The sequence below is a fragment of the Callionymus lyra genome, chromosome 3 (assembly GCF_982586985.1).
Source record: "Callionymus lyra chromosome 3, fCalLyr1.hap1.1, whole genome shotgun sequence".
Classification (NCBI taxonomy): Eukaryota; Metazoa; Chordata; class Actinopteri; order Syngnathiformes; family Callionymidae; genus Callionymus; species Callionymus lyra.
The window spans coordinates 30,659,015-30,729,065 of record NC_141820.1 but is presented as its reverse complement, the minus strand read 5'-3'; the positions used below and the strand labels follow the sequence as shown (position 1 = coordinate 30,729,065).

Genomic DNA, 70,051 nt, shown 5'->3' with positions numbered 1-70,051 from the left:
CTTTAGAAATATATTGTCAATTTTATCTGCAACCCCAATAAAATGTATTTATTTCAATGTGGCTCTTAAAAACTATGCACTTATCTTTTTATTGTTTTGTTTTTATTAGTTCTGTATCCTGTCGTCACAACGGTTGCAGTATATAATGTGGTCACCTGGAAATTGAATTATCATCCTTCAAATGTTGTCTTTTTTGTATTGCAGCTGTCAGGTGTGACTGACATCTGAATGAATACACAGTTTTAGATGAGTGGTGCTTAAAATATGTATGATTGAATTTAGGAAATAAATTTCCCTTTAATCCACGAATGATTTCTTTTCATGTTTGAAATGTATTGTGTAATGTAATGTGTCGGCACCGCAGAATGGTTGTCTTGGTTCTGTTTTTCTATTGCTTACTCTGCGTGTTGTCTTGTTGTATTCATTCATTCTCTACCGACGCCACCATGTTGTGTAAACAACACTGGCAATTAAACGTTTCTGCTCCTGATTCTGACTGAATATAATTGTGTGTCCTACATTTGATGTCTAATGTTTCTATGATTGTGAGCCGAGCAAAGGGACTCCATCTTTGTATAATGTCAGATGGTTAGAAAGTAAAGATTATCACCTTAAATGTTATCATTTATTCAGCTATGATTATATAGGTAAGATAGAACAGATAAATAAATACATACAATTTAACTAATTAACAGTGTCACTCAAAAATTCACAAAACATTAAACAAAATCAACATTAAATTTGGTGAAAAAATAAATAAAATACAATTAAAAAAACTGCTGAATTTAAATTTGTGGTTGAAAAAGTCCAAAGGAAAAAAGAATCTCTTAACTTTACCTTTAAAAGAAGCATCATAGATCAACCTGTGTTGTTACAGTGTTACATACAAAGTTATCAAACATTCAACAGAAATAAAAGTCCTTCAACAGATAAGAAATGTCTCCTATACATGAACCTTTGTTCCCCTCTCTTGTTCCTCAGCCGTGGAGGAACATTAGCGAAGAAACGTGGCAGCAGCTGTGGGCATCAACATGTCACCTACAGCTCTGATCAGTCACACTGGACTCACAGTGAAGTCTAAAGACACAACGTGTGTTTCAGTGAAGCTTCTTGTTCGGAGAAGAATCTTCTGTCATTATATGACACTATTATTTAATATTTATACATATATAAATATTTATATTTGCGCAAGTCATTCATATTTATGCAACATCATGATTATTTGACAGCTAATTAACTATGTTTGTGTGTGTGTGTGTGTGTGTGTGTGTGTGTTTCAGACACACTGCTGTCAGCACCACTCAATGTGACCATCAAAGAGATTGAAGTCAACTCGGCTGTGGTCACATGGGAGATCCTGGAGGGAGACCCAGTCATTGGATTCGCCATCACCCAACAGGTGCTTCACATAAATGTATAATATACATTTATATATTCATTAAAAAAGAGGATATCTTCCTTCTTTCTGATTGCTTTTTTTTTCTGCTAACGCTGTTTTTTTTCCCCACCGGTTTCAAGATACTCCGAAGGGGAAAAATCAGTTTAACTATTGTTTGCTAGTTTTTGTGGTTTAAGGTTAAAGTCTGATGGTTTTTTTATGATTGAAATCCCTGTGCTGTATGACAGGGCACAAACAATGACGTCATTATTTTCACTGACCAGCCTTAAAAATAAATAAATAACACATTAGCATGACCAACAAACAAACGCATGTTAAGTGCATGTAAAATACATCTGACCAACACTGCAACAGTCTTCCTCTCCAAGATGCAGTAAGTCCCTCATTATAAACATTTTTCGAAGTTATTACTTTATAAAGTTCTCCCCCGTCTGAAATTTCGGCGAACTAGAGGTTACGAGAGCAAAGGTCAGGTTATGATGTAATAATTTATAAAAAAAATATATCTCAAGAAAAACAAAGGGCTATCAGTGGGCGGGGCTTAGAAACATTTTTTAATGTAAATATTTGGATGACCATAGAGGAGGAATGTGACCCTGATACATGAAGCTTCATCATCCACATTAGTAAACATTATTAATCGTTGAGAAAATTCAAGTTAAAAAAAGAGCAAGAATTAGTAGAATGATGCATTTATTTATTGATAAGGGTCACGTCAAGAATGACAGCTACAGATGCTGCTGCTCAGTTGTTGTTCGTCCACATTGAGTTAAAGAACACTTTTCTTAATTGCCGACTAATTAGAAGAAGCCCCCTGGGTAAGACTTACTCCTGATCTTTTCGGTGCCCAGCTGACCTGAGCCAGCAGTTTCAGCCGGTTAATGATGTACATTAGGCCCAAGGAGCACTGTTTCTTAAACTCTAATTACATTTGGGAGAAATCCTGGGAGGTTCAACTGAACCTTGTTGTTTCTTTACATTGAACACGGCACAGTTATTGGGAGTACAGAATCCAGTTTGTTACTTTAGACGCTTTTTTTCATCCGACATTCCGGGTATTTAAATTGTAATAATAACAACATAATATTGAGTCAAAACCATAATTAAATATTGATACATTCTAATAATATATAAATAATATCAGCAGTTTCCTGACACATTTTTTTTTTTCTCTGGTTGAAGAAAAAGGATGTGCGTATGCTGCGGTTCATCCAGGAGGTGAACACAACCACTCGCTCCTGCGCGCTGTGGGATCTTGACGAGGACACGGAATATATTGTTCACGTCCAGAGCATCAGCATGGGAGGTACAAGTCCCCAGAGTGAGGCGGTCTTCTTCAGGACTCCGAAAGAATCAGAGAAGATGGCCTCCAAGGGTCCAGGTGAGGGAAGGCATGGTAACTGATGAAAAATAAGATTTCTGTTCCATCATTTCGTTTAACTGTTTAAGAGGTTTTTCTGTAAACTGTTAAAATGTAAATAAGCCACAATGGTGTAACGTATCAGTGTTTTATCACATGATTAATCACAACAAACGTTTTTCTGTTGCTAAAAAAGTGGACTATAAGATGTTTCATCCATAATTGATGCATTAATGCAACTACTTCAATACTCTTATATCTTTAGGTATCTCAAGACAGAGCAAGACATATAGCATGTATAAATTAAACCGCTCCTACGTAATGGCCCATGGCTCAGGGATCACCATGGCAACATGAGAGCAGTCGAAGTGAACAAGTGAATTTGTCAGTGGGACTGTTGCTGCAGCTCAACGTCACCTTGAGAATTAATATTCTGCTTGATTAACAAACCGTGATTATGGAAAGAGAGTCGCAGAAATGAAGGACCACAGGCGACAAAATGTGTCAACAAGTCCATCAAGATATTTAGACTTTATTTGGTATAAAATGTGCCTTGGAAGTGACGGCAAGAGAGAGGAGATCTAAAAGGAGATTTAGAAATTACTGCGAAAACAGATTACTTTGACTCTCATGTTTCAAATGTTGAAGTCTTCCTCTCAAAGATGCAGTAAATCTCTCAACACGACAAAGCTCTGTTTTATAGTTATTATTTAATAACGTTTTTTTTAATCTCGACAAACGAGAGGTTACGAGAGCGAAGCCCGTTTTGACATAATATTGGCTTCACTCCTCCGCAGCTGTAATCCAGCCCCACACTTGTTTATACAACAAACGTGGCTATGGCACGCAAGATTTTGTGTTTTCAGTGGGCGGGTCTTAGGCACATTTTCTTATGTAGATATTTAAACGAAAAGAGAGTTTTGTACAAACAGAAACATACAGATGAGTACAATAGAGGTTCAAGACAGACTTTAAGACACTAATGAACACATAAATTGAACTTTAAAGAAGGAATTTAAATTCAAAGCACACAGAGTATGGAGGGGAGATGTTTTTCACTGATACATCGAAATTGATCAGATGGTTATATGGCTATATTTACGGTATATATCGTTTTTTCTAGGTTCTAAGGTTGTGCTTCCAATATGAGGAGAGGCAGACTGTTGTGGACCACCTTGGGACCATGTTTATATCCATGTCTATATTTGATTGTTTGTCAAAAAATATTGATGAACAAAACATAAGTAAGAACTGAGACGGATCAGTAAAACAACACCATGTCTCGGTTAACTTACCACAATTGGATGTTGCAATTCTCATGATCAGATGTGGAAAATTGGCACTTTAGTGTCTGATGGGTACAGAACCATTTTTCTAAGATCACCTACTACACCTTAAATGATAGCTTTGTAGAAATCTGCGTTAGAGGTTTCATTGATCCAGATGCTAGTCTTGCACCACCAACAATCCGGTTGATAATGTGCAGATCAAAAGCATCCCTACTTCTGAAAGTAGTGATAAAATATGGTCTCGCGGGAGCAACAATAAATGATAGTTAATGTATGCGGCTCTAACCAACAAGAGCCTCTGATGCATGCATGTCAAATGGGCCGAGCAAATTGTCTGAAGTACCAGCCTGAAAGATACTATTGAAATTAACACGTAGAGCTTAAAAGCAGTTCAAAAAAATGGAAAGCTAAGCAAGAAATGGTGCCAGACGGTATGAATAAGGGCCATGTTAGTCCAGTTCTTACCTTTTAACCTCTAATTGTTCTGCTGCTGCTGCCAGATTCTTTTTTATCAGCGTTCTGTTTTCTAATCTTTAATTACACTGGCCAAAGGATTTACTTCCTCTACGCCCTGTTTCGTCCTCTTATCCTTCCGTGCAGGGCTCGGAGTGCCTGCAATCGCACTTTTGTACTCTATACCAGTGAATATTTAATGTCCCATGTGCCGCGCTGACTGTGTTTGTGTGTTGCCTCATCAGAGGGGGTGACGATGGAAGAGGTGGCTCAGCTCAGAGCCGGAGAACTCATCATAATCGTGGTGGTCCTCGTCATGTGGGCAGGTAATCTTACTCACTTTTAGGGGTGTGGCGTATGGAAGGATTGCAGTGTATCAAAGTGACTATTGGGGAATGGCGTGTTTGATGAGGGAAGAAAAGGATTCTGAAAACTCAAAAAAGAGAGCTAATTGGGACTCCAAGGCAAGATCTGATGGGCGTCTTCTTTCCCACACAGTCATCAACAATTCCCTTTCTTCCCTCTGTGTCCTTCATCTGTGCAAACTTGAATTATTTAGAATTTCTTTTGGACTCAGGATTCACACAAAATCGCGATTATCCATTCTTTTCTGTTTATTTGTGCAATATTTGAACAATATCAATGGAATATTCATATAAGTAATAAGTAATCCCAATAGTTCTGGATGTTCAAAACAAAAAAAAAAAAAAAACTAACTAGGGCCCATGACTGAAAGATGCTTTTGGACATTTACCACATTGAAAAAAGCTACTCTTTCCAACAGAAATCCCCCCCACTATTCCTAGACCAGATGAGTTATTCTGGTCCCCTTCCTTGAAGTATGAGTACATCATAGAACTCGGGAACTCGGGAACTAGAGAACTGCGGTACATAGACCTGGCAGATGCAGAACAGCATAGATAAAAGACAAAAGTCTATTGAAGTTAGATGCAAGGGATTTGTCGCTTCTTCCACCATCAAGCTACTAAAAGACTTTCGCGGTCCAAGGTCAGACCATAAGACAGACCATTAGATCAGTGTCTGATGCAGTTGAAAGAAGCAGCCGGTGGATATGAGTCAAGCACAAAGATCCATCAGAAGGACCTGCTTACAATCATCCCAAAAAAACTCGGCATCTTACAAATGACACGCCCCCATAATTCCAACAGTACAGCAGTGATGACCAGAAATGAACATCCCTGCCATTCCTCCGAGACATCTTACAGGCCACTCGCAACATCAAGGCTACCTCATGTGCTCTAGCTGATAATTTAACACCACATCCTGTGTTTCATGATCCTTAAAGGTTCAGCCAGACGAACCGTGCATGTTTGGAAACTACAGTGTTCGCTGGTTTAAGGAGGAAACTAATGGGGGATTACAAAAAGTGTTGCATTTATTTGACAATTTTAAGCTTGAAGCCATTGTTATCACTGTTAGTCGCCTTCAATTGAGTTAAGTGGGACAGCGGGTGGCAATAGTTTTCTGGAAAGTAGTGATCAAGCATGTCAGGCTCTTGCAACATTGATGGGAGTGGCCTAATGGAGCCTTTACAGAGTCGCTTATCAACAACATGTTTTTCTTGTACCCAAATATCATGCCCTACTTTATTGATATTCTGTAATTGAGCATATTCTTAGCATTTGAAATATACTATAGAACATGACAGTGGCATAATTCCCATAAGTGCCTCGTGCAAGAACAACTGGAGCTCCTTCAACAATTTTCAATTGATACAGGGGTCCAGATGGTCATCCAAAAGTTATTTTGTTAATTGACAAACCGACAAACACAGTTTTAAAATTAGCCGACATTTATGTAAACAAAGTATACATACACACTTGTTTTTGTGTTCCTGCTTGATGGTTTTATTAAGATTTAAACATGTACCGCAGGGGTCATTGCCCTCTTTTGTCGTCAATATGACATCATCAAGGACAACGAACCCAACAACAACAAGGACAAAGCCAAGAACTCCTCTGAGTGCAGTACCCCTGAACACCCACAGGGAGGTCTGCTGCGCAGCAACGTCTGAAGCTCCATCAACACATCATGTTTTTTGCAATAAAGAGCATCTTGCATCTCAGGAGGTGAGTGTTTAAACATAGTCTGCTAAATGAATATATTAGATTTTTTAATAAATAGAAAAGGGTTATTTAATTGTTGTCACCAAAGAAATTGTGGGTGGATAGATGAACGCACACTAGTAACTCAATATTGTGTTTCTGGTTTCTCATTTAGAACCACTTATGATTCAATAATGTCTGCAGTGGTGCCCTGTAATGATCTTGTGTTAAGGGTAGGCGGGTAATAATATTAAACTATAAAATGCGGGACCGAATAATGCCTTGACAAGTGAAAGCTCACATGCCTCAATGATATGAAGTGAGAGTAAGAGTTGTCATTTTATAATGTTTGTTTTATATTCATGAGAAATGTGTGGGTTTATAAATAAAGAAACATTAAAGTCATTCAGCGCTTAATGGAATGCTCCATTCATTCCAGAGTAAAAACATCATCATTGAAGTTATGATATCATGATCCATCTGTTCCTTTTCTTCTTTAAAAAAAAAGAGCTTTCAAAATGATGCCCCGTTAATGTTTGATGTAACTCCATCATGTGTATTTGGTTTCTCGTTCTCTTGGCCACTTAAGACACATTAGTTGACACCAAATATCAAATGTGCTGACTGCAGCGGTTTCTTATAACGTCTGAGAGGATGCTAGAGAACCACTTAAGGCATCTTAAGTTTGAAAAACCACATCATACATCCTATTCAAGACTTTCAAAATAATTGAATAATGTATATATAATTTAAATATATGAAAAAAGTCCTTAAAACGTAATTATCAAGGGGTAAGAAGGAGCTACATATGTAGATGTTTGTTTTCTCTTCTAGACGCTGAGACCAACAGAAAGCTTCTTGTAAACCCACCGCTGTGAAGAACGGGCTCATCACTCCAGGAATCTTAAGAACTTAATGAGGAACTTTTCAGTGGAAAAACGTCTCACACAGATAATGAGAGGGATGCCGGTCTGTAAACGGACATGTTCGGGCGGTGAAGTTTTTCACCTGAAAACATCCGAGGCAATTCAAGTTGCTTTGGGATGCGTTGGTAGCATTTGGGCTGCGTGGGATTGAACCGATGGGACAACGTTGCACAAGCTATCGGAGTGGAATCAATGATGGATAAGTCTGCATCGGCTCTAAATCCGGGCAGTGACGTCCATCCACTGCTACTGGAAACATCTAAAAGGAGGTTTCTCCTTAACAAGTGGTTCATTTTCTGGCTTCTTTTCATCACCGGTGCTATCCAATCCCTGGGGTGAATCATCAAACATGAATGATTTCTATTTCAGGCTGGTTTTACTGACAAGTGATGGAAAGAAAGAAAATAGGTGGGGATGGGGATGAGGTATGGGAGTTGAGAAGTGCACGAGAAAAAGCAAATCATTGTAAAAAAAACAAAAAAAAACAGTTGTTGTCATTACTGTATGTTTTCAGTATGTCTCCTTAAATAAGCACATTTGGTCATTTGGTGCTCAAGTGTCGACACATCTAATACACGTCCTTTGAAAATGTTGTCCCTGCAAGTATTTTGGCTTACGAAGAGTATTAGTGCACCTATACCCGTTGTATATTGCAGAATTAAACTTTGTATCGATTGTTTTTCTCCTTCTATTGAAAGGAGCTGCAAGTTTATATTTGCACACTTACTCTGAAAATAGATCAATAAATGCTGCTTACTTCTGTCATGGTCCACCTTGTCTTTTTCCCCTTGTTTGTTCATGTGTGAGGTCAACACCAGCGTTTGAGTGTTTATAGGAACAAATCGACATTAGTATAAGAGTATAAAAACAACAATAACAACAATAACAGTATGGCAAACAATAAAAAATGAAGGCAAATCATGTCGTAGTATGTTAGTAGTCCAGAAAATAGGCCACTCTCCACACAGAATTGCTCTAGGGATTTGAACTTGAAGGCTCAGGGTCCAGGCTCATACCTCAGGAGAAACTAAATTGATTGGGGAACATATAGTGTGGAGTTTGCATGTTCCACCCGGTGTTCCCTGGTGTTGCTCTGAGCACTCCGGTTTCCTCCCTCGGTCCAAAAACATACAGAGGTTGATTGGGATCTTGGGGAAATTGTCTGTAGGTATGAGTGTGTGTGTGTGAAGGGTTGTTTGTCTATGTGTGCATGCTGTTCAGGAAGCATAACCCGCTCGATGCCCATAAGGAAATAGGCGGCAGAAAATGAAAGTAATTCATAATGTCAATAAGTCAAGCTAGATAGATCATCAATATTATGACTGTCCCTCTTGTATTGAAGCCCTGACATGAGAAATTGGGGCATAGAGATGAATGGAAGAATTTGGTTGTTTTTTTTGGACAAAGATAAGTCGAGCTCCAGTCATGACTCATATGGACATACATTTCTTTCTGTATTTACACAAAAGGGTGACTAGAAAATAACTTTTATATCCAATACTAGGTCCTAAATAGAAAGAACTTCAACAAATTTAACTAGCAATGGATAAGAACAAAGAAGCTCATTAAACAATTGTTGGTCATCTGTCTGACCACCTGAAGGCCGTGTTAATACAGTAAAAAAGGCTGAAATTTGCCATAACAGATCCCACAGGTTTTACTTGATCAAAACATGAGACTTTTACAGCATGTTTGGAAGCACAGAAAGAAAAGCAAGAAGCAGAGTCTTTGTTGTAAAATAAATAAAAGTCATTGGAGCTGCTGCTGCTGTTCGAAGAATCTATTAAATGTCTTGGTTTTACAGTATGTATAACATTGATCTGCGCCGGCGGTAACTCTTGACAACTAGGTTTTATTTTAAAATGAAAGGACTCTCTGGAACACCCACATGAGTGTGGGATGGAAATATGAAATGTAATGTTGATCAATACATTTTTTTTCCAACCATCGACCTCATTAAAAAAAAAACACCGCTCTCTGCAAAAATAATCAATACACACTTCTATCTAACACCCAGGAGTCAACCAGCCCCCGAATGATTCAACAAACTTGACTATTTATAAAAAGATAATTGTGTGAACGGACATAAAAAGTGGCGTGAATATGTCTATTTAATTCGCTGCGGTCTTGTTCATTTTTGTGTGAACTGAAATTAAGTCATAAATCAAAAACTTGCTGGTTGTCTTTGTCCAATTACCAATCTTTCTTTAATAGAGTTTCTTGGTACATTTCCATGGCTGAGTGGAGTTTTAATCTTATCTGTTTCAAAGAAACGAAAAACAGATAAGAAAGAAACTGAAGAATCCCCACAAAACGCTTTATCGCATCAATTTAAAGTCAGGAATTCATTTTCTTTAACATCTCCTTTCAACCTTCTCTGCCAATTATTTTCACAAAACCCATAAACTTTACTGTTACACATCTTTGTTACTAGCTTCTTTCCAAAACATTTCTCTTAACACACGTTAAATGATCCATCTGCTATTTTTGCACAAATAAAGTACATATTTGATGTTTCGATTTCATCGACTTTATCCGAGGACAGGTTGTGGGGGCAGCGGCTTCAGCAAGGAGGCCAAGACTCCCCTCCCCGGCTACATTAGTCAGCTTCCCCGATTTTTGCATCCATCACAATTCATCAAATTAATGGAAAACTATCGTATCTTTCCAAATAAAGTAGGACAAATGTTTAAACTCTTTGTCAACTATTAATTTATAAATGTAATATATACTGGCTCCTAACACCAGCTCATTTGGAACTGAAGAAGCTTCTTGGATTTACTATTGTTTCACTAAAAAAGCAAGACCTTATTAGAATGGTAAAATAATATGTTCATAAACATGGTAGAATAATATTAATCTTGTATTGGAATAATAAAAAAAACTTGTGTTATCCCAGGGTCAATGTGTTTTTGGGGCCTGTGGGTCACCTTGAACCCTGAGATAATGTAAGGGTTCACTGAATACATCCAAAAGACGAGTAATGTAACGTATTAAGTTTCCACCCTTGAAATAGACTTGGGAAGTTGTTTAAACTGAACAGCAAATTACAAATTATTCTCAAATAAATCTTAACCAATTTAAGTCTTATTAGTTAAACTAGTCCGTCTTTGGACACAGCTATGATCAAAGCCCTGGCCATAAGATACACAAGGTAATTTCCATTCCTAAAATAAAACACAACTGGAAATCCCCAACAATAAGTTGGACAATATTTTGTACAAAAACAGAACTGACATGTTCTTCTTGACAGAGAAACTTCTAAGAGTAGAGATGACTTCAAAAGGCTTCAGAAACATTCACACAACACTGCTGATGAAACACGGTGCAACAAGTGTGTCACTTTTCACTGTTTGTGTGTCTGTTTGTTTGATGTTGAAAGTCTTCTCTGGTTTACAAGTGAGATCCTAAAAGATTTAAAGATGTTGTTTCAGAGAATTGTTGTTGGTCATGAGTCTAAACCACTCAAGTACACGACTACCTATTGAAATTGTTTTTCATTACAACAATTTCAGGATTTGTAGGGGAGACCAAACTTAACACACGATGGATTCCATGATTCTCACTAAGTTTACTTTGAACTCCTTCATCATGACCTGGTAATCTGCAATTATTATTGAAGTTAAATGTACGTTTACTTCAGAGTCATTTTTTCGAAAGGGCATCTCAGATCAAAGGGACGTATACGTGGCTTCTTGGACTTGTAACATTTCTCTGATAAAGGTGCTTCATAAAAAATTCTGAATAAAACATAGACAGCAGAACAAAACAAAAAGGAAAGAATATAACAAAAGATTAAAAACAAAAACCTCATAGAAGAGAAAGAAACTGAAAGAACACAGGATCAAAATCCCACTAAATCCCACAAAAGAATGCAAGGAGGATTAGGGAGGTCAACGTTACCAGCATAGATGCTTAAACCATCGGACACCACGGACTAGAACAGGAAGGAGTTGCAGCTGGTGTTAATCACTGATTGGTTATTGTCAGGTGTCATTATCTCTGTAGAGAAAAACACAAGATAAAATCCACAAACAAACAAATAAATGATTACAATTATTATATTTGTATAGATATTATAGTCGTAAATAATTATGTTGCGCAGATGAAAAGTCGTAGTCTACAGGAATTATATTTAAATATTGTTGTTTACACAATATGACATTGTGGATCGCTCTCCCATCCAACCAGTCTATTCTTACCTTAACACATGCTTAAAAATAGGTTTTTAAAAAGCCATTGTTTAGGCTGTAGAGTCAGATCTAAGGGGAACATAAGCTCTAACCTCCATTTGAAGTGAGAAGAAACGGCTCCATCACAGGTCTTTAAATCCTACACAGGAGTAGATGAAAGGACATTTGGGATTTCTGGGTGTAATACCACTGAACATCAAAGGCACTAATGGGGCTGGACGGCTCTAAATTTGGGCTCTTGCACGCACACTTTGTCCCTCGGTCCTGCAGCGAATCGATCGCTGGCAGCAGCCCAAAGACCGTGGAAGTCCGAGTCAGATACTCAGTCACTATCTGATGCTGCAGGAGGCGAGGGCGCGATGAGGCGTGTGAGCAGTCATAACTCAGATCAAGACGGACACGGAACAGGGAAGCTAAAAATGTAGAAGGCAAATATATTTTTAACAAGAGACGATTCGTATTTTACGTGAGACATCGCGACATTCTCGAGACATCAATCAGGGACCGCGGACCTGACCTCCATCATGTGGGGAGTGACAAGCCACGATCATGACTGACAAGGCCAAGTCTTCCAACTTGACATCCAAACATGAGTGATGATCGGAAGCTGCCAGTGGATGACAAAGTACTAATAACACGACCTGATGCCATCTTTCTTAGTTGTGTATAAGCTGGTGATGACTCATTAGTGAAGTCATGCTCCTTGTTATTGTCATTCTTCTGTTGCTGAGAGTCGACAGATATGAATCCTAACTTCATCCCCTGAAAGATTTTGATTACTACTGACCTGTTTTGTTGATTTAATGATCATAAATATAAAATAATTTGGGGAACCTCTACTAGAAAGTAGTTATACTATCTTGTGAAAAAATTAACTAAACCTTTCGACACACATTCCATCTAAAATTCTATGTAATATTATAATATATAATTCTCATTTCTCATATTCTATCTAAAATTTGAAAGGTTGTGATAGTGTTTTTGCAGATGTAGTTTGTGTGGATCAATGAAAACCCCAACTGACTGGACTCTTAGTCAAGGGACGCATATTGCTGACGGACCAGGGGACTGAAGCAGTAACATGATCTGAAAAATCTGTTTGTGTTTTAACCATTTAACTTCTTAATGTTCTAAAAAACAGTGGTGGGCAACTCATAATAAGGGGCCACATTCAATATGGTTAATGTTGTGAGGGGCCGCCCAGCCAAAAGAAGAAAGACACAAAGGGAAGTTAAAAAATATACTGAATTAGCAAGTAAAAAAACATGCAAAATACACTCTTTATTATAATGCATTCATAAAATGTTACATTTTACACTAAATAAAATTTTGGATTTTATTTGAATATAAATCACAAACAATATCACATTAAAGCTATTTCTTTTCCCTTTCAATTATTTGTTTATGGCCAAAATGAATTATTTAAAGTGGAAAAATGATAAATAGAGGCTTCAAACACGAACTTAAAGAGGCTGTTTTTAAATTGGTCCAATCATGAAGCACTAAGTTGTAAAATATGTGTAAAACATTTCTACATGATTAGTTCTAGAAGTTAAATGCTGACCTCATGAGGGCCACATTGATACAGTCAAAGGATCTGTTCTATAGGTTCTTACGTGAAACAAAAGTATTCTTCCAGAGCTGCATTAGACGTCTCACACCGCCTTCTTCAAGCTAACATTGTTGCATCGTCATCATCGTATTGATATATCACTGATACTGTGTGTTGTCCCGAGGATGCAGTGAAGATAAATATCAAGTTCTTGCCTCAATCCTTAAGTGACATGTTCTCTGTTATTCACCAGAATTCAAACCTTCCTCCCTGCAGTCTTGGCATGTGTGGTGTGAACTCTGACATTCGCTCACGTCCATCGACCTCTGCCGTGTGATTCACAGCACAGGTGTGAGGTCGAGCTGTCAACCAACAGCTCGACCTCACACCCAGAGATGGACTTACCGAGGAAAGTTCGATATCAGATAGAAACACTTCACCGAGTCGCCCAGTTCTCACACCTACAAAGGAATTAGAGTTACTTTTGAAAGTCATCTGAGCAGCTGTGGATTTAATGACATGTCAATCAACCTCTGCAAAGTACTCCCACAGAAGCACGGGAACACACAGGAAGCTGAAAGCGAACCAGCAACCATCTCACTGTGAAACTACTAAACACCAAAAAAAGTAATGTCTAAATAAAAAAAAATGTATTGGATTTAATTCTTATTTGGAATACATTTATGAAGAGAATCCAAAATGAATAAATAAATATATTGAAATAATAAACAAAACTTTTAAGGAGAAAAGCAGAGAGCTGGATAATTATGTACACTGATATTGCAGTTTTTAATTTGTTAACTCAATAGTCATTTCATGTATTACATATTTGAAATATGAGCTCATTGGAACAGAAGGTGGAAATCAATAAATTGATCAAAAGATTCATTAGCAGGAACAGGAGCTTGCACTGTCAGCTGCTTTTTTACACAAATCTTCAAGTGATTCATGGATCCAGATGGTAATTAAGAACATAACTCACATCGCCCTGACCGGTTTGTTTTTTAAATTTGCCAACAGATACATTTGTCTGTTTTTATTTAAAATGACCGACATCTTAACTTTGGTAAATAGACAAATCACACTGAAAAATAATAGTAAATAATAGCATTTATTTTTTTGCTTATGTATTTTTTAATAATTGGTAAGATGGCAATTTTGTTCAGAAAGTATATACAAGTTAAAGAATATATTTAAGATAAATATCAGGGATTGTAGGAAAACTATAATACAGTATTATTTTTTATTATATTGTAAAAGCTGCAGCAGTTTGATCTTCGTGAACAAGGGTTAAACTTGCACGTAACCCCTGTGGAAGCCATATCACAGCACTGTCCTTCTGCATCTGTTGACAGAATTTGGGCAATAGTTCTGCAAACAAAAAGGTACCATCTGCTAGTCTGAGCACAGAACCTTTCATAGAATATGGACTTGTGCACTTCAGTGCATGTTGTGAAGAGCTGTGTATCGCTTCAGTTACGTAGGCGGAGGTGAAACTGTCGCCACGGCAGGTTGAAGACATGCGACGAGATGCTGATCACGACGTGACTTCTGTGAGTCTGAACCATCAGATGGGATGTCGTCGGCGCTCATGTGCAGGCCAGGCGGGGGGGACACTGGCCAAGGTGAGATGAAGCCTCCCTCCCTCTTCCTGTGCCAAGCTGTCGATGTGCAGCCAAAGAGGAAATGGCATCCAGCCACGTAAAACCTTGAATGTTCTGTAATTAGATTGTGGTTGAAAAAAAAAAACTCCTTTAGGATTCAGGTTATTTAAGGAACCATCTGGATTATTAAATACAGCCTGTGATTACAGCTGGGAAAAAACAAATGAGAATCAAATAAAGGATTTCAATTTATATTCCTATTTACTGTTGTTTGCCTTGTGAAACTATTTTTTTGGTCATTTTTGTTACCTTCAGTGGCTAAAAGACATTACTTTTTTACCTATTTGTCTCTTTCCTTGTTGTGTAATATTTAATGTGGCTACACTTTTTACGTTTTTATTTGTTCAGGCTTTTCCTTGATTTTCTGGAACTCCTGTTGTGTTCTCAGTTTTATCTTGATCTTTAAAATATATACTTTATTGAATATTGTTTTGATTGTTTAAGCGCTTTGTGACCCGGAAAAGCGCTATACAAATAAAAATGACTTACTTACTTACTTACACAAACACAAGTGGCTTTATTTATATTAAGTTTTAGACTTTCACAGTGTGGAGTTTACAACAGTGGAAGGCCGTGGAGTTCAGCCTCTGACCAGCAGTGACGAAATCCACCTCATAATATGACACACCATGGGTGGATAATCATATCGCATCGCAAATACACATCACATAAACCTTAATAAAGGCCTTTGAAAAATCTCAAAAATGAATGTGGATTTTTAAGGGATTAGTTTGATAAGTCTACCAAAATAAAAAGTCAGCTTCAACAAGTTTGTCTAATAAAATACGCATTGTCGACAATTCAAGTCACCAACGAAGGGATAAGGAAACCAACAAGTTGTTAAGAAAGTCAAGCAAATACTTTATTTGTAATAATACAACTTCAAAACATGATGCACTATTTTATTTAGATTATAAATTGCAGTCGATCAGAATTATTTTTTTTGTAACTTGTAGCATTTTTGGCATTTTTATTAAAAAATATTATTAAAATTCAAATGATCTCAATTTTATTGCTTTGTTAGTTTAATTCTCACAATCAAATCTTTTGGTTCTCCTACTTCAACCATGACGTCTATTATGAAATAGTTTACTTGGCAGCTCTAAATGATATTTTCCTTGAACCCTTCTCCTAAAAAAACAAAAAATAAAACTTGGGTTCAGGTCCTCACACTCTGACTGCTTCTCTGCTGCGAGGCTTTCATCAAACTTCTCTCCTAGACTCTTGAATAATACAAGTAGCCAAGTCGTCTTGTCGGGACGGATCGTGTGGAGAAAGACGCCGCTTCACTGAGCTTCAGACTGGAGATGCAGGACAGGAGATACAGGACTGGAGATGCTGGAGCTGCAGGGAGGCTGCGTGACTCTCAGGCCTCCAGAGAGCTGCGGCTCACATGGGCAACGTGACGGAGAACGTGGACGTTCCATGTGTGGCAGCTGCGCGGAGGAATCTGGGACGTCATCGAGAAGAGTAACTGCAGATATGTATTCGCGGTGACCTCTCCACGCAGACATCTTTAGGGTTTAAAAGAAAATAAAACGCATTAAGGAAGATTTTTTAGATTCAAAACATGTCTGTGAAAATCAGTCTTTTGCAGGCCTGACATCTGGTGGCCATAGACGTGAACTACAACTTGACTTTAACGAGCAATTTCTCCCTCAATTACCAAATGACGTCTAACTGAATTAATATTAAATTGCAATACAATAAAAACATTAAAAAAATTCCAACAAATTTTCGTCTGAGTTTTATAAGCTATGCGATTTATTTTACAGTTGGATGCAACGTTTTTAAATAGCAATTATTTGAAAAATATATATTCAGTGATAAAAAGATATGTTGTTATTAAATATAACTATCAAGCAAAGTTAAATTATAATAATTAAAATACAAAACTAAGCAAAATAAAGTGATCATATTTATTGTCATCACTTTTATTTGGTGATGGTCTTAAGCAGTCTTTTGAAATAGTGAATTGAAATTAAAAAATATGTTTTAAGAAATATATACACATATTTAAATATATTTTATCCTACCCACTTAGTCATAACTTCTTTCTTCTTGACTGTTACCTTTAAACTTGTTGAATCTTAAATATACTCTGCTTAAATATATATTAGTAGTTTAAACTCTTTATTCTTGGTTGAACATGTTTTTATTCCTTTCAAAAGGTTTATTGTTTCTTCTCAGACTTTTGAATTAGTCTTTGTTTCCTTGTGCGGTGGTTAACCCTTGGGTTATCTCTGGGTCAAGTTGAAAAAACAAATATGTTTTTGGTAGACATTTGTTTTCGGACCTTGAGCCAAGAGGTTAAAAAGGTGCCATACTCAGAGTGACCTTCTATGTGAAGTTGAAAATAACATTCAACATTAAAAAATATATTTAAAAAAAAGCAAAACATCTTACTGAAGAACATTTTTTTAATCACTTTGCAAAAGTACATTTAACTATACACATTGTCACATATGGAGTATTTACCTGTAGTAACAAAAGCTCACAACATAAAAATGTGTATAAAGAGACATTAAAGTAGCAAATCTGGACACATTAAAAATTGATCGTTTGACTCTAGTAATAAATTACTGAAGTTGTTATTTAAATATATTATCATTAAACATATAAATAGAAAAAAACAGTTAAACAGGGAAATGCTTTGATAGAAAATGTTGATTTTACATAGTAAAAATCCCTTTAAAAAAATCAAATGTAGAAGATAAGTAATTTTAGCTACAAACCAAAAAAAACACTTAATTCTTTAACGCAGATTTAATAAAAACATTTAAAGCAGAGTGACCATCAACTGCTGAACTGATCGCCACATATGCTGCAAGTCTTGTTGGACACAGACCAGACTTGTCCAATCATCCAGTCCGCAGGGATCAACCCAAAGTCCAGGATCTTGGAGTTTGCGCGTGACAAGGCCAGTCTAAGGAAGGAGGAAATCCAGAAAAAAGTGTTACAGTCATTAAAAGGTTAAAAGGTTAAACTAACACTGACACCAGAAACAATCTGTGCACAAAAGCAAAAGTCATCATAAATAATTATACAAATATTTCTAACATAAATAGATCAAACATTTTATACAACAAACATAATTTGGCTTCGTTGTTTGTTTGTTTTTCTAAATACATATAGAAATATTCCAGTGAATGAAGCGGAACTTCCGTAGTAGTACATCAGATCACCAGAAGAGGGCAATGTTCCTCGTATTCTTGTTTTATCATAAGAGTTGATTTTGACCATAAAATGTTAGTTAGAATTTTTTCTACCTACAGACTGATATTCGGTTAGTATTAAACTACTCTAACTAACTATCGACAGTACCTGCAAATGAACCATTGCTGTCCAAATCCCAGCTGGGGACACAAACACACAATAACACTCAGAAATGTAAAAATACGTGTTCTTTGATACTTCAAGTACATTTACTAAACGTGTACCTAATTGTGTGTATAGATATACTGTAGTTCAATATAAAATATTGAATTATTTATTTATATGCAATTTTATGGTAACGTCTATGATTTTTTATTTTAACGATTGTGTTTTATTTAAGTTATGTCTTTTTATTTCATAGTTATATTCTGTACTGCAACAACAAACTCATTCCAGTGTTGTGTGGCAATAAAAGTTTTCTGATTCAGATTCTCATATCAACTCACTTTTTTAAGTGGCAGTTTTACATTAATATGCTACTATATTATATTATTAAATGTACCTCATGTACCGTTAAATGAGCAAATAGTAACTCTTCAGTGGCAAATCATTAAATTAAGCTCATATTGAAGTGAGGGACAAAAATTAATATGTATAAACAAAAGAGAATAAAAACATCAATCATTTTAGTTTTAAAAAGTAGGAAAGATCGTTTTTATATAAAAATTATGTAATCAAAATTTTATTTTATTTTTCTTGACACTGGTTGATACAATATATACATTACAGTATATACATTTCATTATACAGTGTCAATCTAATATATTCTACACAAAGATAAACAAACATCCACATCATCTGCAAACATTCATGAGACATATCAAACCTGGTAAAGGCGTCCTCCAGATGGTCTTCTGATAACTGGATCCAAAAGAGAGAAGAAGAAAACTTTAACAAAAGTGAAAATATATTCTGTAGAAGTTAAAGAGGGACCTAATCTTACCCACGCAGCAGGATTATTGTTAGTCTCTGCAGATTCCTGGCTATCCAGCAGATTTCCCTCCACGTTCCTGTTCGTCTCCACGGCGACGTCAACACTCTCGTCCAAATCCAGCAGGTTTTCTTTTTTGACAGCTTCTGAAAAATGTACTCTGGTGTGTAAATTTAAAATCTTCAAAAATTATTCTAATAAATATTAATCCTGCAATAGTATCTAATAAAGTTTACTTGTAACCCTTGTGTTGTCTCAGGGTCAAGGTGTCTCAAAGGCCCGAAAACAAATGTTGAATCATTTGTGTTGCTTTTAGGTCAAGATGAAGGATAAAACTATTTTGTTTTCGTGCCTTTGGGTCACTTTGACCCTGAGATAACACAAGGGTTAAACAAACGTATAAATTCACATCACAGATTTAAAGTTTAAACTGTTTTTTACCCAAATGATCATCATTGCGTCCAATATATACACATATATAAAAACATGTGATGATGTTTATTATGATTGGGTGTGTAATAAGTATTATAAATATCTTTAAGTTAAAAGTGATTATTTATTTGTTTTTTGTAGGTTTTTGTTTGAATGTTCATTACCTGTTTCATTGCAGCTCACGTCACTTTTTTCGCTGACGTCATCATTTTCAATTGCAGTCACCATCTCTTCAACTGAAAAGAAAAAAGTGTCTGAGCAACAGGATGTGCATTTGCAAGAGAAAAAACGTCTTCTTCTTCTACTAGTGTCTACCTTCTTTGGGTTCTTCCGGAAGTTCTTTAGCCAGAGCGCAGGCCTGACCGACCGTCAGCATGATTGCTTGAGCCTAGAGAGTAGAAGACAAACGTACGCCAAGAATTAACACACTAGACAAGAGCACACTTATTTTTGTATCAACGTTTTCAGTAACTCTAAGAATATCTGAATCTCAAAAACACAGGGGAGTCAGAAAACCACATTAATGTCATCTGAACCTTTTAAGGCGGACGTTTTTTAAACGAACAGACCAGTTTACTGTCAACATTATTTTAACGAACAGACCTTCAGATAGAAACATCAGAAATATAACTGGTACTCAGTACTATGGCAGGATGAAAACTTGCAGGAGGGAAACAAACACATGAGCAAATATCTCCAAGTATGTCCAGCTGCAGAGGCAGATGATTGAGACCGGAAGTTGAAACAGGCCAATTTCAGACCAGAGTTGGGGACGAGGCTATGCGAGTTAATAGAGAAATAAATTCCTTATTTATATACACAGTATTTCCTTAATCATATACAAATTTATGTGCGCGTGAATATATTTCCCTATAGCCACTAAATGAGTGTATTAATAAATGTTTAATCGTATTTCAATATATATTGTTACTTCTTTTCCCATGGATTTCTCCATTTATAAACACTTTATTATCACCCAGTTGTGGCACTCCTAGTATTCCATACCGAACAGGATCCTCAGTGCGACCACACAAAATGAAGTCTACATTGTGTGCCACTCAAGCTGACTAACCAAGAATGTCATATGTCACATGGAAATGATATTAGAGGATTTTCATATACAGTATTGAAATGTTCTTACATACACTTTTTTTTAAAGTAAGTCCAGATTTATGGTGATTTGAGGATGATTTTGAAGTCATTGTAAACACTCACCACTTTCCTCTTCGGGCAGGCAAAGGCATGACACTTCAAAGTCCCGCTCAAAGTGTTTCTGATGATGCAGGAGAACACGTTCACAAAGACAATGTCCGCCATGCAAAAGGAAACCCTGTGCATGTCAGAGGTCAGAGGTCAAACACAGCGCGGCTCCTCTACACTGTCAGACGTGACACTCACCTGTCGATAGAGAAGTCGTCCATCAATTCACCGCTGATACTGTCGTGCAGGACGAGACCCTGAGTGGAGATGTTCAGAGAAACCTTCGGCGACTTCATCCTACTCGCTCTGGACTGCAACACAAATGATTTTAATTTATCACAAAACATCATATTACGATTTATAAATAAAGATTTTAATGTTAAGACATGATCCCAAGTGAGGATGAGAGTTTAGATTTAAGAAGGACACTCACGGTGGAGATGATTCTTTTCACTGCTGCCGCTGCCATATCGACTCCTTTGGGCTCGTCCACGCGGGTCACGCCGAGGTACAGGAGGTTAAAGGTCAGTCCATCTATGATGGCTCCTCGAGTGTCCGTCCAATTCTCGGGGAGTTCTGAAGCAAAAATACAATCCAAAGATCAGACCAAACGTGTTGTAGTAAAACTCTCACACAAGGAATTAACCAGAAGAAATCGTGTAAATGTTTCTATAGCTGACTGGAAGCCGATCAATCAATCCTTAAATGAAAATAGTTTAAGCAACGGGAGAAGAAGGGATCCCTGCCATTTTGACCAGATCCACACTGGCCTACTTTTTAAAATCATGAAGCGCTTGCAGCGCACCATCATGTCATTTTTGTCGTGCGTTTTTTGTATTTTAACTAGGTAATAACTCATTTAACACTGCGTTTATGAATTTAATTTTTGTATCATTTATTTCAATGGTATGTGACCTAACGTTGTAACTAGTGTCGACCTGATTTTTGACTCTACTTGTTGATGCTTTGGATGGAAGTTTATTCGACGTTTTAGGCTCCTTTTTTTTATCTGTATAACAATTTACAAAAGAAAACAGAAAAAAAAACATATATTCAATTTCTACATTTATTTCTAACATTATTTGTGATATGTATATATATATATATATATATATACAAAAGATATAAAAATATCTAATCATAGTCCATGCATTTTTTTGTCTGTAAATAATTTATTAACGTGTGAAGATCTATGCTGAAAAGATGCATGGACTATGATTAGATATGTTTCATACTGTATGATCTGTACAGAGGAAGAGCAAACAGAGAAAAATAAAAAGATTAGAAGAAAATCTGTTATGAATGCAAACAGCCTTATCGGACAATGTCAAGCAGAGTTTGTCCATGTTTGACCTACAAAACATGACATGATTTAGCTACGAGTTTAAATCTTCTTATCTTGCCTTTATCTCATATTTTATTTTCATATTTAAGAATATGAAGTCTTTTTTGAAAAGTTAATCTTGTAAATCACCAAAATAATATTGATGTTTAATCCTAAATAGGTCATAGATCTGCTGCTTCGACACCTCAGTACTTGTAGCATGAATCAACAATAGCCTCCAGGCAAACACGTGCTCGAGATATTCATGGTTTGTTGGCATGTTTCAAATGGGAGAAGTGAGTTTTATTTTACGCAACATTGCATCTGGAAATGTCTACATGTGCAGCAATGTCCAATAACACCTGCTGTTAATATTATTTTAACTTGTTCTATCCACTATAATTTCAGAATGTTCAATCACTAGCAGTGGTAGAAATACTTTTTTTCTGTGTTCTCCAACATTGCAGAGAGTCAAAAGTTGTTTTGTTCATACTACAACTTTTTCTACATAATTATGCTTACATTTACATTATATATAGCTTTGTAACGTTACTGTTACTAAAGTTATCATTCCCTGATACCTCCACTGTTCTTTCATCCTTTCACACAACATACTGATAAAAGTATCACCACATATAATAATAACATATAGAATTACAAAGTTTGTATTCATTCAAATAAATAGTTTGATGTTTATCGGCATTTTGAGAACAAAAGGAAAATAAGAAAAAATAAAAAATTAAATAAATTGATAACTTTGTTTCTCCATAACCTGAAAAAGTTGGTGAATCAAAACACTTTTGACACAGGTTGACAACCCTGCAAGTGTCAAGATTATTAAGTGAACACACACACACAAATTATAACTAAACTATAATAACACTTTTGTAATAACACTTAGAATAAACAAGGGAAAGCAAAGAAGAACCTTATAGCTCAGAGGTCTGGATGACTTTTGTTCATGATCATGGTTTTAAACAGAGTTTGAATACAAGAAACACTCAACAATCACATCACTGATCAAATTCATTTAAAGGTTAGTTAGAAATGGCTGATTTCAATGATAAAAGTCAACATGAACACTAACAAGAACATTTCTTATTGTTGACTTTCACGCAGTCGACTGAAGGTTTCTCTCGTCTCTACAGAACAGCAGAGTTAACTGCCAGTGCTTCGTCTTTGTTTTTTATACGAAATGCTTAATGAAGTGAGTGGTGTTAAATCTTGTGAAGCGATTTTTTTCTATCCGAACATCCGCTCACATCTTCGCTGCAGCAGAGCCGCTGTTAGCTCTGGTGTTAGCTGCAGCTGCTTCACCAGCGCAAATATAGTTATTAAACTGCTTGGATCGGATGCGCGGATCGCAGCCTTTTCACCGATACCAGATCTGACTTTTAGACTTCTGCAAAATTGCAGGATGTTTCATTTTTCTACTGCAAATTCCAGACTGCAGACAGGTATTACGAACACTAACTATTACATTATTGAGTTTCTTTCCACGCTGGTTCTTCACGACAGCATAAACCCCTGAATGTAAAACAACACTGACTTTTCTAATGGAACAAATCCCACAGCTCTTTCTAATCCACATATTGTTCTACATGAAATGATTTTGAAGAGTCACAAAGGAAGTCCAACATTTTCCACACCATTTTTCCATATTGCTATTCTAACTTAAGAGGGCAATGACCTGCAGCATTCCAGCTTTGTCCTTCGAGAAAGCTTACCTTGAGTCGAACCCCCTGCTCGCCATTCCTTCGGAATTTCATGGCCCGGATCAAGGAAGATTTAGCCTACAAAGTGGGCCTTAAGATCCGTGCTAATAACCTGCCTGGCCGAGCTCCTGTAGAGACCCCTTTATCGAGGGCATTCAACTCAATGTAAAACCAGGTCATCGACACCGGATTCACGACTCGTGTTTAATAACATATTAAATTCCTGCAGCTCCACCAGCCAGAGGATATTGACTTAAACATACAGACATCAAATACACTTGCCTTCTCTTGGGACTATGTTTGTAGTCACGCAGCACTCAAGGCTGAATTTGTGTTTAACAAGCTACTATTGTCAATGACAAAACAGAGGGTGGACTTTCCAAAACATCCAGTAAGTCTTCAACCGAAGTGATGAACTCAACAAGTCAGATCTGACCAGGTGCGACTTAAAAGAAGTGTCAAATTTGTCCCGCCAAGTCATTTTTTTTGTGGCCCGCTCAAAATAGATGTAGAATAATGTTCATGTTGTTGACCTATAAAGAGTTTAGGATAAGATCGGAAGAGAGATTATGGATTTCAACAATAAGACATTTGTTTGGTGAAGAACATTTTTATAAATTGATCTTTAAAGAATGAAAATCAGACTCTTACTTCCTGTTAGGTCGATAAACATTGTTCGGCCCATGACTTGGACGGCTACAATATTTTGGCCCCTGTTTAAGTTTGACACCTCTGACTTAAAGATTGTAATGTCTGAAGCAGACATACATGAACACAGAAAAATTGTTTCCCAAATGAATTTTCCCCTCAATCAATATATCTTAATGAATATAATTTCCCCTCTCGACGTCACCAAGAAGTCTTTATGCGTTGCCAGAGACAGCCAATCACAATCTGCATTTTAAATGTTTAAATAATAGAATAGATTTTAAAACTGTTGCCTTTACTCTGCTTTAATACAACAATGTATTTAGATCTCTTGAATTGTCAGTAAAAATATGGCTGTATTTTTATTCTATTACTTATTAATTATCATTTACTTTGTTTATTTCCCAGGTCTGGATTACCCTTAATAATAAAATAATAAAAAATAATTGGTTATGTAATCTGAATCCTGAATAAAAACATACATATTTCATCAATGATGAATCCTGTCTGAAATAGATGAAACTCCAAAACCAAACCAAACGTTTTGCATAAACACAAAATGATCCATCCGTTGAACGTTTCGACCGTTTGGACATTTTAACCTCATTCAAGTCCCCTCGACTCACTCTTGTGGCCCCCGCTGCTCCACGCGCTCGGCCTCCGGATGATGGCTCGACCCGCGGACTTGATCGCGTGCATGACGGCCTTGAAAAAAGAATGTCAAGTGCGGATGATGCGCTGAAGTGATGCCTTCACCCCTCAGAAGAAAACACCGCTGACTCTCTGTGATGCCTTCGGGTGTTGTACGAACTTCTGACTTTGATACGTCACAGAAGAGCCTCCACCAATCAGACACGCTTTAGGGTTACCTTTGTTTTTTTTGTCAAAGCGCTTTCTTTAAAGTCAATAGAGAATGTTACATTTTTTTGTGATGGAATAACTGGAATGTTTAAATAAAACGCTATCGTTATTAGCGATTTATTTATTCTTGCTTATATTTCTATTTAATACAAAATAAATATTTCAAATATTCAAGCTACTTTTGTTAATGTTATGGGGTTTTGATTAAATTCAAAACCCATGGTATAAATTCAATATTTAGTACACATTATATTTATATATTTGTACCGAATAGGAACTTGTCATTTAATTAATATGTCTGAAAATGTTTCTCAACCCAAATAATATTATTTTCTTGTGTTAACCATAGCATGCAATTGACCTTCCACTTGTAACCTGGTTGACATTGTATCACTGTACAATGATTTACAAAAACATATCCGTTTGTTTTAAATTAATACTTTGAAAAAAGAAAAGTTCACAAGATACACCCATGAAGTGAAATGACTACTGGCCCAACATTTCTTTACTACTTACATTAAACTACATGTTTTCTTTAAAAAAAAAAAAGAAGAAAAAGGCAGTTTTCACCAGTAAGAATGTCTTTAATAGTGATCCAAATAAAGCATCATTCATCTGCTCAAGCAGAAAACATTGAGAATCCAAGAAGTCTTATTTAAAAAAAAAGAAAAAAAAAAGAGTTAATTAGCCACTTCCTTGTAAACAACATCTTGAAGTCTAATACATGACAAGAAAAAGGCAACATGACGACATCACCACCTGTTCATGACTTTACATTTCCCCAAACATTCAGACTCTAATGAAAAGCAACTTGTATAAAACACTGTAAACGTAACACCATCCAGATATGTGAAAACTTTTTCTGAGGTATTTATAGAAAACTTTTATGGGACAAAATCCATGCATTATTTGGGACTGGCACTTTGAAACCAACAGCGGGCGGATGGCGGCACCGAATCCTAAACGAGGAAGTTCTGTGCTTGAATAAAGCAACCAATGGTGTACATAACTGAGGCACAGTAAACAACAGTCAGCTGTGGTAACAGCGTAACAAGACATCAATCAATCAAGTCAACAGCTATCAACCAAACAGATCCTGCAGCAAACAGGAAATGGTCCGCTTGTTTCTGAAGCGTTTTACAAGACATTCAGAAAAGAAAACAAAAAAAAAAAACACCCGTCATGTGTAAAACGCCCACTAAGAGAACGTAACGGAAGAAATCCAATGGAGCGTAGCACCTTAGATCCCAAAATATCACCCCGGAATGTGTTCATATTCCCAGAACCAGTTCGGACAGCTTTGTCAAGTGCAGGAACTGACTGACAAGAGTGTCAGTTGTTCAGGGGCTGGTAGAGGGAGGCGTTGGGATCGAGCGAGGTGGGGCTGTTGTCCATGAACTTCGAGGAGTAATGCGGAGAGACTGGACTCCGGTTGCGCCCGTCTGAGGAGTAAGAGAGGCTGGGCATCACCGCCATCACTTCTGCAATCTTCTGCTTCAGCTCTGCGATCTCCTGCTCCCTCTGGTGGATGTGACCTGAGACAGGGAGTGGAGTCGCGAAAGGGATGAAAGTTAAAGGTTTTAAAAGTCTGCCAACATATTGTCAAAGCTCACTGGTTTAAATTATTAAAGGTGAATGAAAACGAGTAAATAAAATATTCAATAAAAAAATGTATCAGATGTTATGTCATTGCATTAACTGAAAATTGTTTTACTTTCAATGTTGTACCGTCAAAAACATTACCATCAGTAACAAGCCATGCATTCATCCGTTTTTATGTTTACCTTGTGCTATTTCCAGCTGTCTCTTGGCATCGCCTAGCGCCGAAAAAAGATCCAGTTTGATTCTGGTCTCAGCGCTCAAGCTGTTTTCCAAGTGGTGGGTCTTCTCCTGCATGGCCGACAGTGCTGACATCAGCACTTCAGTGTCCTTCTCGTTCTCCCTGTACTTTTGCAGATCCTGAGCGAGACGGTGAGGAAACATAACCAATGTCAAGATAAGCAACTTGTCCAAGCAAGTTGGAGTTAGCAATGCCTTAAAGTGATAGTTTGCCCAAAATTCAAATTTGACTCGTATGCTACTCACCCTCGTGTCGACTAAGGGTTGTGTTTATTTTTTAAAGTAGTCCATGTGTTTTTAAAGTTACAAGCAGAAATGCAAGTCCATATTAAGTATGTCTTGAACGGAGCTCACTTTTCTTTATCCAAAAAGAACACGTAGAACACACAAATACCTCCATACTGCTTGTATGTAATGTTAATATTTTATTGAAGCATCGACATGAGAAATCGTTCAGAAATAATATTAAATAAGTTAAATAAGTAAATGTAAAGTTCTCCCAGTGTCTCAGGGTACATTACAAAAATAATTAAATAATGAAAATATAGCCTGGGATCTTCTGCTAACAATCAGTTTAAGATATAGACTTTTTATTTACATTTAATATATTATATATTTTCCTTTTTTTCCTGAAAGATTTATGTAGGCTTCAATACAAGATGGACATTACAGAAAAGCAGTATGGAGGTATTTGGATGTTTTTAAGTGTCTTTTTTGAGAAAGAAAAGTGAGCTCCAGCTACGAGTCACATAAACATACATTTCTGTCTGTAACTAGAAAGACACACAGATTACTTTCCATCCTTAGGCAACATGAGGGTGGGTGGAAAATGACAATGAAATTTGAATTTTGTGTGAATTATCACTTTGAAGAGTGGCTTGTCTTTAATATTGGCATTTAATATATGGCACCCTCTACTGGTGAGAAGAGCTTTTGGTGTTCATTGTAGATGCTGAACATTTAAAATACGTCAAAGATAACCAATTTATAACCAGCCAGTAACATTTTGAAACATTCTTAAGCAGCAAAGACTTAGCAATATGAATTTAAATGTACATCTGATTTATATGCTCACAAATAGCACTTTTGTTCTTATATTGAAAAAACATTTAGAAAAACAAACAAAATAAACATTTACAATAGGAAAAAAAACCGACCACCAATTGTGCAAACTTTTATCTTCTTTTAAAGATTTGTCATATTTACCTGACATTTGCACATCAGATCTCGGATCTGCTTTTCCTTGAGTTTCAAGTCATCGTCGAGCTTCTTCAATTCCGTCTCCAGTTCTCGGATTTGGCCTCGCATCGAATCCGTGGACTCCACCCTGCCACAGAAGACGATAGTGAAAAGCAAGTCATCAATATCCGAGTGACTCTTAGTTTCTATTACTCTCTATCATTATTGGCCAGGACTCAGCCCCCCTAACAAGGTCCAGAATTCAAAGCCATGAACTTCACATGTAGCCCCGAGTACCTCGTGGCAGCAGCTTTGGCTGCGTTGGCCTCCTCAATTTTCTTCTGCTTTCTTTCATCAGCAAGCTGCTTTTCAACCATCGTCCGAACCTCCTGCTCCCCCTTTAGCCTCTTCTCCAGCCCGGAGACGGCCTGTTTGTCTTTCTGCTTGGCTTGGACTGCATTATGGAGCCTGAAGGAACGAGAATTAAAATGAGACAAAATCAGAACAATGTATGAAAACAAATTTGCAAAAGCTTTGAAAGCACAGCTCTGAACTGTTGGCAGACAATATCCGGGCTTGGATTGTTGTCAAGTTCAACTCATCTCTTAAAAACTTTACAAACAAGGGAAGCAAGGAGGAAACACACACTTAACTTAAAAACGAGCCATGTTCAAATACAGAGCTATATAATATTTGCAAAACGGTGTCAAAATCAATAATAAAAATGTCATTATTGACACTAGTCAAGCTCTGCTGACATACTTTGTAATTTCAACATTTAACCCCCATAACAACAAACCCTACCTTCATGAACTAGTTTTCACATTTTATTCCTGAAAGGAGAGATGTAGCCACCAGTTTATGCTGTGCCCTAACATGTTAGTCCTGCTTGCTGTACAGTCACGTTCCACAGACTTACTTGTTCTGCAGCAGCTCGTTCTCCTGCTGAAGCTGTCCCAGTTCAGAGCGAAGGAGTCCTTCTTGGGTGCCCAGCGAGGAGAGCTGAGTTCTCAGCTCCGACTCAATTTGCCGGTTGGTCTGAAGATCGGCCTTCAGGCGCTTCACGTCCTGCTCCAGCCTGCAACAAAAGCAGTTGATCAAACAGTGAGGATCTGGGAGACATCTGGAAATACTCAACGGGGTCTATAAACTTGAGAAGCTTCCGGGCACATCTTAAATGAAGTTTTATAAAGGAGCTTGTCAAAACATGCTTTGTATTAGAGTTTCTTTAAATAAAGGTTCTTTTATCGCAATGATGACAAATGGACGATAATCAAATCGGTCTCTTACCGTACAACAGTTTCTGGTTTACCCAGCTGGTTGTAGGGTATGCAGTTCTCTGATGGATCTTTTGGGTTCTTCGCACCCCCTTTATTCTTCCTCTCGCTCTTACTTGCGGTCGCCCCGGACGGAAGGCTGCCGTTGCTGGAGCCATTACTTCGTGGAGATGAACTGGAACGGCTTCCCTCCACTCCTGAGCTGGTTTTACACAGTTTCACTGTTGCTGCCACGTCCTCCTTCGGTTTTATATTCGTGTTGACGTTTTCACCAGCCAGGTTATTGTTCACCCCCTTTCCCTTGATGTAGGTCTCCATATAGTCGATGTCCAGTAGTTGACAGTCCAGTGCTTGAACATTGTTATTGATTAAGACGGCGTTCTGTTTTTTCCCCTCCTTGGCATTACAGTCCTTTCCCTTGTCTTTGGCTTCAAGTTCTGGAAATGCCACAGGGTTGCTTTTCTTGACTGAAGACCCACCATTTTGTATGAGTGGAACAGCTTCAATCTCTGTTGTACCTTTAGCTATAGCAGAAAAGAAAGGGAATACCTCATTAATAGGTTTCTAAGATAAGCAAGCTAACAGAAAAAAAGTGTTATTTAAAAAAGAAAAATAATAATTTGAGGCGAGGAAATTGTAACTTCAGATTCATAAACAACTCTCCACAGAATTGCTCGTTTCGTTATTGGCAGTATATTAGAAAGAAAGAAATGCTAAAAGCTGAATGGATGAATGGATGGAGAGCAAACTGGAGCTGGTTAAGCCTCAAATTAAATGCATCAAACACAAGTTCATCTTTAACCTCCAAGCCTGGGCCCTGTGCTGGTCCTAGTGGCATTTGATACAGAGTGGACGAATGAAAATAATAAAATAAAAGTTAGATTATTAGTATTTGATCTGTGTTATATTTTTTAAACAGGACCAGATTTTCTCTGAAGTCACATTTTTCCCCATGACTGTTGACAAGTCAAAACACTTATTTTTGTCAAGTTTACTAAAAAAATAAGCCTAAAATCTAGTGATAAACGACTTTCCTTGGGTGGTTTAGTTGAACGCACAAGTAGATGAAGTGTTAGTCTTCAGCACATTTTTAAATCCCCGTCCCTGCGTGTTTTGTCTAAACAAGAAGGAGCTCTCTTGCCTGCAGTTAATACAAAACTCTGAAGTGAGAATTCTGACCCACTCTAGTAGAAGAACTCACAATTCTCCGATCCTTAAAACTCATCACTGGATGACAGTTTCTTTCAGGATCAATTTTTAAATTCTGGTTCTTACTTTCAGATCTATTCATGTTCAGGCTCCTCCTTACATCAGTGATCTGATCCAGACTTACACCCCAGCTTGGGTTCTTAGGTCTGTGGATCAGAATCTGCTGATGGTTCCTGAACACACTTCCAGACCAGAGGAGAGAAATCCTTCCAGCTGTTGCTCCTAAGCTTTGGAACGATCTTCCTCTCTCTATTTGTGCAGGCTTTCCCGTGATTTCCCAGTGTTCATTATTGTTTAGATTGTTAAAGCGCCTTGTGACCCTGGTCTAGAAAAGCGCTTTACAAATAACCTGTACTTAACATACTTAACTTTTGATGTTTAATTAGCATTCATTTATGTGAACAAAACTGCTGGGAGAGTTCAATGACAGATACACAACAATACAGACAGGTATCTTGAAACTGGATTTTTTTCTTGACAGGTCTCACCTTCTTCAGCCTCACGTTCTCTCCTCTGCAGCAACTGTTGCTCAAGGGGGAGCGCCTGCTGCAGCAACTCCATGTAGAAGTCATTGTCCTTTTGCACATCCTTCTGTTTCATCAGCCTCATTCTGTAGCTCACGTAGCTCTTGAAGCCGAATCCCAGAGTCACTACGGGATAGCCGATACTGGGAAGATATCAGAGCAAACGTGTCATTATAAAAGGTTTTTACTGGAACTTTTACCAGCACTTTGAATGTATGAGGTAATACTCACCAGTGTGCAGCAAAAGGCCTACACAAGTCAACATGAAAGTTTTTCAAGTCTCTGAAGCGGATGGATGCTTCAGTGTACACAAACAGAATCCACAAAGATAAAGTAGGCAAACAAACTCCTCGTTCTGCAATATAAACAGCCAACACAATCGTCAGACACCAACATAGAGGAAGAAAATTCTGATCGAGTGAATGAAAAACCAAAAGGAGAATACGTGACCTGTGTGCCAGACGTATTGGACCCAAACATAGGTGCTGGCTGCAAAAAAGAGCCACTGAACTGGGATGAAGAGGAGGCAGCTGATGTCTGAGGTAAACGCCACACAAACGAAAAACACGGAAAAGGCCTGTGAAAGACAAAAAAGAAGAGTCTCTCTAATAAACATAAGATACAAAGAGCTAGTAGACAATTGTTTTTCACAAATAAGCTAGTAAGCACAAACCTATACAGAAACATCTTCAAGAAGTACAGTAAATAAACAGCTTAAACATTATTTTCCAGATTTGTTGTCGTTTCTTGCAAGAAAAGTCATCGTTCAAGAATCTGACTCTATGAAAGATTATCTTTCTAGATCACTTTCCACGTATTCTCTCAGTTTTCTTTTTTTTTTCACGAAAAAATAATTTGTCTAAATGCAAACATCATCTTAAACGGCAAACACTTACCAGTCCCTGATATCTGAAGGAATCATAAACGCTCCGGATAAAAAGCCAGAACGGCCACAGATACTCAAATCTGAACTCCAGCAAGAAGTCCGCCAAGAGAACCATCATCCACACGGCCAGGAACTTCAGATACAAAAACGTACTGGCAGCAAGAACATGGCGGGGAAAAGAAGAGAGAAGACAAATTAACAAAATGGTTGGCAAAAATGAACGTCTGATCAACATAATAATAAACCATTTTATGATTTGTGTCAAGATGATGATGTACATAAGCATTTAATGTTTTAACCCATTTTTATATCTAATCAATCAGGCACAAGATCTTTAGATTCAGATCTCCAGCATCCAAAAGAAAGCAGGCGGAAAAAAATAATACTTGTGAGATTATTTATTATGTATTATTAAAAATATCTTCATCATCAACAGTGCTGTACCAATAAATTCAGTTTAGTATTTCATCGCAGCATAAGCAGTACATAATATTAATTTAAAATCATAAATGAATTAATATAGAAAAACATTAAACTGAAAGACCATATAAAATAAAAATAAAGGGACGACGAAACAGATAAGGAAGGACACTAATATGTTAAATATAAACGCTAATATAATATATATATATATATTTATATATATATATATAAGAGAACCAATTAAATGTATAATAAACTCCAAAATGGATCCATAACACTAACGTCATGATATTGACATTTCTAAAAGCTGAGGGAATCAAAACAGGTCTGAAGTAAAAACAAATCAGATGTGTTGTCAGGGACCTGCCAGACAAAAGACCTGCCAGGACATGTTTACTGGCTGAATTGAAAAACACTGCCATGACCAACGTTCACGCGCAGGTGGATGATTTTAACCAACCTCACAGCACTTTGTTTAAAATCGAATAGACCACGTGGGTGGGGAAGTGATTTCCCGACGGAACACACAATGCACAGGTGACAGCCCCGCCGCCGGCGTCACTCTGGACTTGAAAACGAGCGCCTCTTGCCTCCCGTGTGGTATTCTCCAAATAAAAAAAGGGCATCGATCCCGTTTTCAGTTGGATTTTACTCGTTCGCGGGAAACAAACTTCTTTTGTGGCCATTTCTTAAACGTTTGCAAAACCTATCATGCAATTAAAAAAAAAAAAATGCATTCAAAACGAGACGCGGATTGGAAAGGACGGGAAAAGAAAAGAGCGGTGGCAACAGGATGTGTCTTGCATGATGTGCCCGGGCGCCATTGTTAGTCCACGGTAGCCGTGTGTACCTGCTATATACACCCTCGCTGATTCGGTTCCGTTTCAACGGCCGTCGGAGTTTGCAACTGTCCGCATGACGCCGCTTCATCCTTTCCCTGTTCATTCGCTGCTGGCGTGGCTCTGGCTCGTCGGGCTGCGCGGGTCATTCGGTCTCTGTGTTGGGGTCACTCTGGAGAAAACGGTCCCTCGCTGTTGTTGACTCGACGCGCACATGAAACAACAAAGCAAGAAAAAAAAAGGAAAAAAAAAAAAAAAAAATTAAAACGGTCCGCGGTGACCACGCCCCCTTTTATGAACCGTCTACGTCAGACGCAAACGTAGTGACGCAGACGCGTAGGAAACATGGCGGCCTGCTGCTAAGCGTGTTGTTTTCGTACATTTTGGACTTTTTTTTCGTCAGCTGCGAATATACAGTAAGTTATTTAATATCATAAAACGTACGTAAAAGCAATGTTTAACATTAAAAAAAACGGGTTATGTCCTTTCAAAGTGGATCCAAATCGGCGTGCGTCCTTACACTGGTCGAACCACGCTTGTGTACAGCATGGTTGTGCACGTTTGACTCGGGTCTTCACGTTTAACTCACATTTAAGTACGAAAAAGAGATCACACTGAGACGGATTATGCCTTTTATTGAACTCTCCTTGTCTTTTAATGTAATTTTTTTATGCCACACTGTTTTTCTTTTAACATGTAAACCTCTTACGGATTTTATTCTAGCTAAATTAATAATAGTTAAACATTATTACATCATTATTATGGTATGTTGAATGAGTTTATTTAAAATATTACAGTAGTCATGGACACTGAATATTTTTGAAATGTGTTCCTACCTCCTATTATACATGTGCTATTAAAGTTTAATTATTATCATTTTTCATGTTTTATTAACTCTTATCACCCATTTGGTAAAGTCGCCATTGTCATCCTACAAAGAAATCAGTTACTTGTGAAGTCTTGCTTTGCAGCTGGTGTTATGAATGTTTGTGTATAACATAAATTCATAGAGCAAGAGGTATCACTGCTATTTAAGTATCACTTTGCTTGGTTAGCATCAACGGGAACAACTTGATGAAACACAATGACGCTTGAGTCTGACCTTAAGTTCTTTTTCTTTTTTCTTTTTTGAAGTCCAGTGCCTGCTTTTCAGCTCAGTTCAAGTTTGCTTATTTTAATTCATTATTATGTTATTTTTATGACACTAGTTTCATGAGTGGACTAGTATGTTAAAGCTTTCATGTTTACAGTTGAAATATTCATGCTTTTCTGATGATTGTTGTTTGAATTCCTTATCTTTAAATTAATATTTGTTTAACAGGTGATTTCTACGATGGCTGAAGTCGGAGACTTGGCACCAAGTGCTGAAGAGATTCCTGTGAAAGACATGGAAACTGGAGCAGTAGCAGAAGAGTCAAAAGAAATCACAGAAGATGTGCAAAGAGAAAAGGACAATGTTGGTGGTGGTCCAAACGATGTTAAAAAGGACTTGACAAAAAAAGAAAAACCTAAAAAGAAACAAAAAGAGAACCCGTTCAAGAAGAAAAAAAAGACAACCCAACCAAACCCAGAGTTTAATCTCAACAATTGTGTTGTAAATATGAGGAAGGAAGTGAAGAGGATTAGGGTTTGGGTCATCAGGAAATTGGTGCGTAAGATAGCTGATCTTAAAAAGAAGACGGGCACAGAAGAAGAGTTGAAAAAGAATGAAGGGAAGGTAGCTAGAATCATTGAAGAGATCCATGCATTGAAGGCACTCAAGACAGATGTGGTAAGTATGAAATATTGGATAAAGGACTGGTTTAAAAATGTGGAGCAATGCATGAGTGATGATTTGTATATATTCTCTTTAGGTCACAAAGACTGCCCTGCAGAAGGATCTAAATTTTGTAGCACTGTGTGGAAATCCTAAGACCAAGATGTCCGACCGGGCACTTGCACGCATTGCCACGCACCCAAAGTTTAAGGAACAAATTGATGCTATACGAGCTGGAGTGCAAGCCTTCAAAGAAAAGCGGATGAGAGAATACAATGAAGAAAAACAGAAAAGATGGCCTAAAAAAGACAAAATACCTGTGAAGTTGCCATATAACAAACGCCCAGAGGAGGCTCAAATTAAACAGGAAGAGAAGAAGGATGAGTTGGTGAAGCAGCAGAAGGATGAGTTGGTGGAGGAGCAGAAGGATGGATTGGTGGAAAAGCAAATGGATGAATTGGTGGAAGAGCAAAGGGATGAATTGGTGGAAAGTACAGTTAAAAAAGACAAAACTGTGACGAGTATAGTGCTTCCAAAAACAAATGATATTGAAGAAAAATTACCCGTCCCTTCGAGTGGCATTAGTGACGACCACAAACCCCCTGATAATCCAATTGCAAAACCAAAATCATCCCCAAGCATTAAAAGTAGTAGGGAGGTCAAAAGACAGCCACAAACGAAAACTCTTGAAACCAAGTCTCATGATCTTATTATGAAACCAAAACCATCCCCAAACAGTAGTAGTAGTAAGGAAGTGAAAAGTAAACCGCAAGTTACAACTGTTGGAACTAAATCGGACCCAACATTGAGCGTTGACACGCCCCAAACTAAAGCAGTAACAGAAGAGGAGAGTGATTTGTCAGAAGACGACGAAGAGAAAGAGTACTTTGACGACAGTACAGAGGAGCGCTTCCGCAAACAGTCATCCCACTCGGAATGCAGCGACAGCGATGACGACTTCTTTATTGGAAAAGTAAGCAGACTTGGGAAGAAGAAAAATGCTAAAGAGGGAGGTGATACAAAACAAGAAGCAGAAGAAGATTCAGGAAAGAAATCGGACGGCCTCCAAGGACAACTGGATGAGCTTGAGTCCAGGTTGAAGTCAAAGCCCACCAAGTTTCAGTCTGTCTTTTGCTCCTCGCTGTCTCAGTCAAGGCCCGGAAGAGGAAGAGAAGGAAAGGAAGTGTGGGGTCAGAATCAAAGGACAGGGTTTCAAAAGGATGAGGGATCCTTTAAATCAACATTCGGGGAAAGGAGAAGAGGCCAGGATGGGTTCTCTCAAAGAGGTCGAGGTGGGTTTGGTTCCCATCAGCCTTATCAGTCCTCCTCTGGGTCATTTAAATCCAATTACGGAGAAAATAGAAGAGGCCAGGATGGGTTCCCTCAAAGAGGTCGAGGTGGGTTTGGTTCCCATGATCCATCTCAGTCGTCCTCTACATCATTTAAATCCACATTTGGGGAAAGGAGAAGAGGCCAGGATGGGTTCTCTCAAAGAGGTCGAGGTGGTTTTGGTTCCTATGAGTCATCTCCATCCTCCTCTGCATCATTTAAATCCACATTTGGGGAAAGACGAGGCCAGGATGGGTTCTCTCAAAAAGGTCGAGGTGGGTTTGGTTCCCATGAGCCATCTCAGTCCTCCTCTGCATCATTTAAGTCCACAGTTGGAGAAAGACGAGGCCAGGAGGGGTTCTCTCAAAGAGGTCGAGGTGGGTTTGGTGGTTCCCATCAACCATCTCAGACCCCTCTGCATCCATCCTGGGAGGCGAGTAAAAGAAAAAAGGAGCAACAAGGAAACATACAAGCCTTTCAAGGAAAGAAAATTAAATTTGATGACAGCGATTGACATTTTCCGGAATATGAGACAATATCCTTTCCGTCAGAGACACAGTCTGTCATTGCAAATACAAATGAGTTGAATAAATGTCAAATACAAATGTTTCATTTTTAATAATGTCCATATTTCATCATTGTATATACTGGCCTCACAAGCTAGTACACATTTTACATGAAGTACATTTTAGAATGGAAGACTTTTTGAATGATATAATATAATTTCTCATTAGTTTGCTTTCAACCTCTAGGTAACGTGTTGCCAGTTGCTGCAGATCGTAATTGAATTGTATTTGTTTTTATTAAATTCCTTCATATTGAGTCAAGTGGTAGTCATCCTTTTTAATGTTTGTCCTTGTTGCTATTTAATAATGTAAAGGAATTGAACCTTATGGTTAACAAAATAATAATAAATAAGTGGAGTATTTAACAGTGGAGTATTACATCTTGATTGTATCGTACCCTTGACACAATCTTATAAATAAAAACAGCTATAAAAGCCTTTAATGATTATAAGAGCGTATCTTGAAATCTAATAAACAAGCAGAAAGTAAAACTATTTTTCAAACATGAGTTTTATGGGGGATTATATTCAGAATAGTTTTAGCCACGCGTTGTCTTACTGGATAATATATACATATATATATATATATTTAAATTACCTGTTTATAATCAATGCGAATGTATCTTCGCCTCTATGTTCATGCACTATTCTAACAACACCGTATATAAACCAAATAATATCGCACTGTTTACTACAACTCTGATCTACAGCTAACAAAGTAAAATAAAATAAAGCACACACGTGTTAGAATAACCATCTGCGTGATATTGACATTTGTTAGGATCGGCGAAAAAATGTACTTCTTTAAAGACTACAGTATATTATGAAACCAAAATACAGACTTGTTGCTGAAAATGACCAGGCCTGGGTTCAAGCGCTCTTATTTTGAAAGCGGCTTATTACAATTTCCTGTGACGTCGCACCCCGCGTTTTCGTTATGTACTTTAGCTGGATGTTAGAATCCTGTAAAGTTATGGTTCTTGGCGTTTACTGAAAATCTTATTTTAGTCGAGTATAAGTGAAACTGTAAGTATAAAATGGGATTTGTTTGTTACATCTTTTAATTTGTTTACAATTTAGTTGGTTTGATGCGGTGCGTTGGTTTTAAAGGAATGTCCTAATGTAGCTAAGTAGCTTCCAGGACGTTAGCTTCTATCAAGTTAGCAATGTTAGTCGACCACGTGACCTGGTTCCACAATTCATTTTTATTTGTGCAAGTCTGCCTCAGTATGACTACTGATGCATTCACTTCTCACGACGCAGCCATTACATTCATTCACTTGTTAAGCTTTAAGAGTTCATGTATTAAGTGCACTTGTGTTTCAATGTGACAGACACACCGGTGCTAGAGATGGAAGATGAGGACTCCTGCATGGTGGATGATGGAGAAATGGACATCCAGACTGGAGGCTCTTCACCCATCCTTACAGAGCAATGTATGGCTTTAAAAACTCGTCTGCAGATTTAACATGTCTAGCACTGTAAATAAGCCATTCCTGTAAAGATTCTCTAACACTACAGAGTACTAATGGAAATGATTTACATCAGGAAGAATTACATCAAAACCCCCCCCAAAAAATGTCTTTGATGCACTACTATGAGTTACAAAGTGAAATGCTTGCGATGTTTGGTTTTTATCATGTAATAAATGTCACCACAAATATAAACAAGCATAGCTTAGTTAAAAAAAAAGGATGTTTTGTGAGCTATATCAGCAGAACTTTGAGTTACTTGGGTATATTTTTTGAAGAAGCAGCGAGATCAAGTGATAAAGAACAGTCAGTTGACATTAAAGACTCAGGCCAGATTCTTTTGAACTATTAACATTCAAGAAGCCATGACGACAGTGGAAAACAACTAAATAGATCAGGGCTGTCACTCTGTAAGATTAATATTTCAACAGTATCTTGTGCAGATTCCAGCTCCCACACTATGGAACTGAAAGCGCCGAGGGCTGACAGCTCACTGTGCTTCCTGACAAAGAAGTTTGCAGCGCTAATGAGAGAGTGCACTGATGGTGTGATGGATATAAACATTGTGGCTGAAACCCTCAATGTGCGCAAGAGGCGCATTTATGACATCACTAATGTCCTTGAAGGGATTCAGCTTATTGCGAGAAGGAGTAAAAACCAAATTCATTTGGTGTAAGTATAATCATTTTACTACTGTTTATTATTTGATTGCTCATTTGGTGCATGTGAACGACTTTTGAATGTTTTCACAGTACTGGTTTATCTTACGACCAAAAGACGACGTATAAAGGTGAAGAACGCAGGATGATTGAAATGGAGAAGGAGCTGGACAACATGATCGAATTGTGCAAATATGTGCTTCATCAGCCTTTTTTCAACAAGAACGACTCCAAATATCCTTGATTTTGCATTTCAACATTGATGTTATCTAGAAATGTCTAATCTTCCAGTCCTGGGTTTTACATGTTAACTAATAACTCACTTTTAAGTTGTTAGTTACTCTGCTATGTACTCTCTACTTAAGGGCAGCAGATACTTTAAAAAGTGTAATATCAACGTTAAATACATCTGTTCAAAATGAGTGTTTAGAAAGTTAAATTGAATTAAAATCTTTTATTTCACGCAGTCATACTTTGGAAAACTTGGTGTGAATGAGCCACCATGTACCACTGAACAGGCTGTTAAATGACTGTATTTCCCTCAATGGCAAATGTACTACAGATCAAGGGACTTGTTGACATCATCCATTCTAACAATAATCTTTTTGAAATCCTAAACAATACAAGTCCTATTAGAAAAAGACCGTTATTTCAAGATAAAGTTCATTTGTGTTTTCCTGCAGCTATAAACACGTTATTGGTGAGATTACCTTGACTTTTTAGTCAACATACTTGTACCTGACATACGAGGATATCCAATCAATTCCCATGTTTCACGACCAGAGTGTGGTTGTGATCAAGGCGCCTGCAGATTCAATGCTGTCGGTTCCTCACCCAGCAGAGGTACGGTTATAAGTACATTCTTTAGACTAAACCACAGCAACATGGTTGCAACTCATGCTTGAATGTCTTTTAGTGCGAGTTCTCCTCGTTGAAGGTTTTGTTGTTTGAAGTACCTGTTCTGCCTGCAGGGCTACCAGATCCACCTTAAGAGCAAAAAAGGGCCAATCAACGTGTGCATGTGCTGTGATGACCCAGAGCCACCTGAAGAGGACAGCTGCTTGGTCAATTCCACCCCTGGTAACATCTGTGTCGCTGTTCCGACTTCATTTCCAGTGCCTTACCAAAGTGAGCCTCTTCATTCCTTTACAGTTTTTAGTCTATTCTACCATTTATCGGTCAAGGAAAAAGGAACGGGTTTCGCCTTTTTACTTGAGGGACATTTTCGAATAACAAGTTAATTATTCTTCTTTTTATTTTCCATTTGTTTTCCAGAATTTGTATGTCAAATAGATGAAGCTGACAGTAGATCTGCTTTGCTGTCCAAGATGGCGCAACAGGTCTCACAGAAGACCGATCCAACTCTCTCACCGCCCCCTTAAAGCAAAACATCTGGTTGTGTGACGGATCAACCCGGCAGCTGCCACAAATACATTTACCCTGATGAAAAAGTGAAGATTCAGAATTGAACCCAAAAATTTCTAGATCATTGCTTTAAATACTCATTTATATTTGACTTTTTGGAAAGCACATTTTATTCATAGCTTTCGGCTATTTTTCTTATTTGGACAGCAAGCTAACAAGTTGAAGTGGTGTAGTGCTGCCACCTGCTGGACTCCTACTGTGCGACTATATTACTTTATCTTTATACAAATCCTGGATATATTGTAAATATGTTTATAAAAATTGTAAATACTAAAAACCAACATTTTTCTTTGCCTTATGCCATGCGGGCTATTTGATGGGAACTACCTCTTAAAACTACACAGTAGGCACTATTTGCACAGTGTCCTTGATGTCCTGTTTGTGACTTCTTGCATCTTTTTGTCATCAAGATAATTCCTGATTCACTTGGTTTGTTGTAAGATATAAATAAAATACGTTGTTCAAGGATACATTTGCTAGTTATTTGGTCAATGTTTTTAAAAATCTTTCTTTTTTGCCTTAACAAATGTGATATTGAGATGTGTACCAGCATTACATTAATTACAGCGCTGATACACAAATAACAACTTCTTACAAATTGGTTTGATAAAGTTTCTCAAAAGATTTTACCATCATTTTTCTCAACACGTGCTGGTGAAAAACAATGAAGCAAAGCTTTTTCAATGCAAACAAAAGGCTCCCTTAAAAAAAAAAAAAAACCAAAAGACTGGCGAAGACCCGTGGGATGTATGTACCCCCAGCTGAGTGAGGCTCCTGACAGCAGCATCACAAAGGTCCCGCCAGACCCGGACCCAAGACAACAGCACCCAAAACAGCCTGACCTACTGACCTTGTTGCCACATCAAGGAGGTGAGCTCTGGCTAATGAAGTGCAATTCCGAGGCCCTAAGAGGACATTGGAAGACCAGACCAGAGTAGATCACAGTGGAGTATTAAACAGTATTAAGCACTGGAGTATTAAACAGTTTAGTATATCACAGTGGAGTATTAAACGAGTTTAGTATATCACAGTGGAGCAGATCACAATGGAGTATTAAACAGTGGAGTAGATCACAGTGGAGTGGATCACAATGGAGTATTAAACAGTGGAGTAGACCACAATGGAGTATTAAATAGTGGAGTAGATCAACGTGGCGTAATGAAAAGTGGAGTAGACCACAGTGGAGTATTAAACATTGGAGTAGATCACAGTGGAGTATATCACAGTGGAGTAGATTAAAGTGGAGTATTAAAAAAGTGGAGTAGATCACAGTGGAGTAGATCATAGTGGAGTATTAAACAGTGAAGTATTAAACTGTAGAATTGAACAGTGGAGTATTAAACTGGAGTATTAAACAGTGGAGTAGATCACAGTGGAGTAATAAACATTGGAGTAGATCGTAGTGAAGTATTAAACAGTGAACTAGATCACAGTGGAGTATTAAACAGTGGAGTAGATCATAGTGGAGTATTAAACAGTGAAGTATTGAACAATGGGGTAGATCACAGTGGAGTATTAAACAGTGGAGTAGATCACAGTGGAGTAGATCATAGTGGAGTATTAAACAGTGGAGTAGATGACAGTGGAGTAGATGACAGTGGAGTAGATCATAGTGGAGTATTAAACAGAGGAGTTGATGACAGTGGAGTATTAAACAGTGGAGTAGATCATAGTGGAGTAGATCATAGTGGAGTAGATCATAGTGGAGTATTAAACAGTGGAGTAGATCACAATGGAGTATTAAACAGTGGACGAGTCCTCAGGCCGTCATCATCAAACATGAAGTTTGTGAAGTTTTGGAGCAAAACCTTGATGGCTCTGGAATGCCTTGGAACATCCGTAGCGATCAGACCATTGAGTTTTTTAAATCATCTCTTAAATCGAATTTTATTCTGCGGCTTTTAATTCATGTTGAGCTGGACCCCCATTGCTTCCGTTTGTGTGTGTCTTGATGTGCCCTACATCGTGTGTCTTTTATGTCATTGTATGTTATGTTTTTGCATCTTATGTTTTTGAGAAAATACAGCACTTTGGTCAACCTTGGTTGTTTTTAAACGTAATTTATAAATAAAATCTGACTTGACTTGATTTAATGTAGAACTGAGGTTAAGGTTATTAACTAACTTAAGTTACGGATACTTTTAGTTTACTGAAGTAAACTAACTTAACTAATTTTTTAACTAACCTTAATTAAGGTTAATAACGTATATGAACACTAGATTATTCGACTGTTGAAAACTTGAAACTACGAATAGAAATGTTGTTTTATATCGCAGTTCACTGCTGTACTGTGGAATTCCAAGAGTGCCATCATTTGGAAATAAATCTGGAAATAAATAATGAAAAATCAACAAATATTCGAATATGAACGTATTAAGGCGTACATTTAAATGATAGAATGTTCAAATAGAAAATAGATAAATCCAGTGTCAATTCCATTTTTTTCCCCATATTAATGTCCACTTAAATAAACATTTGTTTGTTTGTAATTCTAACACTCCTGTTATTCCATATTGCTGCGTGACTATACTTGGAGTTAAGACAAGTCACATTTGTCTGCTGCTAACGAGTCTGAAAACAAATATAGTCGTAATAAAAGGCTTGGTTTACTTTCACTTTCGACCTGAAAACAAGTTGCAGGCGGGTGCAGAGTGACGTCATGCTGAATCCTGATTGGCTGAGAGATTTCTTCCTGCGTCTCTGGTTTACTTTCACTTATACTTCGATCCTCGACCTGAAGACTTGTTGGATCCTAGTTTCCAGAAAAGAGCTGAAGATGAAGAAGGTGATGTTTCTGCTTGTTTTGTGGATCCACAGCTCAACTGCGAGTGAGTCAACTTCCTCCACTTTCATGTGTTCACACCTGCGTCACCTTGTATTTCTCTAAATACTCTTCACTACAACCTTCATGACCTTTGACCCTCAGAGGAGTCAAAGTGTTTCACTGATTCACTTTTCATCTCAGAACCCTGAACAAATCCTCAACAGAAAAGTAGATCCGAGCTCAATGTCAGGTGCTCACCTGGTGGCGCTGTTGAGTCACTTCTGTTGACTGACGTATGAACTTGTTGTTTGAACAGAAAGTGACTCCAGAGTTTTGTCTTCATCAGCTGATCACTTGTTTTTAAACACTGCGGTAACGACTGCTCTGAATAATAACTTTATCATTTCTATGATTTTAAGAAGCTTCTTGATTCTATTCTCTTAGCTCACGTTTTGTAAGATGCTATTTATTTTCATACACGAAAATAAATTAGAATAACTTGATGTTGTTACTCCTTTGAAAATAAATGAACTATAGACATGTGGATGAGGAAGACTGAAAGAAACACAATGTTTGTTAACTTTCTTTGTGACACGAGAGTGATGCATTCAATGACAATGGGATTGTTATGGTGTGTTCAAGAACGTATAATATTTTATAACTAAATAAATGTATAACTGAACATTGTGTTACTTTATAGAATAAATTAACAGAAAACATGGACTTTCTATGAATTGCTATTTGCAAAAGAGAGACAAATGTTTCTGTTTATGAAGAAAAACATGACATTAAGTTATTTAAGTGACGTTTACATCATGGGTTTGATAATTTTACTGTTGTATGCACTTATTTAAGTTATCAAGATATTTGTTGCTTTAAAACTTTTAGTTTTGTAATGTTTTTTTTATTTTCCTTCAAAGGTTGATGTGTTTTAATACAGTGTTGTACAGTTTTTATTGTTCTTATTTAATACTATTCTGCATGTTCCCTCATATTTTAACTTTTAATGACGTCTTTAACCACAGAATCCTAACTTGTGTTGCACGTGCACTTGGAACATTTGCCAACGTTGGCTCATCTGAACCAGACTTCAGAGAAGATCTAAACTTTGTTTTTGTGTCTCACAGTGATTCACACATATCAGCAATTCATCACTGCGTCTGCTGGAGTTAAAAACTTCCCAGAGTTTGTTTATGTCACTTATGTGGACGGAGTTGAAGTGGAACACTACGACAGCAACACCAGGAGAGTTGTACCCAAACAAGACTGGATGATCCAGGCCACAGCAGATGATCCTCAGTACTGGGAGAGATTCACAAATCAATTCAATAACGACCAGCAGATCAGCAAGAACAACATTGAAGTAGTAAAACAGAGATTCAACCAAACTGGAGGTTTGTTGTTTAAATCAATGTTTGACCTTCAAACTGAATCATCTGACGGAAGAACATGTTCAACCTTTTACATCCTGAACCATCAATATTGTATACAGAGTAGATCAGAGGAGGAAACTGGAGTAGATCACACAAGTTCAGAGAAGAAGAGAAGATAAGGGTGGAGTATTAAACAATGGAGTAGATCACAGTGGAGTATGAAACAGTGGAGTAGATCACAGTGGAGTAGATCATAGTGGAGTAGATCATAGTGGAGTATTAAACAGTGGAGTAGATCACAGTGGAGTATTAAACAGTGGAGTAGATCACAGTGGAGTATTAAACAGTGGAGTAGATCACAGTGGAGTATTAAACAGTGGAGTAGATCACAGTGGAGTATTAAACAGTGGAGTAGATCACAGTGGAGTATTAAACATTGGAGTAGATCACAGTGGAGTATTAAACAGTGGAGTAGATCACAGTGGAGTATTAAACAGTGGAGTAGATCACAGTGGAGTATTAAACAGTGGAGTAGATCACAATGGAGTATTAAACAGTGGAGTAGATCACAGTGGAGTATTAAACAGTGGAGTAGATCACAGTGGAGTATTAAACATTGGAGTAGATCACAATGGAGTATTAAACAGTGGAGTAGATCACAGTGGAGTATTAAACAGTGGAGTAGATCACAGTGGAGTATTAAACAGTGGAGTAGATCACAGTGGAGTATTAAACAGTGGAGTAGATCACAATGGAGTATTAAACATTGGAGTAGATCAAAGTGGAGTAATAAACATTGGAGTAGATCACAGTGGAGTCGATCATAGTGGAGTATTAAACAGTGGAGTAGATCACAGTGGAGTATTAAACAGTGGAGTAGATCACAGTGGAGTATTAAACATTGGAGTAGATCACAATGGAGTATTAAACAGTGGAGTAGATCACAGTGGAGTATTAAACATTGGAGTAGATCACAATGGAGTATTAAACATTGGAGTAGATCACAATGGAGTATTAAACAGTGGAGTACATCACAGTGGAGTATTAAACAGTGGAGTAGATCACAGTGGAGTATTAAACAGTGGAGTAGATCACAGTGGAGTATTAAACATTGGAGTATATCACAATGGAGTATTAAACAGTGGAGTACATCACAGTGGAGTATTAAACAGTGGAGTAGATCACAGTGGAGTATTAAACATTGGAGTAGATCACAGTGGAGTATTAAATATTGGAGTAGATCACAGTGGAGTATTAAACAGTGGAGTAAATCACAGTGGAGTATTAAACAGTGGAGTAGATCACAATGGAGTATTAAACATTGGAGTAGATCACAATGGAGTATTAAACAGTGGAGTACATCACAGTGGAGTAGATCACAGTGGAGTATTAAACATTGGAGTAGATCACAGTGGAGTATTAAACAGTGGAGTAGATCACAGTGGAGTATTAAACAGTGGAGTAGATCACAATGGAGTATTAAACAGTGGAGTAGATCACAGTGGAGTATTAAACAGTGGAGTAGATCACAGTGGAGTATTAAACATTGGAGTAGATCACAATGGAGTATTAAACAGTGGAGTATTAAACAGTGGAGTAGATCATAGTGGAGTATTAAACAGTGGAAAATTAAACAGTGGAGTAGATCACAGTGGAGTATTAAACAGTGGAGTAGATCACAGTGGAGTATTAAACAGTGCAGTATATAACAGTGGAGTATTAAACAGTGGAGTAGATCACAGTGGAGTATTAAACATTGGAGTAGATCAGGTCTCACTCTGGTTTCTCTCTCAGGTGTTCACATCAATCAGAGGATGAGCGGTTGTGAGTGGGACGATGAGACTGGAGAGGTCAAAGGTTATGAACAGTTCGGCTATGATGGAGAAGACTTCATCGTGTTTGACCTTCAGACTCTGACCTGGGTCGCTCCGATTCCTCAGGCCGTCATCACCAAACACAAGTGGGACCAGAATGAAGGCAGGAACAAATATTATCAGTTCTTCTACACCCAGAAATGTCCAAATGATCTGAAGACGTTTGTGAAGTTTGGGAGCAAAACCTTGATGAGAACAGGTAGTTACATGACCTTCTCCTCCTTCTGCTCTCCTTCCTCCTCTTGTCTCTCCCTCCTCCTCATGTCTACTCCTTCTCTCTCTCCTCTTATCTACTGTCCTCCTCCCCAACATTCCTTTCTCTTCCTCCTCATCTTTTCCTCCATCCTCCTCCTCTTCATTTTTCTCATTCTATTCATCATTTACTTTCTCCTCTTCTCCTCAACATCTGCCTTCTTTTCCTTCACTCCTTCTCTCTGATTTTTTCCTTGTCCTCTCTTTCCCTCTCTTTCCTCACATCTCCTCCTCCATAGTGAGCAGATGTTGACCTCTTCAGGTCCAGACATGAGTCCACTAGAAGGTCAGTCCTCTGAAGTGTGTCTCTCCCTTCAGAGCGTCCACGTGTGTCTCTCCTCCAGAAGACAGCCAGCTCTCCGGTCACCTGCCACGCTACAGGCTTCTACCCCGACAGAGCCATGTTGTTCTGGACCAAAGACGGAGAGGAGCTGCACGAGGACGTGGAACACGGAGAGATCCTCCCCAACCCTGACGGAACCTTCCAGAACATGGTCCACCTGAAAGTCCCGTCTGACGACTGGTCCAGGTACGAGTGTGTGTTTCAACTGGACGGCATTCCGGAAGACGTGGTCACCAAACTGGAGCGGGCGAAGATCCTGAGCAACAGTAAGAGTCTTCAGAACCTTCTTCATGTGTTCAGAAGTTTCATCCAGATGAGAGTCCAGGTGTGGTCAGCATGGATCTGCTGAATGAGGCCCCACCACGTCTCTAACACTGGTCACCTGATCATGTCTCCACTTACTTTGCTCTCCATCCACAGCCAGGACTTTCCTGACCTTGTACATCATCATGGCCGCCGTCGCTGCCTCCGCTCTGGTGCTCACAGTGGTTGGATACTTCATCTACAAGAAGAAGAATAAAGGTGAGAGTTAGTGGTTTGATCCAGATCATCTCCAGATACTGGAGAGAAGGGAATAGAAGGTCAAAGAAGGTCAGCAGAGATGAGAAGAGGTCAGAGGAACTCTTCTATGTTCATCTTCTTCAGGTGTAATTTGTCCTCTTTCTTTCCATTTCAGGCGACTCTGACTCGTCTTGTAAGTACATGATCTTGTCTCAGCTCAGATGTTGACCATGTGACAGAGTGCTAGCATGCTAGCATCAGTGTTGACACTAGTTTCATCTGCTGGTGAGAAGCACACAAGCTAACAGGGTTTGTGATCTTACAGCGCCCTCCAGCTCGGAGCTGGACCATCTGAAGGATCCGTCCGTGGACAGAGACTAAAGTCAGTGGATGATAATTGTCACTTTTCTTCAAGACATCAACGTGTCGACTCACTTCACACATGATTTTACAAGTTGATACATTTTTCTGTCTCCATGTTTCAGGAGGAATCAACCAAGAAACATCTGGTTCTCCTGAGACTCTGCAGACTTCAGAGCTGCTGATCTTTGTTCCTTCACTGGAAATGTGTTTGAAAGTCACATCAAGATGTCATGTGATCTGATTCTTGTTGACTTTGTAGCTTCTCTTGGTTCATCTGCTCAATTCTAGCAACATGTGTTCACAGTCGCCGTTATCACATAACACATGTGCACACACACATGCATGACAACACACACACACACACAAACATGAACACCTACACACATTTATGTGCACACACACATACTTCACTGTCACATAAATACACAAAAACACACTTAGGGACATGCACAAAGACAAAAGAAAATATTATTTTTTTCAATTATAGATAAACACAAATAGAACAAACCAACAAGCAGCAGCACACACACACCGAACAGGCACACATGCACAAATCAACACACAAAACAGGCACGAACACATGAATTTAAACAAACACATGTACACATACACACACTTATTAATAAATACACACCTTCAGGTTTTGTGCAGTGGTGATAGTTGTGTATATTGTGTGGTTTCTTCCAGGTGTGTAGACATTAGTTAATGATGAGTCACTTGTTATGTCAGAGGTGAAGAATCTTGTCCAACATAGTTGAACTGCTGCTTCATTTCTTTTGATTATGTTTTGATCTTCAAATAAATAAATGGACAGAAAACTTCCACGTGTGTTTTAAATCAACATGTTACTATAAAGTCACTTGTCATTGAGGGTCAGTGGAGGCTCAGAAAGAATCTATTTGTGCAGAGGTTATGAAAGGTCAACATCTCTGACCTTTCCTTCTGTTTCTTGATCAACTCATGTCCTAAATATGAGGGAAATATTACTTTGATCAAATCGTTCTTGTGCTGAAGAGGTGACCATACGTTGTAGAAGTAAAATCCAGAAGAGCTTCTGCTGATTCACATGTAGAAACTTGATTCAAAGTTTCCTGCTGAGTCGGCTGAATGTGTTTGTGGAGGTTTGCTCTCTGACCTGCTTCTCTCAAGTCAAACTTCATCAGGTTACACAACCATGAGACGCCGATCTCACGCCACACCTGTGCCGCCATCTTAGATCCAGCCAGAGCTCAAACGTCCAACACTGACGACACATTTGGACAGGTGAGCTGAGAGTCAGTGTTCTGTTTGACTCCGCCCACAAGTCACGTGTTTCTCTATTGAATCTGTCCATCAAACGTCTATAAATGATCACAAAAGCTTCTGGACTGAAGGAAGCAACATCCATTGTTGCATGTGCCTCTAACTGTAAAAATAGCTCTGATAATGGACATTTCCATGATGAGCCCTTTCTTATCCTCTCAAAGATGTGTCCAAGAGTCTGAGGTTTTTTGTACGACTGCCTATTTTTTTGTTTTTGAATAGGATAATTCAAACCTCATGCACCTCTGCCTGAATGAATGAACAATAATTCACAATATTAAAGTCATTTTTATTTGAGAAACATTTACATTGAAAATCATTAATATTACTGATTGAGAAAATAAAAACTAGCATTGAGGTTTTAAAAAACAAAACCAAAAAAGATCCAGGGCGTATTAAACCCAAACTAACACTGCAACACTTGTAAACTTCCAGAACCTTGTCTCATGAGTGAGATATACAGCTTTTTTTCATTTTGTTTCTAAAAGAAGGATGATGAAGTAAACGTGTCTGCTGGAGACTTTCCAACATGAACCAGGGACAAAAGTAGGAGACAATATATTGTCGTACGGAGTGAATTAACCAGATCATTTTGGCCAATTAGTGTCGATTTAAGGCTGAGCTGGTGTTAAAGAAGGACAGTTCCTACTGTCAATACATGAATTTATCAAAACAGTTACAATCAACGTCTTAAAGTGTTTATTATTCTCTTCAATATCTAATATTTGTAAAGTAGAGATCCTTGACAAATCATCATCTAATTGATATATATTCTACATAGCGCTTTGTGACCCTGGTCTCGAAAAGCGCTATATAAATAAATATTACTTACTTACTTACTTACTTACTTACTTACATGATCCAGTTCCTCCAGCTTCTTCTTCATTCATCTTATCTCAGACTTTATTCCAGTCTTTCAGGATCTTCTCTACTAGATCCAGAGTACTGTCTTGCTGCACAGTGGAGAAAATAAAAACAAGGTTAGATCAAGTTCAGATCCATCATGGCAATATATTATAAACAGTCCAGTGACGTAATTTTACCTTGATGCAAAATCGAATGTTCTTCTCAAAATTCTTCTTGGACTCGTCTCCGACAAAAGTCGTGACTGGAATTGTTGCTAGATTCTATTTCAGGAGGATGGCTCTTGTAGTACAAGATGCTCTTCACTAGCTAACTTTGTCTAGATGACCCGTCAGGAGAGTCATGTGACCACAAATAGTAATAATTATAATAATAATCTAGTAAAAGAACTCAAATTTCTCCGATCCTTAAAACCCTTTACTGGCTTCCAGTTTTTTTCAGGATCAACTTTAAAATTCTGGTTCTTACTTTCGGAGCTATTCATGGTCAGAACTTACATCAGTGATCTGATCAAGCCTTACACCCCAGCTCGGGCTCTTAGGTCTGTGGATCATAATCTACTGATGCTGTTGCTCCTAAGCTTTGGAACGATTTTCCTCTCTCTGCACTTGATGGATCTACTGACTCCTTCAAGAAACATCTCAAGACATTTTTATTTTTGCAGACTTGTATTGACTTTCTGAGACTCCTGTGTTGTTCTCTGTGTCATATTTATCTTTTAAGTATATATTTTTATTGAGTTTTGTTTTGATTGTTTAAGCGCTTTGTGACCCTGGTCTGGAAAAGCGCTATATAAATATAAATCACTTACTTACTTACTTACATGAAAGATCAAAGGTCACTCTAGACACATGTTTAAGTGAGTTGATTCTTGAATCACATCTGTCTCAAAATGTCTGATGTCGTCTCATGAATCGAGGATGTTCAACTTCACTACACCGGTCAGACCACTTGTGTGTCACGCCCTCACTGCACTCACCTTCTTTCTGTTTGCAGCGTGGAACAAGACACCACAACAAACTCTTGATCTTCACCTAGCGGTGACTCGCTCACCTGCAGCTCTGACACACGTGACTATTTATCAAAGAAACTTTCTCACCAAAAATGATGAAAGTAATGTCATGAGTATTTTCCAAGTGTCAAATGTAGTTTCAGTGCTTCTTCATACATTCACTGCTCTACTGACTGAAACGTCACTCAGTATACTTATTTTATTCTAAAATTGAAGTAATTTTATGATTGAAAAAACCCTCAAGTATCCTTTATGAAATGTTCTCTTACAGGAAACTTTTTAAATTGGCAACTGTATTATTGTGTTGATCCAGAAGTAAACCGGTAACAGACTTTTATTGTTAGATACACACATTTGCTTTGAGTTTTTACCCCTATTATGAATCTATATCTGTACGATCATGTTGTACTGGAGTTCAGGTTCAGAGCAAATAGTATGTTTGCTTATTTGCATCAACTTAATGTAGTTAAAGACATACACACACGTTTAAGAAACATTCAACTTGTCTTTTTTCATTAATGATCAATTTGAAGTCCCTTTATTACAGCTTTAGGAATAGGAAGATGAACCTTCAAGCTAATGAAAATAAAACCTTTAATCTGAAAAAATAATTCAAGGGTTGGTCATTGTCATTGTTGGTCAATTTTCTAAATTGATGTGTTTCTTCATTTAGGAAGTAATACAGAATAAGTTTGAAAGTGTGTTTGAGGGGATCTCTAAAGCAGGAATCTCTGCCCCCCTGAATCAGATCTACACAGAGCTCTACATCACTGAGGGGGGCATAGACCAGGTCAACCAGGAGCACGAGGTCCAACAGCAGCACCCATGAACCAGACCAGATCAGAAACTACTATCAGACAAGAAGACCTCTTTAAAGCCTCTGCTGGCCAACCAATCAGAAGCCTGCTGACAAAAGGTGTTAATGGAATTAGGAAAACCCTTCTAACATAGAAGGTGACCCTCGACTCAGTAGACATCCTGCTGACAAACCTCATCAGAGGGAATCTGCTTCCCTCAGCTCGCCTCTGGATGACCACACGACCTGCAGCAGCCAATCAGATCCATCCTGAGTGTGTGGACATGGTGACGGGGATCAGAGGGTTCAATGACCTCCAAAAGGTAGAGTATTTCAGGAAAAGGTTCAGAAATAGGGACCAGGCCAGCAGCATCATCTCTCATATCAGGACCTTAAGAAGCCTCTACATCATGTGTCACATCCCGATCATCTGCTGGATCACTGCCACAGTTCTGGAGGACATGTTGAAGACAGGGACAGAAGATCTGCCCAAGAGCCTGACAGAGATGTATATCCACTTCCTGGTGGTTCAGTATGAAGTCAAGAAGCTGAAGTACAATAAAGGAGCTGGAATAGACAAAGTCTGGGATAGTGAGAGCAGGGAGATGGTTGAGTCTCTTGGAAAACTGGCGTTCGAGGAGCTACAGAGAGGAAACTTGATCTTCTACTAGTCAGACCTCACAGAATGTGCTATTGATGTCACAGATGCTTCAGTTTTCTCAGGAGTTTTCAAACAGGTCTTCAGAGAGTTGAGAGGTTTGTACCAGGAGAAAGTGTTCTGCTTCATCCACCTGAGTGTTCAGGAGTTTCTGGCTGCTCTTCACGTCCACCTGAAGTTCACCACCTCTGGAGTTGATCTGCTGGATTCACAACCAACATCAAAACTATCAAGAATCTTTGGTAACAAAGTCCACGTAAAACAGTTTTACCAGAGAGCAATAAATACATCTGTAGAGAGTCCTAACGGACACCTGGACTTGTTTCTGCGTTTCATTCTGGGTCTTTCTCTGCCGACCAGCCAGGGTTTTCTGCAGGGTCTATGGAGACAGACAGGAAGAAGCTCCTGGACCCATCAGGACACTGCAGAACTAATCAATTTTGTTCACAGACTCAGAGGATGTAAGCTGTCAGAAAGAAGTTGGTTTCTTCTGTCTTCACTCCTCATCTCTCCGTCCTCTTATCTGACACAACTGACGCAACAAAAATCTGCAGGATTCCGGACTGGAGCTGCTGTATAATGGACTGGAGAGTCCACACTGTCCACAATGTCACCTGGAGACTTTCAGGTCAGAACACAATTTCTACAGCTTCACAGCTGAAATAAAGAGCCACACTATATGTGCAGCCCTCAACATTCCAAAGATCAAACCAATGAGAACCCAAGATCTCTTGACAACACATCTTGCTCTGCAAAAAAATATATTAACTTTGACTGAAGCCTTTAATTTTGAGCTATGTTTGTGAACCCACTCACCAAAAAGGCCACATTTTAGACTTAGTTTTACGCTTGGCCTGGACATTTCTAATGTATCTGTTCATGATGTCCATCTGAGTGATCATTCTCTTGTTTTGTTTAACCTGGACTTCATACCTGAACCTAAGCCCTTGAAAGTTAGGTCTCAGAGGTGTGCTATCTCAGCCGATACTGCAGACAGGTTTTCTGCTATGTTAAGAGGGTCAAACATAGCAGAAAAACTTCAATGATTGCCTTAATGTGGACAATTTGATTCACTGTTTCACTAATCATTGTGTTGACATACTAGAATAGATGACACCTGTTAAAGCCCCTGCTGTCACTGAGCCTGTCTCCAGCCTGTGGTCCTCCTTTAAAAACCTTTGACTCTGGTTTATATATCAGCACTGGTGACCAAGATGAAACCCTGCTCTTGCTCGTCTGACGTCCTTCCAAGTAGGCTCTTTATTACAGTGTTTGATGTAATTGGCCCCTGGGTTACCAAAATGGTTAACATCTCCGTTTTCTACTGTGTTTTTCCCAATGCATTTAAACATGCCATTGTGGAGGCTTTACACACAAAAAACAGGCTTAACCCAAATAAACTCAGTAATTTCCGGCCTATTTCTAAGCTCCCATTCTTGTCCAAGATCTTGGAGAAGGTGATGTCTGAGCAGCTGTCTTTGTCACTGGATCAGAGCAACAAGTTTCAGTCTGGCTTCCGCAAACATCACTCTACGTAGACAGCCTTACTGAAAGTGTCCGGTGACATCATGATGTCGGCTGATTCTGGTAAATACACCGTTTTTGTTCTCTTGGATCTGTTTTCAGCCTTTGACACAGCTGATCACCAGATCCTGCTGAGAAGACTGAGGGATGAAGTCATACTTTTCTGTTTATTATTATTTTTGCTTTACTTAAAATTCATTCAAAGATTTCCTGATGTTTTTTTTTAACATTTTCGCTGATGACCCCAAACTCTGCATTAGCTGCCAGTTTATTTCAGTTTCTTTTAAAATTCTAGTTCTTACTTTCAGATCTATTCATGGTCAGGCTCCTCCTTACATCACTGATCTGATCCAGCCTTACACCCCAGCTCGGGCTCTGAGGTCTGTGGATCAGAATCTACTGATGGTTCCTGGCACACGGTTCAGGACCAGAGGAGAGAAATCCTTCCAGGCTGTTGCTCCTAAACTTTGGAACGATCTTCCTCTCTCTCTGTGTTTGATGGATCTACTGACTCCTTCACTGAAAATGAATGACACTGGGCATGTAAAGACATGAACAGACAAGGATCCAGTACTAGCTCAAGTGAGATGGTTCACACAGATGGTTGGATGAAGAAAAGGGTCAGTTTTCACTGTATGAAGAAAGCAGGAACAAAGCATTACTAACGGTTGTGTTATTGGAGGAGGAAGAGTAAATGTTCCAAAACCAATACAGAAAGGAATTACTGAAACAACTTCATCAAAGTCACACAGGAGTTTGCTTAATGAGTTGGACAAAGATAAGGAAGACACGATAAGTGTGAATGAAGTGCATTAATTGAAAAGCTGTTTTTTGTCATCATAGATGAACATTCAAAGTGGCTTTCAGTGGAAAATGGTATAAATCATGTTACCTCTGCTCCATATCATACTGCTATCAATGGATTACCTAATACAGTGTCTTCAGTTTAATTTTTAAAAGGCCGCTAGATGGCATTATTTTTAGATTAACACTCCCATCTAGTGGCCTTTAAACGTCATCCTAATACAGCATCAGCTGCAACAGAGACATTTGGAGTTTTACCAGCAGAATCAGTTTAGGGCAAAAACGATTTTCTACCACACTTAAAATGTAAGAATCAGAAAACGGTTATTGCCAGTGTTGTAAACACAATACTTGAATTTTTGTGGTGGCAACAAAATCACATATAAATAATGAAAAAAGTAAATTTATAATGAAAATAATAAAAAAATAAAAATAAAACAAAATATCCTAAACCTTAGTTAAGGTTAGTTAAAAAATAAACCCGGATGTTTTGGTCGGTATTGATCTCAGTCTCTTGCCAGACAGGAGAAATTGAACAATTATATGTCAGTCAATATTTACCAAATGAAAGGTAAATCTTGTTTGTATTTGGAGAGAAAACAGCAAGATGGACTCTGTAGAAAAGGTTATTACCACGTTATTTGCGAATATTTTATTTGGGCAATTTACTTGTAGAAAATGTTAAAAAGCAACAGTACCTTTTAGAGTTTGCATGATCTTTTCTACTTATAGGAGGAAGGATTTATGTATCTGTTGAACTTGTCCTCTCCTGTTCTGTTTGTGGTCATTTACAGACCCCCGAAAATTAACAAAGACTATATCACACAATTTGCTGATTTTCTGTCATGTGTCACTGTAAAGTATGACCATAACCTAATCGCCGTGTATTGTTATATCCACGTTTGCTGTGAATCCAGACCAATGGTCAATGATTACTTAAATCTTATTGCAACTTTTAATTTTGTCCAGTGTGTAACTGCTGCGACTCATGAAAAGGGCCATACTTTAGATCTTGTGTTATCATGTGGCCAATCTGTGTGTGTAAATGAAATCTGTGAGACAGCATTCATTTCTGATCACCTGCCTGTGATATTCTCTGTCTCAATCCCTCTCTCAGGGGAAGAATATTACAGTCCCTCACGCCTCCAGCGCATGATAACTCCCCAAACTGAATCACAGTTCAATGAGCTATTTAAGAAATCGGATTTGTGTGACATTTGAAGGAAATTGTGCTACTGCTGCTAATGAACTTTTAGCATCTTTTAACTCGTGTGACTCTCTTAGATTCTGTGTCACCTTTTTAAACCAAGCGCACTAAAGCACTGTTGCAGCCATGGATACATGACGTGCTCTTGGACGCTCACGTCGACAGGCTGAGAGAAGATGGAAAAGGGATAGGCTCCACATTTCCCATCAAATTCTACAGGACTCCCAATGGTCTACCAGAGAGCTGTTAAGGTGGTCAAAATGGAGTATTGTCAAGTATTGTCTCCAATAACAGCCATAAACCTCAGGTTCTGTTCAACATTTTCAACTCCCTTGTGAATCCCTGTGATAACTCCCCTGTGGTACCATCTCCTACTCTCTGCAATGAATTTCAACAATTCTTTATTGATAAAATCTCTGCTCTTCGGCCAGTTACTCCCACGGCCTTAAACGCAGCTACTCACAGCATTGACTGCCTTGACTATGGTCCGAGCCAGGCTGTCCTCGACCACTTTGAGCCTATGGCCTCCTCCACACTCTTGGATATAGTTGGACACCTGAGACCCACATATTGTCTCTTATTAAAAATGTGTTTGACACTGTCGGGCCCACTCTACTTGTTTAAATTAAAACTTGGATTAGGGTGTGTTCCTGCTGCTTTTAAACACTCTGCTCTACAACCCCTTATCAAAAAGAGAAACTTGGGATACACAAGTTTTGTCTAATTTTAGACCAATCTCAAAATTACAGTTTCAATCTAAATTTTTAGAAAAAGTGGTTTTAAGCGGTTATGATATTTGATATTTATGAAAAGTTTACGTCTGGCTTTAAACCTCACCCCAGCACGGAAACAGCTCTCCTGAGAGTTACTGTTAACTGTTGACTCTGCCTTTCTAGAGCTCCTGGACTTAACTGTAGCTTTTGATACGGTAGACCACAAAATTCTTTTAGCACGCCTGAACGAATGTGTAGGCATCGAAGGTACAGCTTTTTCATGGTTCCAGTCCTACTTTTTCAGTGGTTTTAGGTGATTACTCCTCAGCTGCAGCCCCTCTCACTTCTGGGGTCCCCCAAGGTTCCATTCTGGGTCCCATACTCTTTTAATTATACATACTACCTCTGGGGTACATTTTTAATAAACATAATATAGCTTTTCACTGCTTTTCAGACGACATCCAGATGAAAAGGAACTTTTTAAACCTTAATGATGACAAAACTGAAGTCATCATCTTTGGACAAAATGGCTCTAACTGTCCCTCTGGGCGTCTGAGCTCCTCTCCTCCCAACATCCATCTTATGTATCTTATGTTTTTGAGAACCTGTACAGCACTTTGGGCAACCTTGGTTGTTTTAAACGTGATTTATAAATAAAATCTGACTTGAATTGATTTAATGTAGAACTGAGGTTAAGGTTAATTACTAACTTAAGTTTTGGATACTTTTAGTTTACTGAAGTAAACTAACTTAACTAACTCATTTTTAACTAACCTTAACTAAGGTTAATTATGTGTATGAACACTAGATTATTCGACTGTTGAAAACTTTAGAGTGAAGAAGTGTAAATAAACTTCACAAGTGCAATTCAAGCCTCACCTGATTTACTACGAATATAAATGTTGTTGTATATCGCAGTTCACTGCTGTACTGTGGAATACCAGGAGTGCCATCATTTGGAAATAAATCTGGAAATAAATAATGAAAAATCAACAAATATATGAATATGAACGTATTAATGCGTACATTTAAACGATAGAATGTTCAAATAGAAAATAGATAAATCCAGTGTCAATTCCATTTTTTTTCCCATATTAATGTCCACTTAAATAAACATTTGTTTGTTTGTAATTCTGACACTCCTGGTATTCCATATTGCTGCGTGACTATACTTGGGGTTCAGACAAGTCACATTTGTCTGCTGCTAACGAGTCTGAAAACAAATATAGTCGTAATAAAAGGCTTGGTTTACTTTCACTTTCGACCTGAAAACAAGTTGCAGGCGAGTGCAGAGTGACGTCATGCTGAATCCTGATTGGCTGAGAGATTTCTTCCTGCGTCTCTTGTTTACTTTCACTTATACTTCGATCCTCGACCTGAATACTTGTTGGATCCTAGTTTCCAGAAAAGAGCTGAAGATGAAGAACGTGATGTTTCTGCTTGTTTTGTGGATCCACAGCTCAACTGCGAGTGAGTCAACTTCCTCCACTTTCATGTGTTCACACCTGCGTCACCTTGTATTTCTCTAAATACTCTTCACTACAACCTTCATGACCTTTGACCCTCAGAGGAGTCAAAGTGTTTTACTGATTCACTTTTCATCTCAGAACCCTGAACAAATCCTCAACAGAAAAGTAGATCCGAGCTCAATGTCAGGTGCTCACCTGGTGGCGCTTTTGAGTCACTTCTGTTGACTGACGTATGAACTTGTTGTTTGAACAGAAAGTGACTCCAGAGTTTTGTCTTCATCAGATGATCACTTGTTTTTAAACACTGCGGTAACGACTGCTCTAAATAATAACTTTATCATTTCTATGATTTTAAGAAGCTTCTTGATTCTATTCTCTTAGCTCACGTTTTGTAAGATGCTATTTATTTTCATACAAGAAAATAAATTAGAATAACTTGATGTTGTTACTCCTTTGAAAATAAATGAACTATAGACATGTGGATGAGGAAAACTGAAAGAAACACAATGTTTGTTAACTTTCTTTGTGACACGAGAGTGATGCATTCAATGACAATGGGATTGTTATGGTGTGTTCAAGAACGTATAATATTTTATAACTAAATAAATGTATAACTGAACATTGTGTTACTTTATAGAATAAATTAACAGAAAACATGGACTTTCTATGAATTGCTATTTGCAGAAGAGAAACTGTCTGTCAGCAGATAAGACACAAATGTTTCTGTTTATGAAGAAAAACATGACATTAAGTTATTTAAGTGACGTTTACATCATGGGTTTGATAAGTTTACTGTTGTCTGCACTTATTTAAGTTATCAAGATATTTGTTGGTTTAACACTTTTAGTTTTGTAATGTTTTTTTTATTTTCCTTCAAAGGTTGATGTGTTTTAATACAGTGTTGTACAGTTTTTATTGTTATTTAATACTATTCTGCATGTTCCCTCATATTTTAACTTTTAATGACGTCTTTAACCACAGAATCCTAACTTGTGTTGCACGTGCACTTGGAACATTTGCCAACGTTGGCTCATCAGAACCAGACTTCAGAGAAGATCTAAACTTTGTTTTTGTGTCTCACAGTGATTCACACATATCAGCAATTCATCACTGCGTCTGCTGGAGTTAAAAACTTCCCAGAGTATGTTTATGTCAGTTATGTGGACGGAGTTGAAGTGGAACACTACGACAGCAACACCAGACTTGTACCCAAACAAGACTGGATGATCCAGGTCACAGCAGATGATCCTCAGTACTGGGAGAGAAACACAAATCAATTAAATAACGACCAGCAGATCCAGAAGATCAACATTGAAGTAGCAAAACAGAGATTCAACCAAACTGGAGGTTTGTTGTTTAAATCAATGTTTGACCTTCAAACTGAATCATCTGACGGAAGAACATGTTCAACCTTTTACATCCTGAACCATCAATCTTGTATACAGAGTAGATCAGAGGAGGAAACTGGAGTAGATAACAGTGGAGTATTAAACAATGGAGTATTTAACATTGGAGTAGATCACAGTGGAGTATTAAACATTGGAGTAGATCACAGTGGAGTAGATTATAGTGGAGTATTAAACAGTGGAGTAGATCATAGTGGAGTATTAAACAGTGGAGTAGATCACAATGGAGTATTAAACATTGGAGTAGATCACAGTGGAGTATTAAACATTGGAGTAGATCATAGTGGAGTATTAAACAGTGGATTAGATCACAGTGGAGTAGATCATACTGGAGTATTAAACAGTGGAGTAGATCACAGTGGAGTATTAAACAGAGGAGTAGATCACAGTGGAGTATTAAACAGTGGAGTAGATCACAGTGGAGTTTTAAACAGTGGAGTAGATCACAGTGGAGTATATCACAGTGGAGTATTAAACAGTGGAGTAGATCACAGTGAAGTAGACTACAGTGGAGTAGATCACAGTGGAGTATTAAACAATGGAGTAGATCATAGTGGAGTTTTAAACAGTGAAGTAGACTACAGTGGAGTAGATTACAGTGGAGTATAAAAAAAGTGGAGTAGATCACAGTGGAGTATCAAACAGTGGAGTAGATCATAGTGGAGTTGATCATAGTGGAGTATTAAACAGTGGAGTAGATCACAGTGGAGTATTAAACAGTGCAGTAGATCACAGTGGAGTATTAAACAGTGGAGTAGATCACAGTGGAGTATTAAACAGTGGAGTAGATCACAGTGAAGTAGACTACAGTGGAGTAGATCACAGTGGAGTATTAAACAGTGGAGTAGATCATAGTGGAGTATTAAACAGTGAAGTAGACTACAGTGGAGTAGATTACAGTGGAGAATAGAAAAGTGGAGTAGATTGCAGTGGAGTATTAAACAGTGGAGTAGATCACAGTGTACTATTAAACAGTTGAGTAGATCACAGTGGAGTAATAAACAGTGGAGTAGATCATAGTGGAGTATTAAACAGTGGAGTAGATCACAGTGGAGTATTAAACAGTGGAGTAGATCACAGTGTACTATTAAACAGTTGAGTAGATCACAGTGGAGTAATAAACAGTGGAGTAGATCATAGTGGAGTATTAAACAGTAGAGTAGATCACAGTGTACTATTAAACAGTTGAGTAGATCACAGTGGAGTAATAAAGAGTGGAGTAGATCACAGTGGAGTAATAAACAGTGGAGTAGATCACAGTGGAGTATTAAACAGTGGTGTAGATCACAGTGGAGTAATAAACAGTGGAGTAGATCACAGTGGAGTATTAAACAGTGGAGTAGATCACAGTGGAGTATTAAACATTCGAGTAGATCACAGTGGAGTATTAAACATTCGAGTAGATCATAGTGGAGTAGATCACAGTGGAGTATTAAACAGTGGAGTAGATCACAGTGGAATATTAAACAGTGGAGTAGATCACAGTGGAGTAGATCACAGTGGAGTATTAAACAGTTGAGTAGACCATAGTGGAGTATTAAACAGTGGAGTAGATCACAGTGGAGTAATAAACAGTGGAGTAGACCATAGTGGAGTATGAAACAGTGGAGTAGATCACAGTGGAGTATTAAACAGTGGAGTAGATCATAGTGGACTATTAAACAGTGGAGTAGATCACAGTGGAGTATTAAACAGTGGAGTAGATCATAGTGGAGTAATAAACAGTGGAGTAGGCCACAGTGGAGTATTAAACAGTGGAGTATTAAACAGTGGAGTAGATCACTGTGGAGTATTAAACATTGGAGTAGATCACAGTGGAGTATTAAACATTGGAGTAGATCATAGTGGAGTAGATCACAGTGGAATATTAAACAGTGGAGTAGATCACAGTGGAGTATTAAACAGTGGAGTAGATCACAGGGGAGTATTAAACAGTGGAGTAGATCACATTGGACCATTAAACAGTGGAGTAGATCACAGTGGAGTATTAAACAGTGGAGTAGATCACAGGGGAGTATTAAACAGTGGAGTAGATCATAGTGGAGTATTAAACAGTGGAGTAGATCACAGGGGAGTATTAAACAGTGGAGTAGATCATAGTGGAGTATTAAACAGTGGAGTAGATCACAGTGGAGTATTAAACAGTGGAGTAGATCACAGTGGAGTATTAAACAGTGGAGTAGATCATAGTGGAGTATTAAACAGTGGAGTATTAAACATTGGAGTAGATCACAGTGGAGTATTAAACATTTGAGTAGATCATAGTGGAGTAGATCACAGTAGAGTATTAAACAGTGGAGTAGATCACAGTGGAGTAGATCACAGTGGAGTATTAAACAGTTGAGTAGACCATAGTGGAGTATTAAACAGTGGAGTAGATCACAGTGGAGTAATAAACAGTGGAGTAGACCATAGTGGAGTATGAAACAGTGGAGTAGATCACAGTGTAGTATTAAACAGTGGAGTAGATCATAGTGGACTATTAAATAGTGGAGTAGATCACAGTGGAGTATTAAACAGTGGAGTAGATCATAGTGGAGTAATAAACAGTGGAGTAGACCACAGTGGAGTTTTAAACAGTGGAGTAGATCACAGTGGAGTATTAAACATTGGAGTAGATCACAGTGGAGTATTAAACATTGGAGTATTAAACATTGGAGTAGATCACAGTGGAGTATTAAACATTGGAGTAGATCATAGTGGAGTAGATCACAGTGGAATATTAAACAGTGGAGTAGATCACATTGGACTATTAAACAGTGGAGTAGATCACAGTGGAGTATTAAACAGTGGAGTAGATCACAGGGGAGTATTAAACAGTGGAGTAGATCACAGGGGAGTATTAAACAGTGGAGTAGATCACATTGGACTATTAAACAGTGGAGTAGATCACAGTGGAGTATTAAACAGTGGAGTAGATCACAGGGAGTATTAAACAGTGGAGTAGATCACAGGGGACTATTAAACAGTGGAGTAGATCATAGTGGAGTATTAAACAGTGGAGTAGATCACAGGGGAGTATTAAACAGTGGAGTAGATCATAGGGGAGTATTAAACAGTGGAGTAGATCATAGTGGAGTATTAAACAGTGGAGTAGATCACAGGGGAGTATTAAACAGTGGAGTAGATCACAGGGGAGTATTAAACAGTGGAGTATTAAACAGTGGAGTAGATCATAGTGGAGTATTAAACAGTGGAGTAGATCACAGGGGAGTATTAAACAGTGGAGTAGATCACAGGGGAGTATTAAACAGTGGAGTATTAAACAGTGGAGTAGATCATAGTGGAGTAGATCACAGGGGAGTATTAAACAGTGGAGTATTAAACAGTGGAGTAGATCACAGTGGAGTATTAAACATTGGAGTAGATCACAGTGGAGTATTAAACAGTGGAGTAGATCACAGTGGAGTATTAAACATTGGAGTAGATCAGGTCTCACTCTGGTTTCTCTCTCAGGTGTTCACATCAATCAGAAGATGAGCCGTTGTGAGTGGGACGATGAGACTGGGGAGGTCAAAGGTTATCAACAGTTCGGCTATGATGGAGAAGACTTCATCGTGTTTGACCTTCAGACTCTGACCTGGGTCGCTCCGAGTCCTCAGGCCGTCATCACCAAACACAAGTGGGACCAGAATGAAGGCTGGAATAAATATAAACAGTTCTTTTTGACCCAGCAATGTCCAAATGAACTGAAGAAGTTTGTGAAGTTTGGGAGCAAAACCTTGATGAGAACAGGTAGTTACATTACCTTCTTCTCCTTCTGCTCTCCTTCCTCCTCTTGTCTCTCCCTCCTCCTCATGTCTACTCCTTCTCTCTCTCCTCTTATCTACTGTCCATCTCCCCAACATTCCTTTCTCTTCTTCCTCATATTTTCCTCCATCCTTCTCCTCTTTATTCTTCTTATTCTGCTATTCATCATGTACTTTCTCCTCTTCTCCTCAACATCTGCCTTTCTTTTCCTTCACTCCTTCTTTCTGACTTTTTCCTTGTCCTCCCTTTTCCTCTCCCTCTCTTAACATCTCCTCCTCCATAGTGAGCAGATGTTGACCTCTTCAGGTCCAGACATGAGTCCACTAGAAGGTCAGTCCTCTGAAGTGTGTCTCTCCCTTCAGAGCGTCCACGAGTGTCTCTCCTCCAGAAGACAGCCAGCTCTCCGGTCACCTGCCACGCTACAGGCTTCTACCCCGACAGAGCCATGTTGTTCTGGACCAAAGACGGAGAGGAGCTGCACGAGGACGTGGAACACGGAGAGATCCTCCCCAACCCTGACGGAACCTTCCAGAACATGGTCCACCTGAAAGTCCCGTCTGACGACTGGTCCAGGTACGAGTGTGTGTTTCAACTGGACGGCATTCCGGAAGACGTGGTCACCAAACTGGAGCGGGCGAAGATCCTGAGCAACAGTAAGAGTCTTCAGAACCTTCTTCATGTGTCCGGAAGTTTCATCCAGATGAGAGTCCAGGTGTGGTCAGCATGGATCTGCTGAATGAGGCCCCACCACGTCTCTAACACTGGTCACCTGATCATGTGTCCACTTACTTTGCTCTCCATCCACAGCCAGGACTTTCCTGACCTTGTACATAATCATGGCCGCCGTTGCTGCCTCCGCTCTGGTGCTCACAGTGGTTGGATACTTCATCTACAAGAAGAAGAAGAAAGGTGAGAGTTTGTGGTTTGATCCAGATCATCTCCAGATACTGGAGAGAAGGGAATAGAAGGTCAAAGAAGGTCAGCAGAGATGAGAAGAGGTCAGAGGAACTCTTCTATGTTCATCTTCTTCAGTTGTAATTTGTCCTCTTTCTTTCCATTTCAGGCGACTCTGACTCGTCTTGTAAGTACATGATCTTGTCTCAGCTCAGATGTTGACCATGTGACAGAGTGCTAGCATGCTAGCATCAGTGTTGACACTAGTTTCATCTGCTGGTGAGAAGCACACAAGCTAACAGGGTTTGTGATCTTACAGCGCCCCCCAGCTCGGAGCTGGACCATCTGAAGGATCCGTCCGTGGACAGAGACTAAAGTCAGTGGATGATAATTGTCACTTTTTCATCAACGTGTCGACTCACTTCACGCATGATTTTAAAAAGTTGATACATTTTTCTGTCTCCATGTTTCAGGAGGAATCAACCAAGAAACATCTGGTTCTCCTGAGACTCTGCAGACTTCAGAGCTGCTGATCTTTGTTCCTTCACTGGAAATGTGTTTGAAAGTCAGGATGTCATGTGATCTGATTCTTGTTGACTTTGTAGCTTCTCTTGGTTCATCTGCTCAATTCTAGCAACATGTGTTCACAATCGCCGTTATCACATAACACATGTGCACACACACATGCATGACAACACACACACACACACAAACATGAACACCTACACACATTTATGTACACACACACACATGTACACACACAAATGCTTCACTGTCACAGAAATATGCACAAACACACTTAGGGACATGCACAAAGACAAATAAAAGTTGTTTTTTTTTCAATTATACATACACACAAATAGAACAAACAAACACACAGCAGCACACACACAAAAAAAACAGGCACACATGCACAAATGGAACACACAAAACAGGCACCAACACGCACAAATACAGAAGCTTTCTCACACACAAACAAGTGCACACCCAAACACATACAAACAAACAAAACATGCACTCACACATGAATTTAAACAAACACATGTACAAATATACACACTTTTTTTAATCAAAAACACACCTGTTTTGATCTTCAAATAAATTAATGGACAGAAAACATCCACGTGTGTTTTAAATCAACATGTTACTGTAAAGTCACTTGAGGGTCAGTCGTGGCTCGGAAAGAATCCATTTGAGTTTTTTTAATTTTATTACTTAAAATATTTACAAGAAACCCATACTTCCAGTATTTGAATTCATATTGTACCAAGGTATAAAAAAAATCATATTTAATTTGTGTTTGTGACCACCTTGACCATCAATCTTGCCTGCAGTCATATAAATCACCACTAGAGCGCAGTATAAGCTCACCCATCACATGTTACAATTTTTCTGGATTTCAATTTAGTTTAATGGTTGAATTAAAATACACAGAATATGTAAGTAAGTAAGTAAGTAAGTAAGTAATATTTATTTATATAGCGCTTTTCGAGACCAGGGTCACGGTAAAAGGATGAGAAGAGTAGACTCTACCACATCAACCATACCAGTATGTATGGCATTGAAATAAATGAAAACATAGATAGTGAACACAAACGTTTCCTTTTTATTTTTTAAGTACAGAAGTGTTTTTGCTAAACCACCCTCCCCTCTCAGGTTATACATACAATTGAGTTGCTTTTGCAAAATAAAACTATTTCTTTCTGATCTATGGTTAAACCTATTTTACTTCTTGACGAGCAAAATCAAAAACATTGTTTCTGGCCCCCCCGTGTGTCAGGATAGTGTTACTGCTGTGTAGTTGTGCGATAGTTGTTTTCTCATTTACTTTTATGGGTAACTTCAAATTCCATGAGTTATTTTTTCATTATGAAGATGACATGAGAAGATGGTAAGCTCTTTGAAGTCAATTTCTTGGACCTGTCTCGCACCTTTGACGCCACATTCCCATGAAGTGACCAACAAAATAGTAGCACCGACCTTACAAACAAATCGTAGTGTTAATCTCAGGTCATGTTGGGTAGTGCTGAGGCTCCCCAAGGCGCCTTTCCCTTTCCATTCATTTTTGCTGTGTATACCTCAATTTGACAGCCTAAGCAGATATTCTTACCGGCATCAGGACTAGAGGAAGCTGACAGGAACCAAAGGTTCTGCAGACTAAGAAGCACTGAGTGAGTGTATCAAGCGTCTGAGGAGACACATGTCTCACAATGGCTGTTTATTCTGAGCTCTGCATTAACAAAAACATTACACATATATAAATTAATAACTAAAATAAACTCACATGCACACAGGCACATACTGTAGAGCATGACTCCCAAACCTTTCTTGTACCACGGACCGGTTAAATACAAAATAACAATCTGCAAAAAAAAATACAATTAAGCCATGAAAAAAACAACTCACTATAACGCAGAATTGCAACAAGATATTTGTGTATTTGATTGTATGCTGACGATGGTTTTCTGTTTGTGTGTGTCTCCTTGCTTTTAGAGATTTTGTGCCAGTGTGTGTGTTTGTGTTTAAGCAGTATTTAAATGAAATGGGTACTCTGTAGTTTAAGTTTAGTTCCTAAAGAGTTTTTGTTTTATTCATTTTCACTAGTCAAGAGTCACATGATGTTATTTAAGAGAAAATTGTTTTTTTTTCTCTACTGGCAGTAATAATCAATAAAATAGATTTTTTTTTGTTTCATCGGACCCACAGATACAAATGTCTCACGGACCAGTAATGGTAGCTGGACCAGGAGTTGGGGACCATTGCTGTACATCACACCCAAGCGCAGAGTGGGATGAAGATCAACCAGTGTGGTGTATGACCGTCAGACTCTTAATGTAACAAACCTGTTCAACTATCCAGCACATAATAAGAAGATTAACTTATTATAGTGTGATAGATTATTATTTACATAAATACATGTTAAAGGTATCTGATTTTAGTTCATGTACGTTTACCATTAAAGACGCATACAACAAAATTACCATCCAATTGAACGTAAAGTAAGTAAGTAAGTAAGTAATATTTATTTATATAGTGCTTTTCGAGACCAGGGTCACAAAGCACAAAGTGTTCATAACAATGTGATGGGTGGTTACCAGGCATATGATCCATACAAACGTGTGGTTACTACACAAGAGAAAGGCTGTTGTTGTGTCAGCTTATGGTTTGGTCAAACACGTGTAACTGACCCACTGCTGTAAAGCAGTTTGTTGGATTGTTACATACTTGATCTCCGTTCTATCACTTTACCAAAGACGTACCTGATGACTTTTGTCCAAGCAGGTGCTATTGTGAGGTCGTCTTTTCTGTTTTACACAATATAGTTTAAAGGTTCTCCACTATACTATCAAAGAGACCATATGTTGATTATTTGTGCAAATTAATTGACTTCTATTATGTAAATAAACAAAACAAACTCAACTCAGATTAACTTGAAATATCCAACATAAATTGCTCTTGTTCTCAACTAAAGAATCCAATCGTGTGGGTCAGAAGTGTCCCGCATACAAAAATAGAGATCGACTGTCACATACTTCATGGTTTTCATCCAATCACGTGTCCTCTTTGTCTGACCCACAACAAGCACAAAAACAACTTCAACGTGATGATGTAATCTATTTTGAGAGCGCAGTACCTCGACTGCTCTATGAGTGACGCTGTTGTCCCGCTCAACCCTCTCGTGAACTCGGTCAACCCAGTTCCCTACAACACAGACAGGATTCTGAGTTCACGTGGAGTCAGAGGATCACTGCTTTTTATTGATGTGTGGCTTTTTTTTTTTTTTTTTTTAAAGGATGTTTTTCTGTCCTCTTTTAGCAGATTGATGAGAAATATAGTCGCAGCAAAGTGAGAATTGAAGCGAGCCTAACGAGCACCAGGTTGAAAGGTGCAGGAACTGTTAAAGATTTGTCACTGGAGCGGTCGATCAAGTCAATAGTTTCATTTTTTCAAGTGCTTTTTTTTTTTTTTTTGTTACGAGCCAATGACTCACAGTGGAATGTTTCAAGCCCTCAGCAGCCAAATGGCTTTTAAGGTGAACGAGGATAAAGTCACTGATTATAGGACTCAAGACCCTTAAGGTAGCACCGAGCAAGTGCAATCCTGGAATTTGAAAAACAAATCTGTGTGCATCCACCTACTGTAAACATGGCATTTGTTTCCCAGAAGTTATCTCCTCAGCCTCACGGCTGTTTTGACTGTTTCCACCGAGGACGACACGGTGAAATAGCTGTTGGAGGAAAAAAAAAAAAAAAACCTCCCTAAAGTAAGCAAGAGTGAGAGAGGGAATTTGGGTTGCCTCTCATTGGCTGAAAAGTACACCGCGCATTTTTACGTTCACAAAATCCAGCCAATGGGTTTCTGCAGCAAAATTTTGGTTTCATGAATGACTATCGAGAGAGCAGTGTTGTTTGATTCCCTCTCTGGATGCATGATATCGCCGGAGTCAAAAAATAGCTGCTCTGTTTTTGGAACGCTACCGAGCTGCAGGCTGCTGGACATTCGCTGACCACAAGTACATGAAGGAACAAATGCTTCAGGAGAGGCTTGTTTACTCCAAAGGTACACGACGAACCTGGACAGTGTAGGCTTTCGTGAACCACTTAATCCCGAGAGACGAACAGAGCTACGTTGGGATTTGACGTGAAAATATTTGGCTATAGTTAGTGTCACATCTTGTAGTACAATATTTCTTGTGGAGTGAAAACGTTGTGTTGCTTAAAGTTACTTTGCAAAGATGTTATTCTTAAAAAGAAACTGACAACAAATCAGACTTGTAAATAATGGAACAGCTGCCTGCTGGAAGGTTATAAATTGCAATAAACCCATCGATGTTCGTTTAGGATAAGAGACAAAACCTCTTAGGCTTTTAAATCAACGTTACGTGAGTTTGGTAATATTGTTTTCTGGCTTCACTGCAGGACAGAACAGTCCAATATCGTAACTCCTTCGTTGCGCAGTTCTTGCATCCAGCCATGTCAACTGTATTCATGGAATTAAATAAATGCTCTTGCACACAATTTTTGGTTTCATCTTCAGGGTAAGTTGATAAAAAGGCCCTCAGTACATCATGTGGACCCTTACAGGCTCTCTGGGCCGGTGGTCCAGAAAAAAAACGAGTAGTGAAAAGTAACAAAAAATACTGGAAACAGAAAATTCGTCCAACTGCTGCAAACCAGGACATGGCAACTTTTGTGACGTTTAGCAAGTCATGGGAAATGTAGTCTCCTGTTGGGCTAAACACGACCACTTTAGTCCACTGGCGTCACTCGATTTAAAATCGCATAGATCTGCTTTAAGGGCCCTTGTCAAAAAAATAGCAGCTACCGAAGGATCAAGTTGATGGGATGTAGTGGAGACCAGGTTTAAAGAGGAGGTCACCATCAGTGAGAAGCAGTTTGGTTTCATGGTGAGAAAGTGCACGACAGATCTGTCTTTAGCATTTGGGACGTTAATAGAGAAGCTACTTCGATGACAATAGAAGAAAATGACTATAGAAGAAAATGTATTAAATGTTCCTGGACAGGCCTATTATACTCTAGCTAGTCAGGATTCAATAGGCCGATGATACAA

The 70,051-nt window shown here is 38.3% G+C and overlaps 7 protein-coding genes and 1 pseudogene across 7 annotated transcripts in view; 6 read left to right on the top strand and 2 right to left on the bottom strand.

Annotated features, from left to right (window-relative positions):
- fndc5b (fibronectin type III domain containing 5b) overlaps nt 1-8,255 on the top strand; it is a 10,326-nt gene extending 2,071 nt beyond the window's left edge. Inside the window, exons 2-6 of the mRNA XM_087787543.1 lie at nt 1,281-1,399; nt 2,582-2,780; nt 4,747-4,827; nt 6,397-6,591; nt 7,402-8,255. Coding sequence (XP_087643669.1) covers nt 1,281-1,399; nt 2,582-2,780; nt 4,747-4,827; nt 6,397-6,536 — 539 coding nt within the window. The 3' untranslated portion in view covers nt 6,537-6,591; nt 7,402-8,255. The remainder of the gene's footprint in view (nt 1-1,280; nt 1,400-2,581; nt 2,781-4,746; nt 4,828-6,396; nt 6,592-7,401) is intronic.
- A 9,049-nt stretch (nt 8,256-17,304) lies between these two features.
- ldlrap1a (low density lipoprotein receptor adaptor protein 1a) lies at nt 17,305-25,123 on the bottom strand. Its single transcript, XM_087785933.1, has 9 exons — nt 24,995-25,123; nt 21,115-21,257; nt 20,880-20,992; nt 20,697-20,811; nt 19,797-19,869; nt 19,646-19,717; nt 19,062-19,195; nt 18,945-18,979; nt 17,305-17,828 (listed from the first exon to the last, which is right to left on the bottom strand). The coding sequence occupies exons 1-9, from the start codon at nt 25,065-25,067 to the stop codon at nt 17,699-17,701; spliced, it is 888 nt and encodes a 295-aa protein (XP_087642059.1). The 5' UTR covers nt 25,068-25,123; the 3' UTR covers nt 17,305-17,698.
- A 711-nt stretch (nt 25,124-25,834) lies between these two features.
- Nucleotides 25,835-33,644, bottom strand: maco1a (macoilin 1a). The gene is made up of 11 exons (XM_087787529.1): nt 33,417-33,644; nt 32,154-32,295; nt 31,708-31,834; nt 31,489-31,612; nt 31,222-31,400; nt 29,538-30,048; nt 29,167-29,325; nt 28,545-28,715; nt 28,275-28,395; nt 27,014-27,188; nt 25,835-26,764 (listed from the first exon to the last, which is right to left on the bottom strand). The coding sequence occupies exons 1-11, from the start codon at nt 33,509-33,511 to the stop codon at nt 26,562-26,564; spliced, it is 2,007 nt and encodes a 668-aa protein (XP_087643655.1). The 5' UTR covers nt 33,512-33,644; the 3' UTR covers nt 25,835-26,561.
- Nucleotides 33,645-33,723: 79 nt separating this feature from the next.
- On the top strand, nt 33,724-37,312 carry srfbp1 (serum response factor binding protein 1). The gene is made up of 3 exons (XM_087787527.1): nt 33,724-33,821; nt 34,727-35,176; nt 35,259-37,312. Exons 2-3 carry the CDS (start codon nt 34,739-34,741, stop codon nt 37,002-37,004), a joined length of 2,184 nt encoding a protein of 727 aa, XP_087643653.1. The 5' UTR covers nt 33,724-33,821; nt 34,727-34,738; the 3' UTR covers nt 37,005-37,312.
- Nucleotides 37,313-37,980: 668 nt separating this feature from the next.
- e2f3 (E2F transcription factor 3) lies at nt 37,981-41,081 on the top strand. Its single transcript, XM_087787535.1, has 7 exons — nt 37,981-38,081; nt 38,390-38,491; nt 38,971-39,199; nt 39,280-39,423; nt 39,918-40,029; nt 40,158-40,314; nt 40,462-41,081. Exons 2-7 carry the CDS (start codon nt 38,407-38,409, stop codon nt 40,566-40,568), a joined length of 834 nt encoding a protein of 277 aa, XP_087643661.1. The 5' UTR covers nt 37,981-38,081; nt 38,390-38,406; the 3' UTR covers nt 40,569-41,081.
- Nucleotides 41,082-43,315: 2,234 nt separating this feature from the next.
- On the top strand, nt 43,316-48,903 carry LOC148084447 (class I histocompatibility antigen, F10 alpha chain-like). Its single transcript, XM_087787531.1, has 8 exons — nt 43,316-43,439; nt 44,503-44,769; nt 46,543-46,821; nt 47,193-47,483; nt 47,638-47,739; nt 47,894-47,911; nt 48,044-48,100; nt 48,204-48,903. The coding sequence occupies exons 1-7, from the start codon at nt 43,388-43,390 to the stop codon at nt 48,097-48,099; spliced, it is 1,065 nt and encodes a 354-aa protein (XP_087643657.1). The 5' UTR covers nt 43,316-43,387; the 3' UTR covers nt 48,100; nt 48,204-48,903.
- A 2,264-nt stretch (nt 48,904-51,167) lies between these two features.
- LOC148084446 (NLR family CARD domain-containing protein 3-like) lies at nt 51,168-53,293 on the top strand (annotated as a pseudogene).
- A 5,019-nt stretch (nt 53,294-58,312) lies between these two features.
- LOC148084445 (major histocompatibility complex class I-related gene protein-like) lies at nt 58,313-65,531 on the top strand. Its single transcript, XM_087787511.1, has 8 exons — nt 58,313-58,431; nt 59,514-59,777; nt 63,293-63,571; nt 63,949-64,239; nt 64,394-64,495; nt 64,650-64,667; nt 64,800-64,856; nt 64,954-65,531. The coding sequence occupies exons 1-7, from the start codon at nt 58,380-58,382 to the stop codon at nt 64,853-64,855; spliced, it is 1,062 nt and encodes a 353-aa protein (XP_087643637.1). The 5' UTR covers nt 58,313-58,379; the 3' UTR covers nt 64,856; nt 64,954-65,531.
- Nucleotides 65,532-70,051: the final 4,520 nt, after the last annotated feature.

What these genes read in the sequence shown, in the direction of transcription:
- ldlrap1a (XM_087785933.1), bottom strand. Translation starts at nt 25,067, where the DNA reads ATGCACGCGATCAAGTCCGCGGGTCGAGCCATCATCCGGAGGCCGAGC. An exon ending in GAGCAGCGGGGGCCACAAGA is followed by an intron (nt 21,258 to 24,994) that starts GTGAGTCGAGGG and finishes TTTTTGCTTCAG; the next exon opens with AACTCCCCGAGAATTGGACG. An exon ending in CCTGCCCGAAGAGGAAAGTG is followed by an intron (nt 19,870 to 20,696) that starts GTGAGTGTTTAC and finishes TCTACTCTCTAG; the next exon opens with GCTCAAGCAATCATGCTGAC.
- maco1a (XM_087787529.1), bottom strand. Translation starts at nt 33,511, where the DNA reads ATGAACAGGGAAAGGATGAAGCGGCGTCATGCGGACAGTTGCAAACTC. An exon ending in AAACCAGAAACTGTTGTACG is followed by an intron (nt 29,326 to 29,537) that starts GTAAGAGACCGA and finishes CTTTTGTTGCAG; the next exon opens with GCTGGAGCAGGACGTGAAGC. An exon ending in ATCTGATGTGCAAATGTCAG is followed by an intron (nt 27,189 to 28,274) that starts GTAAATATGACA and finishes CGTCTCGCTCAG; the next exon opens with GATCTGCAAAAGTACAGGGA.
- srfbp1 (XM_087787527.1), top strand. Translation starts at nt 34,739, where the DNA reads ATGGCTGAAGTCGGAGACTTGGCACCAAGTGCTGAAGAGATTCCTGTG. An exon ending in AGGCACTCAAGACAGATGTG is followed by an intron (nt 35,177 to 35,258) that starts GTAAGTATGAAA and finishes TATTCTCTTTAG; the next exon opens with GTCACAAAGACTGCCCTGCA.
- e2f3 (XM_087787535.1), top strand. Translation starts at nt 38,407, where the DNA reads ATGGAAGATGAGGACTCCTGCATGGTGGATGATGGAGAAATGGACATC. An exon ending in ACCCATCCTTACAGAGCAAT is followed by an intron (nt 38,492 to 38,970) that starts GTATGGCTTTAA and finishes TATCTTGTGCAG; the next exon opens with ATTCCAGCTCCCACACTATG. An exon ending in ATTTCCAGTGCCTTACCAAA is followed by an intron (nt 40,315 to 40,461) that starts GTGAGCCTCTTC and finishes TTTGTTTTCCAG; the next exon opens with AATTTGTATGTCAAATAGAT.
- LOC148084447 (XM_087787531.1), top strand. Translation starts at nt 43,388, where the DNA reads ATGAAGAAGGTGATGTTTCTGCTTGTTTTGTGGATCCACAGCTCAACT. An exon ending in GAGATTCAACCAAACTGGAG is followed by an intron (nt 44,770 to 46,542) that starts GTTTGTTGTTTA and finishes TTTCTCTCTCAG; the next exon opens with GTGTTCACATCAATCAGAGG. An exon ending in CAAAACCTTGATGAGAACAG is followed by an intron (nt 46,822 to 47,192) that starts GTAGTTACATGA and finishes CTCTCCCTTCAG; the next exon opens with AGCGTCCACGTGTGTCTCTC.
- LOC148084445 (XM_087787511.1), top strand. Translation starts at nt 58,380, where the DNA reads ATGAAGAACGTGATGTTTCTGCTTGTTTTGTGGATCCACAGCTCAACT. An exon ending in CAAAACCTTGATGAGAACAG is followed by an intron (nt 63,572 to 63,948) that starts GTAGTTACATTA and finishes CTCTCCCTTCAG; the next exon opens with AGCGTCCACGAGTGTCTCTC. An exon ending in GGCGAAGATCCTGAGCAACA is followed by an intron (nt 64,240 to 64,393) that starts GTAAGAGTCTTC and finishes CTCCATCCACAG; the next exon opens with CCAGGACTTTCCTGACCTTG.